General features: G+C 34.9%; 1 pseudogene; it reads right to left on the bottom strand.

Moving 5' to 3' along the window:
• Nucleotides 1-25,908: 25,908 nt before the first annotated feature.
• LOC149566724 (transcription elongation factor SPT6 homolog) lies at nt 25,909-53,984 on the bottom strand (annotated as a pseudogene).
• Between the last annotated feature and the right edge of the window lie 18,105 nt (nt 53,985-72,089).

Here is a 72,089-nt window from a genome sequence, read left to right as displayed (position 1 = left end):
CTAATAATTTAAGATTTGATACAGCTTAAATCGCCATAGTTTATTTTATTGAAAAATTTAAACTCAAATATTCGCTAGATTTGAGTCACCTAAACATAATATATTATTAGATAAATTAAATTGAATTGACCAATAATTATCATAATTATTAATTACTTTAGAGATATAACACCAATATTTAGTTTTCACTATTGATTCAAAGCATATGTAACTATCCTCATAATATTCCATGAGGTAAAAAAAGTTCAAATTTGATTTCTAATATTCCATGGTGATTAATGAATTTCCTATTATTATTGAGATTCGTCAATATTTTATACAAAAGAATTATAAAAGAATTATGATTAAAAAATAATCGTCAATATTAATCATATTTAGAATAAAAAATTGAGAGATTCACTAATAGAAATAATTTTTCTTTTCAAAATAATGAAAGATTCATCAATATTTTATATCTTTTGTTAGAGACGTCTTTCTTAAAGTTTACCCTAGTATAAGTTATCCCTCACTATAGCTCAGTATAACTTGTAATCTACAATATACTTTCTATTTTTGTAGAACTATTGGGCAATCCTTTACTTGCATAGCTTATGTGTACCTCTTTCTTTCTAGATGATTAATATTGCTTTCTTCGAAATTACTTCAGAAGATGTTTCATTTTAATAAAATAGCTTTAGTTCGTTAATAATCTTAGATTAGTTTCACGTTTCAGCCTGTATAAAATGGTTTTTAATGTTGCTTTTGCATTGCTGAAGGGGCTTGCTGCAATTGACATGCCAGTAATTTATATATTATTTTTATCCTTTGAAGCTCAAGTCTAATTCTTGCAAACAAATATGGTCCATGTAAGTGCCTTTTTGGTTTGGAACTCGCAACTCCTACATTTCATATTTTAAGCTTGACATTATTGGTTCACCTGGAAAGGATATGATCATATAAGATGGAGTCATATTCATGAGTTTTCACTTTTTGAACAGAAGTGCACTCACTGCTAGAAAGATCATTGATCTCCTCAAGGATTCTAGCACCATTATTTGATGCCCAACTTTTCTTGAACTGGAAAAATAGGGGTAAAAACTTTATTGAAAATTAGAACAACTGAATACAACACAACAAAGGGCCAAAGCCCCAGGAACCACCAAAGACCACATAAAAAGAAAGAACTAGATCATCACTCCCCAATACCACTTTCATCTTCTACAAGAGTCCTCTCCAGGTCCTGACATAGCTCGTAGGGCATTTTCTCCGACTCTGTAACGCCCCGCCAAGGGACCCAAAAGAATTAACCTAAAGTTTTACTAAGTTTGCTAAACATTTTTTTTTTAAAAGTAAGAATGTATAACATACACATCAAACACATAGTAGCGGAAGCAATAACATGTAATCAACAAACATACATCACAAGTTACATTCCTTAAGGATCCCAAGATGTGGAGTCACATTAAAATTTAATTAATTCTAAGTCTAACAACTAACACATACATATGAAAGAATAATCAGAAAGTCCAATGTCCATAATATACATTTGTTCCGAATGCCTCTTGGCAAATTAATTCGGAATGCTCAATCATCCACTGTACATATCACAGGGTATGAAAGGCTTAAAAGAATATACATATATAAAGATAAAGATACATCATCCTCAATTCCATGATACAAAGTACAGTAAAATAAATGAAATTATATACCATACATGATACATCCATCCATCGTAAAAAGATAAAACATCCACCATAAAATCTAACCATTCATCATAATAATCCATGAACAGAATGAAAGTATAAGCCAATAGTAATACTCCAGCCACGGTGTCTCGAATGGATCTCAATGGTAAGAGTAAAAGCACTACCACCCAACCACGTGGAACCTAGATGGTCCACTCCCACCGCGCTGAGGAGATAGTCTCAAGTCCCAAACAAGGTATCAAAACACAAAACACAAGTACTCTCTAAGTCTAGGAAATCCTAAAAGTATACTAACTCAAAGGTTCAACATAGATAGACATCTAGACCCAGAGGCACCACAAAGACACGTAGGAAACTTGCTATGCAAGCGGGAAAGTGTCATCGCAAAAGTCACGTAGAAGTTACCCGAGCAATCCCTTAGGAATCCCGGGTCCCTAGTGATCCCTGCAGCCACTAGTATCCTCTCGTACTAACGAGGCATACTGCGGAATGCAAGGTCGTAACCAAGCGTTCTCTCTACCCCATCCTAGCCTGTACTAGCACTCAAGGCATGGGAGAGAACATACAATTATCTTATTAGGTTCATTTAAGTCAGTATTTAGCTGAGATGTTTTCACTTGTTAAAACAACTTACAATGGGTTACTCCAGGCAGCCTCTTAGGGCCCCGATCCCCATTGCAAGCCACTTCTCGACACTACACATAGATAACCTACCCTAGGCTCATGAAATCACAAATCAAAGAATCATAATAAAATCACCTCAGTCCTATACAAGCAACTGAAAAACATCATAAAAGATAAGACACAAAAATTACATCAGTTCTTCATGAGCAACAAGTAAGCATCAAATAATAATCATATGATCACAACAGTTCTCTATCAGCAACTGAAGGCATCAATGATAAATCACAATACTGATCAAAGACTCCAAAATGGTCAAGTCAACACATGACATCATCAAGAACATAACAAACACTTCAGTCCTCTCAAGCGACCGAAAGCAATCCAAGTGCAACTGATCGTGACTCAAAAATGGTTATCAAATATAACTGATCGAGACTCAAAAATGGTTAAGTCAGGTATCTTATATACATACACTTCAACTTCATACCAGGAAACTGGAAAGCAACAACAAACAGTAAAAACATCCATATCATAGAGCACTCCATCACATTACCATGGTTGGATTAAGAAATATCCAGACCAAATCAACATAACATCACATTCACAAAACTCCCAAGCCTCTGGTAACAACCTAGGACTGGTCAATGCTAGGACAACTTGAAAACCCCAAACAAAGACAACATATAGATACAAATGTAAGTTTCATGTTTTGGTTTATTTGAAAACACATAATTCTAGTTTACAGTAAGGTTTAAATCTTCATTTCAGTGTGGATTTGATTTGAAAATCATGCAACAGAGTTAAATAATCAGGTTTAAGTTTCCAATTAAATATATGTTTTGTGTAAGTTTCCTAGTTAACCCTTACAAGTCAACCCATTCATGTTTTTAAATAATTAACAAAGTTACCCCTATTTGAATTCTAGGTCAATTTTTCCAAAATAACTTAGGGGTAAATGTTTAATTAAATAATATAAATTGATCTTTGAATAAATTATAATTTATAAAGTATCAGTATTTGATACTAGTGAAATCAATTTAGAACTTCATTGAAAACTCTCATTATTAATTAATTAAAATTTATTTAAAATTTGTATATTTATATATAATTATATTACTCATTAATAATTTATTAAATTGAATAGTTATAAAAAATATTATATAATAATTAATATTTAATATTACTATTTTAATAACAAAATCCTTTAACAACATTATAATTAAAACCCAAAATATTAATAATCGATTTTCTTAATAATATATAATATTAATACAAATTAATATTAAAACAAAGTAACATAATACTCTTACCTGCGAATTAATATCAATCGCAGGCTTATAAAGCGTAGGCTTTATAAAGCTGTCGGTCTTTAATGAGCCGTGCGACCACTTTGTGATTCCCCATCACAGGTACAACGTACTGCAGGAATCGTGGTCCGCCAACGATAACAGGTAAGTGGTGTGGGTTTTAATTTTTTTATATATATAATTTTTAAAAATTTTTTTTTTAAAAAAAAATTTAAATATATTAAAATTTATAATGATTAAAGTTTAATGTCACCCTTTCATTTAATATGTAAATATAATTGAATTTATTTATTTTTAATTATAATTTAATAAAAATTAAACCCAAACATATATATATATATATATATATATATATATATATATAATTTGCAATTTTTAAAAAAAAATCTGATAGGAGAATTAAGTATAAATATTCATTTTTTTTTATCTTGAATTTTCATTTCCAAAATCAAACCTTTTTCTAAATTTAAATTTCTCAATCCCATTTTAATCCAAACCCAAAACCCGATTTAATTACTAAATTTTGATTCTATTAAGGGAAGATTGTAATGATATTTTAATCTCCCATAACCAGATGAAAACATGAAAGATTCATTGTAATGGAATACAAATAATTAGATGCATAGTCACAAAGAAGACAGGAAAGGATAACTGCGAAATTAATCCACGATCAAAGCACAAGACCCTACCTGATCCTGATGCTAATACGAAATCCCTGAAAAATCGTGAGAGAATTCGCTCCCCTTCAATAACTTTCCTCTAAAAATCTTTCCTAGAATTCTCCTTCTGAAAATTCACTTCCAAAATTCATCTCCCAAAATTTCTGTCTCCCCCAAATTCCTTGTCCAAATTCCTTCTCCCTCAAAAATGAACCCCAAAGTTGTGATAAGGAGTCTTCTCCTCAAATCGGGGCACTAATTGTGCGTTCACCCGAGATGACTCTTTGCTCAACTGAGTTAACTCAAAATTATCTTTTATTAATCTTTGCTTTATCTTTTTAATGCATATTAAATGAATCATTAAATAACTTTATTTAATTTTTCCACTTGACTTCTATTTTTAATCTTTATTACTTTTAAACCCATGCGCACTTTATGAAATTAAAATAACATTATAATTTCCTCTTATTTTATCTTTTTAATTAATTTCTTTATTTTCAACACATGCTCGCATCATGCAATCTTACAACTTTTAATAATTAATATATTTTCACTTTTTAATTTATTTTAGAAACTTAATTGATAAAATATTTAATTAACTTAAATAACAATAATATTTAGCATTTATTTAAAAATGAGCTCTAAATATATTATTATTAAATTAAATAAATATTATAATGTTCTAAATTATCCTTAAACTTTTATCTCCAAATTTAATTCTTTTTATTTAATTAATTTCTCAATTAATTAAATATAATCAAATATTAAAATATCATAATAATCTTCTATTAAATTAAATCATTAATTAATCGTTTTAATTAATTTCTTTTATATTTAAACTCATGCTTAGATCATGCGATCTAGAACCCTTTAATAATTTAATATCTTTTCCACTTTTAATTTATTTAAGAAACTTTAATTGATAAAATATTTATTAATTCAATTAATAATAATATTTAACATTTATTTAAAAATGAACTCTAAATATATATTATTATTAAATTAAATAAATATTATCACATTCTAAAATTATACTTAAAATTTTTATTTCCAAATTTAATTCTTTTTATTTAATTAATTTCTCAATTAATTAAATATAATTAAATATTAAAATATCATAATAATTTTCTATTAAATTAAATCATTAATTAATCCTTTTAATTAAAATTAATTAATAGAAAATACATCAAGGACTCATAAAGCAACATACGAAAACCCATCATAGAAAAATACATACTAAATCAAACAAAAGGGTTATAATCACGAAATAACATCATTTGATGCATTCGAAGGGTACTTAACTTAGATACTTGCCCTAATTATCAATTAGGACAATTGGCTAAAGGGTTTAGGAATTGGACTTAAGAGTTTATCTCCCCTCTCTTACCATTGAGATAATGCGATAGGGTACGCTCATCTTGACAATTCAGGGAAGTCGATACCCGGTACCTGCAACCTGCATAAAATCCACGCATATACAAACACAATATTCTAAGCTAAACAGACAATGGCAGGAAGTGGTGCATCGTGTAGATCCCGACTAGCAGGTGACTACGATTCCCTTCCTTAACCACATCAGAAACACCATACATAAAGAAAACAAACACGCACACCATACACATGCAGTATGGGGTAAGTATCCATAAGAAAGCACATGTGATAATAAACCATCTAACTAATCATCATCGATAATTGAAAACATTGAATAATCATCATACATGCATGAAATATAGAGTACCAAGTCATCTCATCATATAATAAATTGAGTGTAAAACAACATCTGATAATCTGAAAGTAATGCTACTAAACATCAAGTATAAAACTGGCCTAAAAGAGTTTGGCAATTAAAACAAAATGTGAACTAGGGGTAGGCACTACAGACTCATCAATCTTCCGTCCATCTATATCTTCTAACGCCCATTTTTCCAGACAATCGACCACCCTATTCCATTCCCTTGGAATATGGGCATAAGACACTGGATCCATTAAAGAACTTTAAACCTATAATATCTGATGCAGTATCATAGACAACTGCCAGCTAACATAAGAAATCTTCCTCTTATGAAGAAGATTGACCAGGATATGAGAGTCAACCTCACAAATCACCTTCCGCCACCCTAGAGCATAAGCCCACTTCAAAGCATATAGGATAGCCAAGCCTTCCATCCTATTAATAGTTTGCATCCCTTTATTAGCCAAGAAAATAAAAACCACTGATCCAGAAGAATCCCTACCAATCCCACCAATCCTAGCCGAACTTGGATTACCCTTGGAAGAACCATCCGTATTAATTTTTAAAAAACCAGTGAGAGGGAGCAGCCATTTCCCCATCCTTTGAACTTTTTGCTTCACATGTCTACCTCTCCTGACGTAAGCTAATTCCGGAGATATCCCCTATATGCCAAACCTATCAACCATCTCAACATCATCTTTCTCTAGCGACAACACAATCTCACTCTTAGCTTCAATAATTTCCTGGATCATTCCCATAATTCTAATCCAAACCTGTTGACTCCCCAATTTTTTGCCCCAAAAGATTCTATGATTCCTTTCCAACCAAACTTGCCATAGCAAAAAGATAGGACCAACATACCAAACATCCTGCAAGAAGGGAGTCGAGGAGGGGGGCCTTTCCAATCTTGTCCAAAACTTTGCCAGGGAGGAGGCATGAATGCACGAGCATTTCCAAATATCCCACAAGAAATGCCATAGTTGCAGGGTGAAGGAGCAACGAAAGAATAAGTGCGGAGAATCTTCCTCCCCACCACTACAGAGAACACACCTTGAGGGTCCAGAGAAGCCCCTCTTCTGAATATTGTCCCAAGTCAAGCATTTATTCTAGACCAAAGTCCAAATAAAGAAATTACACTTTGGCCAAGAGAATTTATTCCAGACTTTCTTCCACCAATGAATCTCCCCCCTGCAAAATGCTGAGAGAGAAACTCCTGATAACCAAAAGACACAGTGTAGGCACCCTTGGGATCAGGGGACCAGGCCAACACATCACTATCCATCAAGGCGCTACAGTTATGAAGTTCAACACACTCTACCTCCAACCCAAAAATAGGCCACTCCCCTGGGTTCTTCCATCTCGCTTCCACCAACTGACCTTGAAGGGAAAAGGACTTAAAATCACACGCCCTAGTCCATCCAGCTTCACAAAACCTCTGGGAAAATATAAGCAAATGAGGATATTGGACAACTATGGTAGGGTAACCATCCCAAGAATCATGCTAGAAATGTACCTCTATCCCACTCTTGCAGATCTAGAATAAGCCACCCTTAATGAGCTCAACCCCTTTCTTGAGAGTAGTCCAAATCACCGAGCCTTTCCTTGTCAAGCTATACCAAGGGATATCTTTTTGGGGGGTCCCAAAAAAGTACTTATGAGACAAAATTTTGGCCCACACTCGGTCCTGTTCCACACACCATCACCAATACAATTTAGCTGCCAAAGCAGTAATAGATAACAATGATTGCCGTAATCCAAGACCACCAAGCCTTTTTGGGCTACAAACAACCTCCCACTTAGTTGATGATAAATTACCCGCCCATAAAAATTATCTTGCTAAGGAATCAAGGCCCCTAACAAAGCTCATCGATGCTACTTGAATCATACACCTATAGAGAGGAAGAGCTTGCACCACAGATTGAAGTAGTGGGACCCGACTAGCAAAGGATAGCCAACGATGGGTCCAATGATTCACTTTGACATGAAACTTTTCTAGAATAAGCTGCCACAAATCCCTAGACTGCTTGCCAGTTGAGATAGGAATCCCAAGTTAAAGCAATGGAAGACTCCCAATTTGGAACCTGAGAATATGAGCAACTCTCCATTGAATGGAAGGTAGAGTGTTGAAGAAAAAAATAGAAGACTTTCCCTCGTTAATTAACTATCTTGAAGCAACAAGATAAACATCCAACACCTTGAACATATTATAAGCCTCCCTAATGGTAGCCATGCCCATCAAAGCCATATCATCCACAAACTGTAGGTGAGATTGTACAGGGAGGCCCCCTGCCCATTGCCAGCCTTGAATGAAGCCCCCTTCAACATTCCTTTTAATCAACCGTCCTAAACCTTCCACCAAAAGAAGAAACAGGTAAGGAGAGAGAGAGGGTCACCTTGCCACAAACCTTGAGAGGCCCCAAAGAGATTAGAATGCTCCCCATTAATCAAAACTGAGAAAGAGGTCGAATTCACACAACTCATAATCTAGCGAATCCATTTCTCCTCAAAACCAAAGGCACCTAAAATCTTTTGGAGGAAGGATCAACAAACTCTGTCATAAGCCTTGGCCATGTCTAACTTGATGGACATAGCCTTGTCTTTGGAATTGGCCATGGAATGGATAGTCTCAATAGCCACGACCACCCCATCCAAAATCTGTCAGCCCTCCACAAAGCCATTTTGTTCTTCAGAGATTAACAATGTAAGCCACTTTTTTAACCTTTCAGCAATCAACTTAGATATACTTTTATAAGTTACATTGCAAAGAGAAATAGAGCAAAATTGACTTAGCCGATCAACCCCCTCCCCCTTAGGAATGAGAGCAAGGAAGGTAGAGTTCAGGCTCAGAGCATTTGCTTATTCTTCTGGGATTCTTGAACAATTGCCAATAAATCCAATTTGATAATGACCCAAAATTCCTGGAAGAACTCAACTGGGAAGCCATATGAACCAGGAGCCTTTCCTTTTTTCATTTGGAAAACAATCTTCTCTAACTCCTCCAAAGATATGGCACTCATGAGATGCTCTTTCATTTCTTTAAGAACCCAAAGAAGGAATACAGGAGAGGACTTGAGCCTCTGCCACCGAGTCCCCCTACGATTCCTCCCTAAATAAAGAAGCAAAATACTGCACACTTCATTTGAGATATCTTGAGAAGCAAAGATAACCTCCCCCTTGTTAGTCACCAAAGATGATATAGAATTTACCATGTTGTCTAGCTTTCACTGAATTGAAGAAGAAGATAGTATTCTTATCCCCCTCTTGAAGCCACTCAATCTGAGCTTTTTGTTTCCAAAATATTTCCTCTCTCAGCTCCCATTCCTCCAATGTTTTTAAAGCCCTAGCTTCCTCCAACAACAAATACTCTAACACCCCATCCTCCCTAATCAACTTGGTAATATCATTCAACTCCACTTAAGCCTCATTTTTTGCCTAGTAAATGTTCTCAAAGCATTATCAATTCCACTATTTGAGTTGATACTTAACATATTGGAGAAGCTTAGCAAAAATATACATTGCTGTACCAAAAGCAAGCCTACCATCCTTCCACCACTCAGCTACACATCCATAAAGGTTTGAGTCCCTCAGCCACATGAGCTGGAATTTGAAAGGCGACTTTGGAGGAAAACGGTTTGAAGAAATGACAAGCTTTATGGGCTAGTGATCCGAACCTCTCCAACCTAATATCTCAAAACTGGAAGACCCCAATCCACCCACCCAAAAGCAGGAGACCATGAAGTGGTCTAATCGTTCAGCAATGCACCTACCACCCACCCTTTTATTGTTCCAAGTCAATTGACCATTGCTAGGCTTGATATCCACAAGATTGAGTGCCAAAATATTATCCCAGAGCAAGATAGAAGAGGGCTCCAGTCTTGCATTACCTCCTCATTTTTCAGTTAAATCAAGAATAGCATTAAAGTCTCCAACAATAATCCATGGCAAGTAAGGAAATAAGCTATGAACCAAATGAATATTATTCCATACAAGAAGCTTACCTTGGAACTCAATAGGAGCATAGACATTGGAAAAAAGTACAAATTCTCCCGACTCAATACACAAAGAAACCATGGATAAGGAAGACTTAAAGGAAATCCATGACACAGGTTGGATCTTTCATGGGTTCCAGAGACATTGCCACACCCCCCGAAGATCCTTGAGCTTCGATGCACTGACATTCGCCATTCTCCACAGTTTAGGTGCCATACTCATCATACATTCCACAAAAACCTTACTCTCCTGAAGAAAAATAACATTAGGAGAATGACTTCTAACTAATTCCTAAACAACTTTTTATCTAGGGCCACTGTTCAAGCCCCTTACATTCCAAGAAATAATGATCATTTCAGAGGAGTCAAAAAATGGAAACCCAAGGTCTTAACAGATCCTGACTCCACCATAGTCTCCCTTATCATCTTAATCTTCTCCAAGTCCTTCTTTCGTCCCATTTTAAGACTTTTCTCTAAAACCCCCTTCTTACCATCCTTTTGAAGAAGGCCCAAATGAGGAGAAGATTTACCTCGCTTATCTGTATCTAAAACCGCAATCCATGTAGGAAGAGCAACACCCTCTACTCCCTGTCCCAAATCAACATTTGGCCCTAAAATCATCTGAGCCCCTGTCTTCCCATCCGTGACCATAAGCATGGCAGATTCCACATGAGAAGCAAGAGGAGGAATGGAAAAGCTAATCTCCAATCTAGAATCTTCCACAAGTTGATCTACACTTATTAATCCAGGGTTAATTTCTTGCTGACCCAATTCATCCAAGACCTCAAACCTGTTAAAAGTATCCTCATCTTGTCTCTCCATTAGAGTCCTCTTCTGACGTCTATTTCAATTTTGAGCCTTAACCTGAACAAAACCCTTAGCATCCTTGCCTTCACCAGCAACAGGCTTCTTCCCTTTATCAGCACCAGGAGTGTTACGAAGAGGAGGCAGACGCTGCTACTCCAGTGGCTTGGCCTTCGGGCATCTTTGCAACAAGTGGCCATATTCATGACAAAGGCAACATTAGAAAGGAAGGGTCTCATAATCTAGTTGTTGCATCCAAGAATGTGAGCCCACACACATTTCTACCACATTTGGAAATGGTCTACTCAAATCAAGTTCCACACAAATTCAGGAAAAAGTCATTACTTTCTTACCCAAGGTTTGTGTTGAAGACCTCACTGACTTTCCAAGCATCGATGCAAGCATATGAAGAACATCCTCTCAACAACATTCTATTGGAAATCTGGGTAATCAAACCCAGACTAGAACCCGATTTGGAAGTTCCTTAGAAGGATTAAATCTTGCATGCCATGGTTTGATGAATAGCCCAACCTGATTATAAAAATAAGGCCCACCCTCAAAAACCCTATTGTGATCAGCCAGACAAATAAATGTAACCATGAAAAAGTTGTTTGCAAGCAATGTGACCTCCATTTCACCCTTTGGTTCCCAAATTCTCTGAGCCCAATTCTCTAGAAATTGGAGAGAAACTCTTAATCCAAAAAACTTGCAATACAATGAATTCTTAAAGTAGTATTCAACGTCTTCAATGATCATTTCAAAAGGGATTACCAATTTGGGTCTTTCTTTGCAGCGCTCGAGTCAACTGTTAATCTTTGTGATCTGAGATTCCCCAGGCGAGCTTGAATCCATAGCACCTATAATATGAGAAAAGAGAGCATTTTCAAAAACCCTCGCCTAACATACTCAAACCCACCGTATCATGAAAACCTATATTAGACACAACCCTAGAGGGCTCACCCTTAGCCATACCCACACCCGACCTTGGACAATCCACTGTAGTAGGACCTATCTAGGTGCCTCCATAGACTTGAACAACTTAACCTCTGCATGACATCCAAAAGAAAAGGCAGACTAGTTTCTTCAACAACAATAGCTGTAGCTCCCCACCCCACTCAATTAAATAGCCATCCCCTCCTACGCAAACAGAGACACAATGGAAACAAGCTAGGGTACAACTGCCCTAGCTCAATGACTAATTGCAAAAGATCACCATCAATCTGGCATTTAGTTTCACTTCCTTATCTATAATTCCCCAACTTTTCTTGAATTCACTGTTATGCCCAAGCTGGAGTTTTTGGAAAAGATGGGTTACTCACTCAATATAGCACATATTGTATATTGTACACTTTGATTGGAAACCTTTATAATACTCCATATTGAAACCCTTTTTGGCTCAAAAATCCATCTCTAGAAAGGTGCCTCAGCTTTATACAAGTGATTTGGAGAAGCATATTTAATCTAAAATGGTATACTTGAAGAACAGTGTAGGAATTATAGAAGGTTCAACAACATTTGTGTGAGCCCTCAATGAGGTTGACGGCCTTAGTTTTAGAACCTTGGAAGTGAAAACAAAACATGTGACGAGCCTCGGTCTGACAAAGGAAAATTGTTCAAATTCTTTACTTACATCTTATAGCACTTCATACTTGAATCAAAAAGTTGAAGAAAATCATTGATTTCTTAATACACACTACAGGTCTTGAGCCTGGGATTGTTGCTTTGTATTCAACAATTTTGGGTTATAGCATAGAAAAATGGCTTAAACCATCCAGTGAACTCTTTAGATCTTTGAGAACAAGACCACACTATAAGGATCTACCTAGTCCAGTTAGATCTTTTGAGCAAGATTTCCTTAAATATACTTGCCAAAGAAAGCATTGTAGAGCAGTGTGTTGGGAGCTTCGTAATAAAATTAACCTAGGCTATTTTAACCTTCAAGGGTTTTGACTACTGTTAAGAGGGAAGATTTCAACATCACTCCTACTTTCATTGCAATTTGGAAGAAGACAACACCAACGATTAATGATAAGGGCATCTACAATTAATAGAGGTAAAAACAGAACGTGGGAAGAATCAAATCCCTTTTGAGGAGCTTATGCTTGAGAAGGGGAAGTAAAATCATTTGTTGGAGAGAGCTGCCAGACATGATATGTTGGGAAAGGGAAAAGACTAGAGAGATACCATTCATTTGCAAAGAAGAGAACACGAGAAACAATGTTGATGAGGAATAAGCAACAGGAAAACAAAAGACAGGAATTGGAAGTATAGAAATTTGCATTGAAAATAGGGGAGCTCAATATTCTCCTTTCTATTTCCATTTATAAAATTATAAAAAGTCTAAGTTTCATATATCTTTAGTCAAAGGATTTGTAATAAGGCAGATATTCAGTGTTATTCAAAGTTGTCCTATTTCTGTGAATTTAAAGCATTTTTCAGTGAAAGGATCTGTAGAGTGGAAATTAAGTGTTATTTTGAGTTCTCATTTATATGTCTTTGAGTACATGGAAACAATCTTCATTTGTTACAAGGGCTCAGTACTAGTGTTTGTGAACATGCATGATGTTTAAGATTTCAAACTTTAAAGCACTAGAAACTAGGCTAATCTGGTCTTCCTGTGGGTGATAGCATCACTGTTGGGTTTTGTTTACCTTTGTTGACTATTTTAAGCAGGAGGATTAAATATTTGTTCAAGACCACCTGTGCTTGTTTCCCATTCAGTTGTGACAAACAACAAGGTCTGCATTACTTCTTTTTCACTTAGTTGAATGGCAAGTGATGTATCTACATTGATGTGTTCAACTCTACTTATAGAATGGCTCGTGTTTAACTCAACAGTCCTCATCTATAGAAAAGCAAGAACAATCGACCACATTCTTCAGTTGTGACAAACAACAAGGTCTACATTACTTCTTTTCACATAGTTGAATGGAAAGTGATGTATCTACACTGACGTGTTCAAATCTACTTACGAAATGGCTCATGTTTAACTCAACACTCATCTACAGAAAAGCAAGAACAATCAACCACATTATACATATCTAAGATTAAAAGGAGAGCTAGAGATCTATCTGATAGTCAACCCATCTCACAAAATAAAATTGTGTCTGGGCATAATCCCCTTTGGTTATGCCAAGTCATCCAAGATTCAATCAGGTCAAATATGACAACAATCCAACATATAATATTCATCCATATTCCTGGCATTCAGAAAGAAAAGAAAAATAGCTACATACATAAAAGCAATAAAAGGGCAAGAGATCTAGGTGGCACTGAATCCATTTCATTATGAATTGAATTTGAGTTTATTTAAAGTGTGAGGTCTCATCCCGACCCGTCCTAGCATAGATATTGTATTTCCATTTTGTTATCTAGGACTGGATATCTTGACATATATTTTGATACTTGATGAACATTAAATTTTGCTACTTAACCGATGATATTTACTTTGTGATTTTCCATTATGATATGTATTAGGACATAATTGGCATAGTCGATGAATTAATGGATATTTATTCAGTACTTTATTATTATGTTAGAAATGGGTTTTAATGTGATTCTAATGCTTAATGTGATCTTGTTAAGGAAGTTAGTAATGTACGCTTTTTTGAAGGTTAATGATTAAATGTTATATGTAAATGATAGAAATAGGGAGTTAATTATGAAATGCGTTATATGTGAATTGTAGGGTGATGAAATTATCATGTATCTTTATTTTCATATGTGATTTATATATATATGAATTTTCATTGGACTATTGATGCTTGAGTTTAGTGTACAGGAAAGGAACCATGGAAACATAATGGGGAAACAAGGTACAACCACATGTTAAAATGATAGTGCCAAGGTGAATCTTTATAAGATTCATAAATCTCATTGTGATGTGTTTATTTTGTAAACATGAGATGTATGTGTGTAGTATATATTTCATGTGTAGATTATGAACGTGTCATGTGTGATGTATAGTGAATTTTGTGTTTGTCACTTGACACTTGTACTCGTTATGTGAAAATGACATGTTCTTTGATGATGGATCATGTGGCCACCTTATCCTGAGTTAAATACCTTAATTGATAAATTTGACTTATTGCCTTAAATTAGTAAAGAGAACAACGTTACCACCATAGGAAATTTGAAATTTGAACTTACCTAGCATTGTGAGGGCCATAAAGTAGCTCTAAGGTGAATTTGTGATAAAAATAAACCCTACCCATGTTAATGCTTTAAGTTAGGGACTAATAGTGACCACTAGGGTGCCTAGAAGACCTAGGAGACCCCAAAAAAGAATGCATTTTATATTGAATCTGAAAATGAGAGTGATATATAGAGGCATGGCCAAATTAGAAACTCACTTGGCCATTCTCTATCTTTAGAGACAACTAGGGTTTGGAGGAAGAGGATAAGGAGCTCTACTGCAACTTTTCATTTGCCATTGCTTGGAGTGAGGTTGGTATCCATGATCCATGGTGTTCTTCATTTGCATGCAGAGTTGATATGGTGTTCTTCATTCCATGGTAAATTTGGTGTATTATAGATGTGGTTTGTGAAAAAGGATCTTTTTGTTTGAGTGTTGCATGTGAGAAGTTTATGTGATTTCTTTCTTGAATCTTGTTTTGTTTCATGTTGTGTGTTTGTGTAATGGGTGTGAAGCATCACTCACCCTTGGGAGGGAAGAGATGCTTGGGTGAATGGGCTAGTTGGGCTCACTCATGTAGTTGAGAAAATCTCTCCCATGTGTGGAGATGATTTTTATGTGCTCAATGGAATATGGACTTCTTGTTTACTTGCATTTTGGGAGGTATAAGGAGGTGTGTGAAGAGGGAAGTCATTGTAAGCCTCGAAAGGGCGTGTTGATAATGAGAATATGTGTATATTTGTGAATCATAGTTTGGAAATCCTCCTCATGGAGAGAGCCCACCTTCACCATATAACTTGATTCAATTGTTGAATCTTTGTGCAAGCCTTGGGTTGGGTTTTCTTTTAATGTATTGTGTAGTGTTTTGTTATATTGTTGTAATCATGCATGTTATGTGGATGTGAAGGTGTGCAACCATTTGTGCCTTGTTTACCCAAGCTCGGTGGGTGACCTCCTTGAGGCCTAGGTTGGGAGGTGAGCCTCCATTGTTCCCCATTTTTTTGTCTCTCCTTTGTAGGTTTTCACTTGATGATCTTGGAAGCTTGAAGCTCATGTAATTTTTCCCATTTCATAGGAGAAGAGGATGCTATTATTTTTGTATCAAAATGGAGGGCAATCCAACCTTTTATGTGATTATATTGTGTTGGGAGAATGTTGTCTTGTTCTATTGTGTATGTTTCAAATAATGTCTTCACCACCCTATGTTCATGTATGTCAAGAATGTAGTATGGAAGGAATGAAAGAACTTTGAAGGAAAATTCTATTGAATTGTAATTGTAGTTTCATTTTCTTGGATATGAACGTGTTGAAGAAAATAATTAAATGTTATCATACACATTAAAAGGATGAATAGGAGATTATCATTTTGTTTCCTCAAGTCTCATATATATAATCTAGATGCATTTGTGTTTAATCTCGAATCATATCAAGTGTAGAATTTGTTGCTAAATGATAATGAATTCATAGATATGATGAGTACTTCACAATAAAATTGGAATAATGGAAGTTCATAAAGTTGCAAGTAAAAGATTGTATTATGTTTCATGCAAAAGTATCTTGCAATTTAATTTGATAGTATTAAAGCATTTGTTATGTTTCAATCATAGATTTCTCTAAATGGAATGAGCATTGAAATTCATAATGTAATGTTCAAATTTTGACAATTCAGTTATAAGTAACCAAAGAGAAATTGTGTAGCAAATTAAGCAATAAACTCAACCTAGAAACAAAGTGCCTGTAGATGAATATTTAGTTTTTGGAAAATGTATGGGCAAAACCAAATAATGTCTCATCCAATACAGGTCAGTAAAATAATAGACCCTAAATAAAATAATAATATCTTGAAATTGATAAGTTAGACATAAATCATTTACAAAATCTTTCTGATTAATAAGGTGTCGGACTTGAGTGATGAAATCCTTGATTCATGATAGGACCCTATACAAAAATTTTAAATTAAAAAAAAAAATAATAATAAAAAAAAAAAAAAAAAAAAAAAAAAAAAAAAAAAAATATATATATATATATATATATATATATATATATATATATATATATATATATATATATATATATAAAGCAAGAAAAGAAAGAAATATTTTATAATCCTAAACTGACCTAACATAATAAATAAGGAAATATACTTTTATGTCCTAGTCCATTTCCTCTTACCTAAGTGTACTACATCTCATTCTATCCAAAAAGCAACCCCAAGCAAAAAATAAATAAATAGGTAAATGTTGATGGGATGCCCCTAGGTGGCCATGTAAATGGTTGACCTTGGGGAATGAAACAAAAGCAATTATGCTAAGTCTGACATGGGTAGACTTCCTCCCTAGGCACTTAGCTTGAGAGATGTTAAAAACTAGCAATCACACCTTAGTGTGCAATAGGTACGCCATATTGTGGTGTAATTTTTTTTGCATGACTACGACAAAGGAGACATTTTAATTGTTTTTCACATGTAATACAATATGTTTGGTAATGAACAAGCACATAGATAATTAGGCGGGAGATGGAAAGTAGCAAATAGTAATGTGCAACAAAATTTGATGAGCTTTTATTTTCCAGTCCATACTGTGTCTGGGCCTTTATTTGTGTGTGTATGGAATGTCATTTGCACCTGCGTAGAGTAAAGTATTTTTATCAGCTTTGAATTTGTAGACTCTAATTTGTAATGTATGTATTGAAAAAGGAATTCAAGCTTACATATAGTATTTGGTTCAAATTTTAGATTGTTGGAGGACTTGTATTTGATAATCTTTGAAGGTGCTTCTCCTCTTCTTTCCTTCGTGCAACAAATGGGTTTGTTTGCATTCGTGCATATCTTTCAAATGTGAATGTGAGTTGAATGCGAAGACCAATAACCTTATGTACTCTTGATATTGCTGTGAATGTTAGACCCTGCCGATCTGTTTTCCCAATGTCGATTGTCACTCTTTGTAGTGTCAGTCCTTGCGACTTGTGGATTGTTAGGGCCCATGCCATTTTTAAAGGTATTTGTCTATGAATGCCACGGCTTATTGGTAGAACTGGACTATTGTGTGGGTTGTTATGGTCCCAGGGTGGCCCAATGTAGTGTAGAAAGTCAACAACTACAAATAAAGGGAGTTGAAGTGGCTTTTCACCAACATTATAGACTTTTTTTTACTTGTCCAAGTGCGCCATTGACAAGTCCAGTTTCTACCCACAAGTTTGCACAGAGCATGACCTTTTGGTCAGCGCATAAGAGGATTCTTGATTGAAGTTGTTCTTCATCTGGATTTGAACATGGTAAACCTTTAAGTTTCTCTGCATCAGAAAGGGCAACTAGTTTTGCCAATGAGTGTAGCATGCATTTGTTATGTAGTAGTACCTATTGATTTGTAGAGAAAAGATGTATTGATGATGAAAAGAGGGTGTTCTCTTTTGAGCTAATTGTGGAGCCTGATCTTGACATTAGAAGCCTCCAATCTACAATTGTTGGTGTTGCATTCCGTAAATTTGATAGGAGTTCACGAAACTACAATTGTACAATACTATCTCCACTCTGTCAAAATATGCTGTCTAATGTAACAATAGTTTGGAAGTTATGCTATAGTGTGCCACCATAGTAGCTAGAGGCATACATAGGTATGTCTTTGACTAGTGGTAGTTGTCCCAGGTCACCAAATAAAATGAGAGAGCATCCCCCGAAGGGACTATGATTCTGTGTAGAGAATGCTTGTCGTAATCTCATGTCTATTTTTTCTAGTAGCTTTGGACCAATAAAGCTCATTTCGTCTATTAGAATATAGTGAATGAAGTACATGCACTCTTGGAAGCTAGCAAGTGTTTATCCCTATAGAGGTGCCATTTTGTTGATTGGTATTCGAAGAGAAGAATGAATTGTCGATGCTTGAATGTTGAATGCTACTACACCTGTAGGTGCTAGTAATAGCATTGGTGACTACCCATGTGGCATTGAGTTTACCATTGTGTTTCTGACACTTTTTATGAGATGTGACTTTCCTGTGCCTGTTGTTCCCTGAACAATAAGCTTTAGAGGTAATTGTTGAGTGTCGAAACGTAGATGTGCTACAATTATAGCATGTGCCTTTTTTTGTGCTACTGATAGTACATGTTGTTCTAGGGGAATAGGTATTTGAGGGGCATGAAATGTAAGGCGATTTGATTGTATGAATGTTGTAACAACTTTTCATTGGAGAGTGCTAAATTCATGATCTTCCCAAATATTGTTCAAATCAAAATCATGGCTTCCTAGCATGTCTAGGTCATTTAAGTGGATAGGCAAGCTTGGGTATAGTTTTGCCAAGACTTGCCATTCATTATGGATACTATCTAGAATGATATTTTCATGATCTTCTGGGCTAGCAACATCATTTATTGGTTCTTGTACATTTTTGCGTCATGCCAGGGTTTGTATTGTATTGCATAAGTTTCCCAGTTGTGTTCAATTTGTTCAGCTGATGCACCTATATCTGTCGAAATGTTGCGAAATGGTTTGTATAGAATTAATTCAGTCCAACAAAAGGATACATAATTTTTGTCTTCCTTTGTAGGGATGGCTATGTAGCGTGGACTGACATGGACTATTGCATTGCTAGTACGTCGTTTTCATTGCATTTGTTTTTGACTATTCTTGAAGGTCCATTTTTGAGTTACTTTGATAAGTGAAGTATTCTCTAAATGTATAGGCCATGAGATGTAGGCCTCAATTTTGTTTGGGTATGTTGGCTCTCTGAGGGGTTCAATTGGTACATGTTGGAGGTTTTTCTGATTGACACTTCAAGATACAAATGTCCTACTAGAAATGGAGAGCGGTAATTTTAGCAAGAGATGGCTTGTTTCTTGGGCACCAATATCTCGATCAACAAGGTTTTCCATAAGCATTTTTTGAAAAGCAATTGGGGCTGGCTTTATAGAGTTTAGTTTGGTTGAGATTCGGGTCAGCATGGAGTGATACATTTCTAACTTGTTCTCAGTCTTTGTTGCATATTTTGCAATGTATTTGAGTACTGCATCTATTGAAATGATGGGCTGGAAATCTATATTGGCCCTCCAAATGGATAGGATTTCTGGATTATGTAGGTTTAGACGGTCATCATTACAAGCAGGGGTGTGGGTTGGTTGGCCATTTGTGGCCAAAGAAAGTGATGAATTTTCTTGTGTACTCCAAGGGGCTTTGTATCAACATGTAGGAGTAGAACCTTTCATCCGAAAACATGTTTGCAGGGTACATTTAGTGTGACGTTGCACACAGTTTACTAATTCTATGTAGTCTAGTATTGGACTTGTGTTGTTGATCATTGTTGTATCCAACAAGCAAGGGTAATCAAGAAGTGAATGGTGTATTTTTTTGTTGCGCAAATGTAGACTTTGAGGGTTCCATGCAAATACATATCTATCGATGAAATTAAGTGCATTTTGTATGGATTGGCTCTCATCCCACTGTAAGTTGCTAATGTCCGATGCTTGGCGTAACCAGATGAACCCATGGATATGCGCAGATCCCCTGTGTTGCCATTCATACCTGATAGTATATAAAGTTGTTAGTAACTACAAGGCACTAAATTTTTTAACCAAATTGGAAGTGTAGTAGAGCTTTACCTGTACCAATGATCTGTTGCATGGAGAAGCTTGTCTAAGACTTCCTCACAAAATGTTGTAAATCTATGGTGCATGTATAGTGCTGCAAGATGTAGATTTTGAATAATGTTTTGTATCCTCCATGTAGTTGCTGCGCTCGGGTGTGTTGGTGCAGTGGATGGCATGGACATGTGCAAGTCTGGCCATTTCGTGTCTGCTGCACTAAGAGTGAAAAAGAGAGTTGGACAACCTATTTGAACAACCATGTCAATAAGCTCTCCTCTTTATTGACTCCAGAATGGGTGCGTGCCACGAATTGTTGAGCTGAAACACATGAGCTGGTTGACAAGCTTGTCATCAGGCAAGTCCTTTAATCTCTGGCGTAGTTCCTTAATTGTTGCTGGCATGGAACCATCAAGTTGCTTGCAAAAAAATATTGATGATGTGGCCTGGCTTTGATGTCGCATTAGAATATTAAGTATGAAACTTACCTAAACCGAGGGTGCTGGCAAAACCTGTTGTCATGGTATCAGATAAGGTGGCAAGCATGTTCATGTAGCTTGACATCTTTAATACGATGTTATTTGAATGTGGCCTTCCCTTGTGGAAATAGACATGGGAACGTCATTGCAAACAATCCTTCAGTTGTGTATTCATTGATGGGAGATGTAGAAATGTTTGGCCATTATATGCTTGGACTTGGTCGTCCTTCTCCTAATTGTAGCAAAGATCTAACTTCTTCCATTTCTCTACATGTAGTGGGTAGGTCTGGCACAAATGAAGTGTTGTGCATGATCTCCTCTATTGGATCTTCTATTGTTGATTCACTTTCAATCGACAAGCTTTGATTCTAGAGTGGAGTTATAGTTGTTGAGTATAGAATGTTTGAAATGTCAGTGGACGCAGTGGGCAAGGATGCCAGTGCAGAACCATCTACCTGTATGTCTTTGTAATAAGGATCATTGGATATTTTATAGTTTAGTGCTGCATAGACACGATCTCTACTTACCATGAAACTGTATTTTTTATGGTCTATGTTTTCTTTGTTGACAATAATTATGTCCAAGGCATCTATTGTCCTTGGCAAAAGTGTTACGATTGTAGAAATATCTTGAGGAAAACATATAGTATGACCACTGTATTTTAGTTGCCCACCTCTTGCATAAGTAACTTGAAGGATATGGCTTATTCTTGCTATCAACATCTCCTCAACTTGACAGAGTATTTGTAAACAATGTGGTTGTTCACCAAGGTTCATATTATTCCATTCTAAGAATCAATTACCATTCCTTTCTGACGTGCATCTATATCAAGCGGTTGATCCATTTGATTTCTTTATTTGTATTCCTGGGTATCTTTCCATGCAGACCAAGCATGTAGAAATTTTGGAAAGGTTATCCAATTTTTACGAAAATTATCTCTAGCTTTGTAATAATTCTCAGAGAAATGCGGCAACTTTGTTTTTTCTAGTTGGTTTAGTTGAGTACTTAACATTTTGTAACTCTATATTGCATTCTTGTACATGGTATGGCATGGGGCAAGTAGGTCTGGTAGAATTGTGTGCTCCATCATAATTTTTGTAGCGACTTTCTCGTCTTTTCTTGTTGATTGTGTCCTTTGTTGCTTGGTACCTTGCTCTTCTCTTTTGACTACTTTGAGCATGTTTCTCTTGAATTGTAGCATTGCATATGTCCATCTCTAATTGTATGCCCAGAAAGAGAGACCAGGTATTCCTACAATTAGCGTTATTGGCATTAGGAAGTTTGATAGTGTCAATGTACGAAAAATAAAATATAATGGCTACTGTGTGTCCATCCTATTTTCTATTTTAATAGGAAAACATGCACTTAGTTTGGAAAAAAGATAAGTTTCAAATATTGAAGGTGTATCATTCAACAAGACGGTATGGTAAGGGTATGATAACTTCTGTACTTGCAAGGGGATTTAAATAGTTATACCATGATATGAAATTTAAAAACTACTAGATCTTTTGTTCTCATCTATTTCAATATGTTTTGCATGAGATGAAACATAAATACGAAACATTTTGTTGTCTTTTTCAAGGTTTAAATTGTGTAAGAACATCATCAATTACAATATGTAATGTACTATACTTTGAGCACAATAATCATAGTTGGATAGCGAAGTGTGTATCTGGTATGCATAAGCTTTTTTGAGATATTGAAATAGTTAAATAGATATTTAGAAATGCATATAATATGTGTTGACAGCTGTCCAGTAAACAACATATATAAAATATGAAGGAACTCGTAGGGTACACGTGTATATTAATTGGGAAGTGAGAAGTAAATACATAGTTGTATGAAATGAGAGGGAATCTCAGTACATGTGTTTGTATACACTTGTGGAAAGCAACTAAATATAGAATTATAGTAGAAACAACAAAATAACAATTTTTTCCTATAACTAGAGATCTCTATTTGCAAACACTATGCACGCCTTAGCGTTGTTACAACACTGCTCTTTCTTTCTTCTCCTCCAAAGTGATTCATGTTGATGCTAAGTTCGAAGAGAAATTTTTTTTTGACGATGTTCTCCAATATGTTCGTTGCAGCATCAGGTTCAGCTAGAAGAAGTTGCAAGTCTTCTACTGGTATCCCTACCAAATCGTTTGCTTGTCCTTCAAATGTAGTAGTATTTAGCAAATCACCTGTTTCATCTTGTAAGTCCATCTTGAGGATATAGCTGTAATCAAAGGTAGATAACTCTATGCAACATTTAGGGCACCAAAATTTGTTGGTTGAAGTATGAACAATTTTTTTCTTAACAATTGTTGCTGTCTTCATTTGCAAAATTCACAAAGAGTTCCACTATTTATAGAAAAGCAAGGCGGCTATCTACAGAGGGTTCCAATAAATGCAATAACTACACAACAACTGATTAAGTAGAGGTGGCAATGAGGCGGCCATGAATTGAGATGATATTTACAGGCATCTACAGGCTAATGTCGCTGGAAGCATAAATGTGATATGATCAGACACTGACAGTTATGAAGGATTGCATTAAATTACTGACAGTTCTAGTTCTAGAAAATTCTAGATTGCACCAAATCTAATCACCATTGTGTGTAATGCTGGCTGGTCAAGACAGAATGACTACCATTCAAGTATTGTTAAGCATTGATTCATTTGATTTGACATATGACTATTAAAAAAATAAAGAAATAATCTACTCCGTTCATATCTGATCAGATATTTTTGGGCATTTGCTTTCTATGGAGTCAAATTATTCCCCTTCTTTTTGGACAGAGAGGAGGACGAATGGAAGGAATCCTCTCCACAATTACTCTGCTTTTTATAATGCTTTTAATAATCTGATTTGATGTTTATTGGGAAACTTGTGGCATTTAAGTTTTTTCTTATCTTTCTTATCCAACGTAAATACAACGGCCACCGAGATGCTCGCAAATTGCAATGAGCAGAAGAATTTTACTGTCGCTGGGACTTTAATATCCTTCCACATCTCCTTTCCTATCACCATCTTTACTACACGATCAACGGTTGAAAGCATCTCAATGGAAGTCATTTGCTCTCCATCATTTTCAACCGTTGGATTTCAAACTGAGCCCCTCAACTTCATAGAGGAAATGCCTACAGCGAATAAATAACATAAAAAAAGAAAAAACCAAATCAGCACATCTATCCATGCCTAGGAAAAGTGGGAGTATTTGGAAAAAAATCTCAAGTAGCTTTTAAATTGTTTCTTTTGCAACTACATTGGAAAAATGAAGGTACCCATGTCCACTTACCTCAAGCTAATCCCAAGGCACTAAGTGGGTGGAGTAATGATTTCCTTTTTGTTTAAAAACAATATAAAAATTAGTGGGGACTTCCTCGAGTGTCCCATCTTGGTTAAGATGTCATTCACGCCCACGTAGGGAGTAAAAGTTTGGAGGTAGGCAGTGCTTAGAGAAAGATTGCATTTTGACTTAGATTAGTGAAGGAAGTTTTAGTGGCACGTGGTCTCATGAGTAGGAAATTGACTTGGGAAGGGAGATAGGTTTGTATTATTAAATATAGAGGATGAGACATGAGTGGTATGGGTTAGATGTGTTAATAAGACATAAAATTAGTTAGATAGTGGACTTAGGATATTTTGTTAAAAGGGGTAACTTAGGCTATTTTGTGAAAGGGGGTTTTAGTACTATGTTAAGTAAGTGTAGAAGATGTTAAGTCTGAAATAGTTTTAGGAGGATCATTTTGGGAAGTGTTATGTATATTACTTAGATTAATTTTTGTTAAGGGTAGCATAGGAAGATAAGTAAATAGGAAATTCAACTTCAGATTTGTTTATGTTAGTTAATTAATTGCTTGTTATTACTATTAGCCATGGTAGATGAAGATATGTGTTATAGTAAGATAGCATAGGATTAGATGATAGTATTAATCTGATTATTAATTGAACATTATTTGCAAATATAGTAATTTTAATTTAATATTAAATAATAATAATGTTAACAATTAAAATAAAAGATGTATATTAAGAATAGAAGGTATAGGTGTTTTAAAAATAATAATAATAATAATTAAATAATAATAATAATAATATAATGATAATCCTAATATTAATGGAAATGAAATAATTAATTGATAAAACATCTTCTCATTGCAATCCCTAGATCCGTTACCACTACATTGACACAATTTGAATTTTACTTGCTCATTAGAGTGTCTCATATTGGGTGCAGAAGATTAAGGGCTCATAACCATAACATCTCAACATAGTTTTGCATTCAATAACTAGCAGCCAGGTGACACCTCTTAGGAAACTTGAAATCCAGATTCCGAGTAAACAAACTTCGTTCCATTATCTTACTTCATCACCTCCAAGCTTAATATGGATCATGTATTTGTCTTCAGTTTCCTCTCATGTAAAAAATAAATAAATTTAGTCGTGTTTTTGTCTTATAGGAAATTGGGCATGACATAAAGGATAGAATCACCAGGGAAAAAAGTATGTTCTTTGCAGACAGCTAATCGTTTTGAAACAAAAATAAGAAAAAAGTAACGTGTGAACCCATTTCACAGAATAGGATTCCATTTGAATCAAACATTCCATTTGAATCAAACAATCCATTTGGGATTCCATTTTACAAATTACCAAATTCAAAAGGGAAATCAAACAATCAGTACCATATTTTCTAACTTCTTTTGAGCACCATAAGAGGAATAGCATTAAATTTCAATGAGTATGTTATGACATACCAAAAAATAAGCTAGCAAAGCATTGCTAGATTCAATTTACAGAACAAATTTAGGGTATACTCCTATAAACAACTGATATAGCAATAAACATCATGAAAGAGTAACAGACATTTTAGAAACCATTAATGCAATCTTCCATTAAAAGAGGTTAAGTGACATTTGACTTTAACTGCCTGCATCTCAGAAACAACGGAAATCTCTGGAGGATCCTCTCCGGCCACCATCTCTCCCTTTACCGCCATCCACAGCTGACCGTCCCCAGCCATCATCTCGCCCTCCACCACTGTTAGTGACTGATCCTCTCCAGCCACCATTTCTCCCTTTAATGCCATCCACGGCTGACCATCTCCAGCCATCAACTCGCCTTCCACCACTGTTTGTGGCTGAACCCACCCAACCACTTCCAACATAACCAGCTCCACCTGCAGATCCTCCTGGACCTGGGCTTTTCATGGGAACCATTGCAGCAACAGACCTAATAGGAGGAAGTGAATCCTGTTGACTCAAATCATTTATATGCTGCTGAAAACAGAAAACCAGCTCGTCAAGATTATCAAACATTTTCTTTCGAAACTTAAATCCTTTGGGATATAGCCTAAAATACTCATGATGAGGATGTGTACTCCTGATATAGCTAAGCAAAAATACCCCAGGAAGTTCATATGAAATAGATATAAAATATGGATTTCTTGTTGGATTTTCATATTTTTTGCTTTCGTAGTGCATCATCAATCTCTACCTTTGTTCCCCTCCTGAATTTTCTGTAATCAAGGATTGCCTTCAAATTGCTAATGAGTGGATCCACATATCTATGACCTGCATTTTCAAATTTAAAAACTCAGTAAAAAGATTCAAGTTTTTGAAGCAAATTTCAAGCCATGAATTCAAGAAATCTGAGTTATGATATACTCAAGAAATCTGAGTTATGATATACTTAATAAGTTAATATTGTGTTACACAAACCTCATCAAGATCTTCAAATGTCTCCTCCCCAATCAAAAGTGTTCTCCCAAGTCGAAGGTAGCTAGCAAAATCCTTTTGGTCTTTTCCTCCGTCCACTATCTCTTTGTGAGCACAAACTCCATCAAATATTTTCAGAGTCAGCATCAAGTGAGTAGGCCCTTTCAAGCTTGGACGTATAATACTCGCTCCTCTTTCTTTATCTGAGAGGAACTGCAAAAAATGGCAATCATTGTATGATTAAACTGATATTTAAGTATTGGTTGTAGAATTATATTCTAAAAAATATACTTAAATCACTTTGCTTATAGTAAACATAATTTCTTTATAATTGAAAACATACCTTAATGGTTTCATCCTCTGAAATATTCAGGAAGCGTGGATGCACAATCATCCGAGGCTTGGAAGCGTGGATGCACAATCATCCGAGGCTTGAAAGCTCTCCTTACATTCTCTTGTTCTCTAAGTGAAATGGAATCCTCCTCTGCATAATAAGGATCCCTAACCTCCTTATTATTATCCTATACCCCCTGAAAGTTATCACTCTTCAGTTTTTTGCAAGTCAACTCAACTAGGTACTTTGCTTTCGTTATAGATTTCACCCAACAAGTAAGGATGCTACCTTTTGGGATCTATACCTATATCATCAGAAAGCTCCATCCTCAATACTATTCCTGTCAAGCCCGATTCCAGATCATGAATTATGTGATTATTTTGGACTCTACGGGCAGTTGCTTGGACAATTTTTCCCACTCACAGGGTCTCTTCATTTTTTCCAGTCATCTGATAGAATTCCTCATCCTGTGATGGCTCTTTATATGGGGATCGTAAATCCTTAAATCCATGTAACAATTCACTCTTTATGTCAGAAAGTGTTTTCCGCTTTTAATTGGGTGTTCGCTGTTCCACACTTCTAGCATATTCATCAATATCAAGGGCATTTAACAGATCCGGATTTTTTTTAACATGTTTCCACTGCCATTTCTTGTGTTTCCTCATCCATATCATCTATATCATGTCCAACTTCTTCACAATATATGTCCTCAGCCATTTTCTTGGCAAGTTCATATGACTCTGGATGAATTCTAGTATCCTCCAACGGATCCATAACATGGTTCCCACAAGCTGCTTGTCCAGTACCTCTAACCCTTAAAAAACAAGCAACATTTATAAAGACAAGTCGCTTCATAGCCTCTACAAGGGTCAACAATTCTCTGCGACTGTAAACCCTTCCAGCCCTCAAAATAGCCCTTTGTATGGAAGCAACTCTTCTGGGCCTTGCCTCTAACCCTTAAAAAACAAACAACATTTATAAAGACAAGTCGCTTCATAGCCTCTACAGGGGTCAACAATTCTCTGCGACTGTAAACCCTTCCAGCCCTCAAAATAGCCCTTTGTATGGAAGTAGCTCTTCTGAGCCCAAGGCCCGCTACAAATTGCAGTGGGAAAACATCCATTCATGTGATGCTGCTAGGTTTATGTCAACACCAACTTGGTTGGTTATTGTAACCATTACCTGTTCAACAGCTTCATACTTTTCATCTGGAGTAAGGAAATGTTCCAGTGAATGAAGCTTCAACGATAATATCTCTTTGCCCGGACCACACAATGCTGCAACCATGGCCAATGGATTCTAGAGATACCAACCAAGAGCAACAGCACGTCTTACAGTCCCTGCAAGAAAATATTGGCTCATTAAAAATTGCAAATCTGGCATTTAGTTCTACCAATAAAGTTCTGCAATCCATCTATTATAAGGTAATCCAGATTTAAATTTTATGTACCTCTCTGTGATGGTAACTGGTCCTGTAAGATGCGAGAATTCTCATATAGTGTAGGAAATAATTCATCTACATAAACAACATTTTTTTGTGTCCAAGCTTTCTGCCAAATCACGTGGATGCTCCTCCACAATCTTAAAAATTACCTGAGCGAAAAATAAACAAAACCAAAAACCAATCAAATCAACAATCAAAATTATCACAACATATCAGACTATTATCTAAGCAACAGATCAATAATCTTTACATACAAAGGTCAGATCAGATTTTCCTTCTTTATAGACAACTTATATTGGAAGAGTGAATTACTATTTTAGAAAATCAGTGGCATAAACTATCGATTGTGAATCAGATATATCTATCATACTCCAGCTATCCGTATAGGTGAAAAAAATACACTCAACCAATCTAATGAATCTAAATATATCAGACGAAGTTACATTCAACATAAGTTTTACGTAGATTTATACATTTATAGCAAAATAATAATTGATATTGAATTAATGCAATTATTTGACAAAGTAAGAAGTGAAATTAGGGAATTGTCACATGTTACTAAAATAGTGTTAAAAAAGGGATATTACACAAAAGCTATTAACTAATTTTGCTATCAGGTTTGTTGGATTCATATCAGATCCATTCACATGGAAGATTCGTTGCTGGTGGACAAGCAATCTTGGGGAAGAGCAAATAAGACCTACAATTTAAATGATAATAATAATAAATCAAGTATAAATAAATCATTAATAATGATAAATCTATTATTGATATAATAATATGATACATTATTATAATATAATATACCACATTACATATTAATATAATAATACCTAATTAATATGATAATGTATGTATTAATATAATTTTATTCAATCAAATCCTAAGTACAATGCCATGAACATTGAGATATATTTTCTAGAATAAGAATTGATGATAAACAAGAAATAACAATAAAAGAAAATTATTGAAAGGTGCTAGCTTGTCTGGTTGAGAGCGGAGGCCTGAGGTTGTGGGTTAGCCCCATGGTCTCGAGTTCAAACCTCTCTCCACGATTAACTGGTGGGACTGTCGTACGAGCCTATTGAATAGATTAAAAAAAAAACAATAAAAGAAAATCAAACATGATTAGAATCAACCTTGTCAACAAAATAAATTAAAAACCAAAATTGTCATAAATCAAACAATATACATTACAATAAATTCATATCAAATATATATCAAGAATACTTAATTATTTATTAAACCACCTTAAATTGAAACAAAATACATTATATTAAAATTGAATAAGTTTCAAAGGAAAGACAAATAGTTGAAGAATCGTGACCAAAGAAATGAGTCACGACCTTCAGCTACAACCGCCCCCTCATATATAATATGCCTTAGTCGTTAAGGCCCCGTTTGGTTGGGGAAGATGAATTTCTGTCATAACCAAGTTTTCAAAAATCCGGTTATGTGTTTTAGGAAGATAGTTGGACTATTTGGTTGACATGGAAGATGAATATACAAATCCATATTTTGCGTTTGGTTGTTCATTTTAGAATTGGAATTGAAATTTGAAGTAAATTTTTTAAATCTTATTTTATTAGTGAAACACAAGTATTATAATGAGTAAAGTATTAATATTTAATTTAATATTTATGATTACTAATTTATTTATAATTAGACTACACTGTTATTATTTTTAATTCTTGAATATTCATAGTTTTATTTTGTTAGCAAAGAATAAATAAAATGATTATTATTTTTTATTTTAATTCTATTTATTAGCAAAGAAAAGTAAAAAATAATCATACTTGCAATCATTTGTACAAAGTTATTTTTTGTCCCATAGTTGGAAATTGTGATCATATATATTATATATTTTTGAAAAATTATATAAAACAAATTTATCGTGAAATTGAATTTATTGTTGAATTCATTCGAACTTCATAATTGTCAAACTCAAACTTGAACCTTGTGACTTAGCCGTTAAATATGAGAACACTAGGAAATCCACACTCTATACCATTATGCCCCACATTCGACGAGAAACCCTCTCATGCTGCTCATTCTTCCCATTACTATCAGTATTGTTAGATGGTCAATCCTGCATATATAAACTAGCAATCTCACCTTGGTGTGCAATGGGTATGCCAAATTTATTTTGGAGATAAACTATAGAAAAAAATTGTATTTATGTATACATTTGTGTTACATGTGATAGTCTAAAATCAACTATGCATCCACCTAAAAGGATCCAAAAATGTCTTAAACCAAACCTCAAAATAACTTGAAGATAATTAGGCTCCTCACTCCATTAGAAATAGCTTCATGTTTGAGATCTCTATCTTTCTATGTCCTTCTGTCTCTCTCGCTTCCTCTATCCCTCTCTCCCTCCCTTCCTTTGTATATGTGTGTGTTTGTGTCCTCTCTCCGTCCCCCTCTCAACCTAGCCCACTCTTCTCTCCCCCCTCTATGTATATATCTCTCGAGGACATCTTTCTATAGATGTAGGAACACACAAGCTCTCTCTCTCTCTCTCTCTCTCTCTCTCTCTCTCCCCCCTTCCTATCTCGCACTCTCTGCCCCTCTATGTATCTCTCCCTTTCAATAAATTTATTTAGTTAATTATTTAACAAAATATGCAACTAAAATTTTACATGAAATATTATATAAGAAAAAATATAGTATTTTACATTCACACACATTAAACATTTGATGATAACTTTAACAAGAAAAATGATGCTTTGTCAATAATTGTTCTTAAAAAATGTGGAATTTTGGCTACATAGATTTTACATGCTATTTAAAAAAAATAAAAATTTGTCTATATAAATGTCTACCCAAATCTTCAGCCATATCTGTTCACTCAAATCACACTTTAGCATGTCTAATGTTCAATCCACTTTGGTGCATGTGCAAATAGACTTTACATAATTTCCCATCGAAACAATTTCCAACCCAAATAAAAACCAATTGACCAAGTTATTTTTGTACAACCATTACATCTATAACAATAATTACACATAAAAAAGCCATAGTTTTATTTCTTAAATACTTAAATATTAAAATCTCATTGACTATTTTTTTAAATGTTATTTTATTGTTAAAGGGAACTCTATAAAATAGTTTTAGCTTTCAAAATTTAATTTAATTATATTTATACTTAATTTTACTGTTTTAATTTTTAACATTGATTTTTTCTCTACTTTTATCCACTTTTCTTTTTTACTCTATCTCTACTTATATTTAGCGCTCCCCGCACACCCCCCCTCTCTCTCTCTCTCTCTCTCTCTATATATATATATATATATATATATATATATATATATATATATATATATATATATATATATATATATATATATATATATATAACACTTTCTATCTAGATACTTTCTTCCTAGAAAAATATAACAACAATCTATTGATAATGGAGTTAAAAAGCTTAGAGTAAATGGACTCAAATTACATGTACATACATTATTTTGTACAATATTTGAAACACTAAATTTCCTCTAACTATAGCCTATCTAGTACACTATGTTTAATAAAAATTCTCAAAGAAATTTTGTAGCTTTCAGAGTTAGAGACATCAGAAAAATATTATAGGAAGTTTTTAAATATTTTACTTATAATAAATCCTGAGTGATTAGGCTTGTGTATTTTTACACTATTTGACATGTTACTATGAATCAAGGCAAGGATATGTGTTTGACTTGAGTTCATCCATGATGATGCACACTGTATCCATCTTCAAACCATCTAAAATAATTTCATCTAATTTGGGTCTTGACATAGCCATGTTTGGTTTAGGTAAACATGATCATTCCATTAAGCTTAGACACACATTATTTGTTTGCAAACATTTTGTTCATGTAATCTTTCTTGATTGAATATGATGAAAAGGTGGTTTCCCTGTTGCACAGTATTTTTCATGGCTCTAGAACTCAAAATTATAGCTTGTGAAAACTCAGTTACAAAATTTACAATGGTTGTGAAGTTTCTGAGTGGGCCAACTATAAGAACACTATCATCCCTTACAATTGGACTCAAAGGTGTGCTTTATTGTATAGCCATAATATAGGAAATACTTCTCAATGGTATCATCCCCTTTGTCTTTGCAAAAGAGTATAGTGTGCATTTAGATATACTAAACATAGGGTATGCTTCTAGTTCTACTTGGTTCACATTGCTAAGTGTTAGTTTATGTAATTAAAACTATTGGTGATGCATGCATTTCAATTTTAGAGTCATATTTGGCATTTCAATTCACATCATTATCAATAAGGAGTTTGACACTAGGACTCACAAGGGAAGAGTCTCATCACATGGTTCTATCCTTACATTACCCAAGTTTAGCCACTTAGGGCACAAACCCCTAAGGAGGAACAATCGACGTGGATTCAAGCCACCTCCTCATGTTGACGAAGATGCTTAGTTATGCATTACACTGAAAGCATCTTCTCTCACTCCCTTTATGAGCCTAAATTAGCACGCAAGACAAGGGTGAGGCACATTTTATCTTTATTAGTGTTATCCATAATTTATTCATTAATTTTTCAATTGATTAATCACTTTCTATAGGTTGTTGCATCAACCCCATGGAAACACTCTCTCCATTAGTGTCCATAGACTTTCGTCTAAGGTGTTAAAATACATATGAAATCCATGACCAAATTTACACACATTTGTACAAGTGACCTCAAGCAACTTTGAGAATAAATAGACACTTAGGTTCTTTCAAAGATCATGTACTAATAATTTTTTATTATTATACAAATTGACATGCAATATTATTAAAAGAAAAACAAACTTCCCTCTATGATCATATAAATCATATTTTAACATCATGAAATTCTAATAATGAATTTCACATAATTGCTACAATATGAAAACTTGCTAACTAGATCACATTATACAACCATTAGAAAAATTTACCCATCATTTAAACAAGATTAATAGATTTGAAAATAATTAATAAATAATCCTTTTTAATAATGGTCGTCTAAGCCCTTCCAAACATTCTAAATCGTTGATCATTATAATCAACACTCACACTTCATATAGGAAATGCCTTCGACATAACTATGTGTAGATCAAACAGATACCAACATTCAAATAACAATGTCATCAAAATATGTTCAAATTATGAATGTGATCCAAATATGTTTAAATTAGGTATGTGATCAATAATTCAATGTTACATATGTAGCATAAGATAGAAGATAGAAAAACAATATCCATGAATTGATGAGAAAGAACAATATCTATGATTTGAATGGTGGTGTGAAAACACACCGTTAAATATGAAAACATTGGGAAATCCACAATGTATGCCCTTATGCTCCACATTCGATGAGCAACCCTCTCATGTTGCTCAATCTTCCCATTACTGTCTGTATTGTTAGATGGTCAATCCTACATATATGAACTAAACATGCTTGAAAAATTAAAACCTGATTATTTTTTAATAGAATACACCAAGGAGTGGCATCAAAAATATTGATCATTTACAACACAGTAAACAATGATCAGATAGCTCATTTTTTATTAGCATGTGTGGTCTTGCAATATCAACAAATCAGGAGCCATAAAAAAATACAAAAGAAAGACACTTTGTCAATACCGTTGACAATCTTGTCAGGAAGCACATACATAGGAAACCAAATTGTGGAAAAAAGACAAGAAATTAAAAAAATATCCAAGAAAATTAGGAATATACATATAACATGGGACATAATCATGAACTGTACAATCATGTACTAGAAATCCTCAATACTTTTGATAATCTTTTCAGCGAGAACATACATAGGAAATCAGATAGGGACAAAAAGACAAGAAATAAAAACATATGCAAGCAAATTAGGACTATAGATATAACATAGGACAGAATCATGAACTATACAATCATCTACCAAATCACATTTCTATCAACATATGCTCTCAAGTTCTACAATTGAGCATTCATCATTTGCCACTCCTCGTGTATTCCACGTATGTATGGTTCAAATATAACTCTAATTAACAATGCAATGAACAACTATACCAAATGTTTACGAGATCATAAACTACATATAGATCAGGTATGTATACATCAAGTACGCTTAGCAAAATAGTAAAAATGTGCTTAGTAATGAGTTCCAGTACAGTGTTGTGAGAGATCAATGCAATACCATTAAACAAAGCCAACTAACCATCTAGAATTACTTCACATGCCAATAATGTGAATGCCAATGAAATGAACAACTATATTGTATATTGACCAATGTCAATCATACCAATGAAATGGATGGCTAAACTATGCATAGATCAAGTATGTATACATACGTACATACATGTGTGTACATACATACATGCATACATACATACATACGTACATGTGTGTACATACATACACACATACATACATACATACGTACGCAAATACATACATACATGTGTGTATGTATATATACGCACATACATATATACATACATACTATTTGTTTCAAATCTATTTAGCAAAATAGTCAATATGTGCTCACTACTGAATTCTAGTATAGTGCTGTAAGAGATCAATACCAGTGAAATGAACAACTAAACTTTGTAATAGTTTCTTGCTAGTAATGAGTTCTAGTATAGTGCTGTGAGAGATGAATGCAATACCATTAAATAGAGCCAAGTCATAAACTATGTATGGATAAACTATGTATAGATCAATGGCAATCATGGCTTTTTTCTATACATAATCAATATGTGCTCAATAATGAATTCTAGTATGTGCTCATGTGATTACCTGTATATATCATAGTGCCAATCATATAATAGCCATATCATAGTTCTATTTCTATCTACTATTTTCTTAGCAAAACAATCAATATATGCTGTAACTATTTGTTTCGAATCTATTTAGCAAAATAGTCAATATATGCTATAATAGTTTGTTTAGAATCTATTTAGCAAAATAGACAATATATGTTCACTAATGAGTTCCAGTATAGTGTTGTGAAAGATCAATGCAATACCATTAATCAAAGTGAATCATGCCAATGAAATGAACAACTAAACTATGGATATATCAAGTATGTATTGATCCATGCAAAATCATTCAACATACTTATGAGGTCATAAACTATGTAGAGATCAATGCAATACCATTAAAGAAAACCAACTCATAAACTATGTATGGATGTCCGTCCTATATTTATGTAGTATACATGGAAGATCAATGGCAATCATGGCTTTTATCTATACATAGTTGACCTATACATAGTTTATCATGGTTCAAATCTGTTTAGCAAAATAGTCCAATATAGAGATCAATGCAATACTATCAAACACAGCCAACTCATAAACTATGTATGGATGTCCCTCCTATATTTATGTAGTATAAACGGAAGATCAATGGAAATCATGGCTTTTATCTATACATAGTTGACCTATACATAGTTTATCATGGTTCAAATCTGTTTAGCAAAACAATCCAATATAGAGATCAATGCAATACCATTAAATGCAGCCAACTCATAAACTATGTATGGATGTCCATCCTATATTTATGTAGTATACATGGAAGATCAACAGAAATCATGGATTTTATCTATACATAGTTGACCTATACATAATTTATCATGGTTCAAATCTGTTTAGCAAAACAATCCAATATAGAGATCAATGCAATACCATTAAACACAGCCAACTCATAAACTATGTATGGATGTCCGTCCTATATTTATGTAGTATACATGGAATATCAATGGAAATCATGGATTTTATCTATACATAGTTGACCTATACATAGCTTATCATGGTTCAAATCTGTTTAGCAAAATAGTCCAATATATGTTGTAACAGTTTGTTTAGAATTTGTTTAACAAAATAGTTAATATTTGCTCACTAATGAGTTCCAGTATAGTGTTGTGAGAGATCAATGCAATACCATTAATCAAAGTGAATCATGCCAATGAAATGAACAACTAAACTATGGATATATCAAGTATTTATAGATCCATGCAAAACCATTCAACATACTTATGAGGTCATAAACTATGTAGAGATCAATGCAATACCATTAAATGCAGCCAACTCATAAACTATGTATGGATGTCCATCCTATATTTATGTAGTATACATGGCAGATCAATGGAAATCATGGCTTTTATCTATACATAGTTGACCTATACATAGTTTATCATGGTTCTATTTCTATATGCTATCTGCTTAGCAAAACAATCAATATATGTTGTAACTATTTGTTTCAAATCTGTTCAGCAAAACAATCCAATATATGTTGTAATAGTTTGTTTAGAATATGTTTAGAAAAATAGTCAATATGTGCTCACTAATGAGTTCCAGTATTGTGCTGTGAGAGATCAATGCAATACCATTAATCAAAGTGAATCATGCCAAAGAAATGAACAACAAAACAATGTAGTGATCAATGCCAATCATGTTAATTAAATGAACAACTAAACTATGTATTGATCAATGCCAAACATTAAACAGAGGCAACTCATAAACTGATCCATGCAAATCAATTAAACTGAGGCAACTCATAAACATGAATTACTTCAGATGCCAATTAAATGTCAAAATGTGCTCAATAATGAGTTCCAATATAGTGATGTGAGATCAATATAATTTCAGTTTAGTGCTATTAGAGATTAATGCAAAACCATTGAATAGAGTAATCATGTAGCATATGTCATTGCAATCCAGTCAGTAGCTGAAATAGCTAAATCGTACCAAATTTCATTGCAATCTAGTCCACTCTCTCCACCTCATCCATCATCAAGAACCCTTTGGCTCTTTCATGTTGAAGCACGAAGGTAGCATGTGCTTTCACACAAACTGCTTGACTCAGTTGAAGGACAACTTTGAGAGCAGTATATGTAGCACTCAAAACATTATCCTCTTCAGATCTATCCACTATTACAATCTGAGGCTTACTGAGGCCATCTTTCAGTTCCTTCATAGTTTTGCATATCACATCCAATGATATAGACAAAGATGTCTTCTTCCTCTTTCCCCTCCTTGATGATGATGGTGTAGGAGTCCCTCTAGCACTTGCACTCGGTTGATTGGAATGATATAACTCTTCATCAAAATCTGGTTGGCTATCAAGAGGTGTACCACAATTGGTATCATCCTCATCAATCACATGAAATGCATCGTTCATAGGGTGCCCTTCTTCAGCGTCAAGGGGCATTGTAGCTGCGAACCCTTCAGCAATGTCATTGCCGACAGTTACAATGAACTCATTGAAATACTAGAAAGGTGACCTCTTATACATTTTTGTATTTTTGAATTCTCTCCTCTACATGTAAGCATTAATAGATGGATTAGGTTGTAAGTTTTTCATTATTAAAATAAGAAGGAAAAATTTCTTCAATGAAAAGAGTACAAAGATCATCCTACCTTCAAAAGCTCATCCCACACTGAATCCTCAACATCCACAGTTTGAGTTTCTTCATTCCAAGCTAACCCACTTGTATTTTTCAAGTCCTTCATTACTCTATATCCTACTTTCCATGTTTTCATCTTATTCTTAAAATGATCTCATGATAGATTCAAGTTCATCCCTGCATTGAATGTCCTCTCTATCGTAGTCCATGCTTCTTTTTTAAAACCACCTTCACCTTTTTGTCTAAGATGAACTTGTTCGAAGAGCAAGTCTAGAAACTTGTGTTCCATCGATTTTGTCCACATTTTCTTCTTTGAAGAAGAAGATTTTTTGCTCACAGTGAGGGATCCATCTATATCACTCAAAGTAATGGGAGAACACATCTGGTTCACATGATCAAATCTGTCCATGCTCATCATGAGCTCGGTATATGCCATTGTGTACTCCTTCCTATATTTCATTTAAATTTGAAGGCGATAAACTTTAAATATCAATTTGTAATACATCATAATGGAATGAGGCTAACATATTGAATAGGTAAACGTATTACGATTTAAAGTAGTCATATGATTGAAATTGAAAGTTACTGCTCTTTAAATTTAAATGGAATGCAACAAGGAGTAACATCGGAAAAATAGGATTTTCAGCAAATTCGATGTTCTCTTGTTACTAGTGGGCTTATGATTTTCATCATTTGGTACTCCTTGCTGTATTTCATTTAAAATTGAAGACAATAAACTTTAAATATCATTTTTTAATACATCCTAATGCAATGAGGCTAACATTTAATAAACTTGAAAGCATTTAATTGAATATGATAAACATTATTCAACTATAGCATGTGACAGTTTGAGTGGTTTTGAGGTAGCAGATAGGAGGAATAGTTGGGAGACATTTAAGCTACTCCTATCAGATGATACACATTTAAGCAATAATTAATGATAACACATCAACATCAAAAAAACTACCAGCAAGACAAAATGGTGATATCAATGGCAAGTAAATAGTCAGGAGCCCCATTATGAAGCATGTTATTGCACTTTCTCAATGTAAAGATGTATAATACTTGTGCTTTCTTACATTTAAAACAATGTAATCTACATTTCAAGTTGGATTGCGTATTGCAGATATGATCAACAGTTTTTGTACATAAAGTAGGTGTGAAATTGAAAGTTAATGCTCTTTCTATTTAATTAGAATATAGCAAGGACTGATATCAAAATAATGAAATCACACACCATCATTGTATATGCATACATCAATTTAATCATATAAAGCACATTGCCTTCTAATAAATCATTTATTCTCAAGATCTATAATTTTCCCACATCCTACTTGCTATATCTTCTCAAAATTGGGCCCACTCATTTCTATCCTCGTGAGACAACCCATATGTCTCAAGCAGTGATACCTCTATCCCATCACGATCATCTTCCTCTTCAATAGCTACTTCCAATGGAAGGCCATCCTCTATCATAATGAAATTGTGAAGTATGCAACATGCTAAAACAATATAGGATTGTGTCATGATATCATAAGACGTTGCATGTCTTAAGATTGGAAAATGCTGCTTCAAAATGCCAAACGTACATTCTATTGCATTTCTAAGAGAGGAGTGTCGATGGTTGAACAACTCATGTGCAAAGTTTATTGGGTTCTCTCTTGACCACTCTTTCAAGTGGTAGCATGTACACCGATAAAGAGTGAGAAATCCAGGTGCATTTGGATATCCAACATCCACTAGTTAATATTTTCCTTCATAAAGAAAGTATATTGTCAATACTTGAACCATTTAGCATAACCTTGAGTATATTAAAATGTGATTTGGCTTACTAGGGGGAACCACAAGTAGATCTAATCTAGATAGAGCGAAGGCTAGAACACCACTATCTATAGCAGAGCCTTCCCAACCAGCAAGGCAGTACTGAAACTTACAATCAAAGGAGTAGACACCCATAACATTTTGCGATAGGTTTCCTTTTCTATCATGATATTTACCCTATATGTTGACATTGAATCGCACTGGAATATGGGTTCTGTTGATGGCTCCAATGCAATCCTATGGGATGTGGTACACTAATAAAATGTATGCTCAAGTAATAATAAGATAAGGACAAAAATCTAGACAATAAACTTGTAACAATGTGTGATTTACCTTGAAGAATAGTTCAAAACGATCCTTCCCACTAATTTCGGGAGGAGTGCCTGGATCGGGTGGTATGAAGTAATCTCTATGAAGGGCTAAGACAACTGTCAAAACCTTGTGGAAGTACTGACTAACTGTCTCTCCTGAGTGCCCAAAGTTATGGGCAATCTTGCGGTTCCTTATATTGTGCCTAAGGGTGTGGAGGAACATCACTAATTGTTCCTCTAACTTAAAATGGATCGTATCTCTCAAGCTTCCTTTCAGCCTGAGAATACGAGCTAGAGAAAAGAAGGCTGCCCTACTCATTCGAATCTGATCATGACAATCCACCTCATTCAAATGAATAATGCCTCTACAAAAGGAATTTCCTTTTCTTATTCGTTTACCCATTTGACTGCCTTCTCGGGCTACCACTACTTTGGCTATGCCAACAAAAGAAAAAAGAATTGTGAGAATGCGGGTGTATGTGGTCTTCCTAACTATGCTTCCTTGAACCTCTATAGTCTCCATAGGATCCATTAGTGGCTTGAAACGTGGACAATTTAAACACTATCAGTTATGAGATCAACTATCACCTATCGAGATACAACATGATTATTTGCTAGCCTCATTGCATTAAGAAGTCAATTATTTATTCAAATACAACAAGGAGTACCAACTACTGAGGATCATAAGCCCATAATGAACAAATTACAATGATGTGTCATTCTACTCCATGTAATCTATCTATACCAATGCAAGCATAATACTGATTCCATTTGTCTATATGTACACACATATGTATGTATACACGTACATACACACACATGTATGCATGTATGTATGTACACACACATGTATCTATGTATGTATGTACATACACACACACATGTATGTATGTATGTACTTACACACACATGTATGCGTGTATGTATGTATGTACACACACATGTATGCGTGTATGTACGTACACACACATGTATGTATGTATGTATGCACATACACACACATGTATGTATGTATGTATGCATGTACACACATGTATAAATTTACAGACACATGTGTATGTATGTACACATACACATGTACAAACTATAACCTGAATTTGGGTTTTTATGAATGTGTTTTAATAAACCGTTGGGTCCGCTGAAACTGAGGCTCATCTTTTAGAAGATGAAAAGGAGCATTGTTGGTAGTGGGACTAGGGTTTCTTTCTGCATTGATCTATACATAGTGTATGACCTCATAAACTATGTATGGTTGATGTATACATAGTTTAGTTGCTCATTTCATTGGCATGATTTTCATTGATCTCATTACTGAGCACATATTTACTATTTTCCTAAGTAGATTCGAAACAAATTGTTACAACATATATTGATTGTTTTGCTAAGTAGATAGCAGATACAAACATTAACTATGTATAAGTCAACTATGTATAGATAAAAGCTATGATTGTCATTGATCTACCATGTATACAATATACTACATAAATATAGGATGGATTTAGTATCCACCCTTTCTCAATGCAAAATTGGAACATGTGAATAGGGTCACAGGCATAAATGCTTATAGTTAGGTACATCCATCCATACATAGTTTATGACTGGTTGTGTTTAATGGATTTGCAATGATCTATACATAGTTTATGATTTGGCTGTGTTTAATGGAATTGTAATGATCTATACATAGTTTATGACCTTATAAACTGTGTGTGCATGAACTATCTATAGATTAGAGAAAAGATTGGCATTGATCTATACACAGTTTATGATGTCATAAACTATGTACAGATAAAAGCCTTGATTTTCATTAATCTATACATAGTTGATCCATATAGAGTTTACGACTTGGCTCTATTTAATGGTATTGCATTCATCTCTCACAACACTATACTAGAACTCATTACTAGCAAGAAATTGTTACAAAGTTTAGTTGTTCATTTCACTAGTATTGATCTCTCACATCACTATATTGGAATTCATTAGTGAGCACATATTGACTATTTTGCTAAATAGATTTGAAACAAACAGTTACAACATATATTAACTAAATTGCTAAGTAGATAGCAGATAGAAATAGAACCATGATAAACTATGTATAGGTCAACTAATATAGATAAAAGCTATTGATATACTTGTAAATTTCATTGCTATGGGTACAAAAAATCAGAGCTTTAACTATGATATATATAGGTAATAAGAGGTAATGGCGTGAGCACATACTAGAACTCATTCCTGAGCATATATTAACTATTTTTCTAAGCAGACGTACAACAAACTGTTACCATTTGAATGAACAAAAAAAACTCAAAAAAAAACCCCAATATGCAAATGTGGGTGGGAGAAGAGAACCGTGCATGTGAGAAGAGAGTTGTGTTCAAATCCATTGCCGCTGTTCAAAGTAGAGAAACCCTAGCCACAACTACAACCACAAAAAATGAGCTGTGTTCAAAGCAACTGCCACCACTGTCCAAAGTAGAGAAACCCCAGCCCCAACCACAACTACAACAAACGCCACAACCTAGAAAATGCCACGACCACAGCAAACGCAACAACAAACACCACAATAGCCACAAAAACCCTCGTCTTCCACAACACAACAACAAAACAACTACAACAAAACAACAATGCACTTTTGCTCTTCCAAAAACCTAAGGTGAATTCTGCAGACCTGACGATTTATTTAAACCCATTCATAAAAACCCAAATTTGGGTTTTCATTTCAACTTCCACCTATTTGTTGGAAGACGTTTCTTCCATTTTTGGAGCATAATTGGCAGAAGAAAGCAAAAATCGGGTTCTGCATTTGATGATCCAAACACCCCTTTTTTCCTCCATAACCAGATTTTGGCCCTTGAAACCCTATTCCACCCCGCTTCTTCCTGTAACCAAATAGGGCCTAAGTGAGGAGGAGGAGATATAATGGGAGAAAACTAGAAGACACAATCAAAAGGATGCGAACACAGTGGCAATTAAAGGATGGAAAATAGCAAAGATGACATGGATGGTCTGGTAATGCATGCAGCTACCTACAGGTGACATATTCCCTTGATGGTATGAATAGCATATATCCAAATCAATGTATACAAACATAAACATTGTGGCCTGTTAATGCTGAGAGAAGTCAGATAGGCCATACCAAGTTTGAATTCGTCTCTCACCAAATGGAGGAAATGTATTTTTTAGCGTTCTGGAAGACACCCAATTGACTCAATAATATTGGGAGATGAAAAAGATTGGTGACAAGAAGTGCCAAGTCATAGAGATACTAAGGCATCATTACAACAACTTAATAATAATAAATCAAAAAAAAGTATAATAGTCAACCAGTCTAATGAATCTAGATATATTAGACAACCTTACGTTCCACAGAAGTTTTACATAGATTCATACGTTTATAGCAAAATGATAATTGATATTGAATATATGCAATTATTTGACCGCGTAAGAAAGTGAAATTATGGAATTGACACAAGTTACTAAGATCGTCAAGAAAGGGGACATTACACAAAAGCTATTAACTAATTTTATTATCTGCAGTAGTCATCCACAATCTTTTGTCAAGCATAAAAGTATATTATGGAAAGTAGCAAAAAACCGAAAATCTTCATGTCATACCTCAAAGATATCATGCTTCAAATATTTACACCGCAAATTTGAGGCTCCCAAAACAACTATATGAGGTTGATGATCCATCATAAACTTCACTAAGGTAGAAAGCTTCAAATTCATCCATTAATGTACCATCTAAGTCATCCTTAGACAAACCAATAGTAACCAAAAGAATTTTCTCCTCTCCAGCTTTCTGAATAAGAAGCCATTGTGCATCGTCAAACTTACTTATTGGCTTATTACTCAGCCACTTTACCCTAGCATACTGATGGAACAAGCCTATAGCATCATTACCATCAGCAGTAGGCTTAGTAGTTACCACTGCCTTTTCCATGTAGAAAGTGCGGGCATATTCCTTAACAGCTCGCTCACAACTAATTTCTACTACAACCTAAAAAAAGCACCAATAATCCATTAGATGACAAAATTTTAACACATAAATTAAGCAATACAAGCAAAATGTTGTGGACAAACCATGCCATGTTCCTAGCACCTTTGAGCACTGACTGTGGATTGACAAATTCTCTAGCAAAAAATCCAATTACCACATCCTCTGGTGTATTGCTTTCATCTTCAAACTCGTACATCTGGAAAAAAATTAGAAAATAGCCTTCATTCATTTGCTGAAAGTAACACTGCACAATCATAGTAGGGGCACATTAAATACAGAAGACAAGTAGTTACCTTATACATAGCTAATAGATTTTTGCCCAGTTGCTGAGAGGGAAGACCAAAACTACTTGATATAGCCCCCAATCCAGACTTCCGATAGATGCCATACATGGATTTGCGTTTTGGCCTCTTGAACAGACCACCTTCTACCTCAAATTCATTAGGAGGAAAATGTAGGTTAAATTTTTCATCTGTCATCAATAGTCCTTTCAGATTTTGCATCATCAAGAGACTGAAAAACTGTTTCTAATAGCCTCCATCTTGTTGCATCTCTTCTAGCTCCTTCTCCAGCTCATTTCTCATAAGATTCTTTGAGAGCCGACTTCCTCCTTTGAAGTAAAAGCCATTTTCAAGTCCCAAACCTGTATTTCCCACAGTGCCTAAAATAAGGACAAATTGTAAGCCATTCAACATTTTTATGTGTAACAAAAGGCATCCTTAACTATATTCTCACCTTGTACATTTTCATTTTAGACTTATTTTTCCTTGTTTGCAGCTTTACCTGTAGATTTATCAGTAGTTTCTTTAGTGTTGTACTCTTTCTCTTGAAGCAAGTTAAGACACATTTCTTTCCGGTACATAGCAATAAATATGACCTTGCACAATTAACATTTTACAGCTCAGACAATTTATAAATATGCAGTAAGTAGTCCTCAAACAAATATTATACCTTATTTTAAGGAAACAAAATATTTTATTTCATCAGAATAAAAAGTGAGTATGTGTAAATTCAACTTTGCAGAAAAACAAACAAACAAACGTTCCTTATTTGAACAAATAACACTTTATTTCACCAGAAAAAAGTGAATATGTGAAAAATCAACTTTGCAGTAAAATAAACAAACATTATGCCTTGTTTTAACTTAAAAAAACTATTATAGCAGCCTGAAAGAAAATCTATGTAAACTCAACATTGCAAAAAAATAAATGAGCTTACTTCTAGCTTTTGATCATGGAACATCTTTAATACATTAGTAATATCCTTCACTACTTCTTCCTTGTCCAGCTGTGCAATATACTGAAACTCTTTCCTAATTGGTACAACTAATGAACCAAATACTTGCTCATATATTCATTTTGCCTCCGGTACTGTATTCTCATTTTGTGGAACTAGACCCGTAATCTCTTCAAACAACTGAAGCAAACAAACAAAATATACTCAATCAGTGTTAACATGTTGCAGAAACTGAAATAACTTTGAAAGCATCAAACATGTTTCACATACAAAAATAACTTCAAACTTTAGAATGTGATGGCTAACATAAAAAAAGTTACTTTTATTTTTGAATTTCCAAACATATATGATAGAAATGTAATACATTAGAACAAAAATATTCGACAATAAAAATATAAATTTTACCCACCTGAAATCGTTCAGGCACATCTATTTCACGAATTTCATCATCCTTAGCTGTTATGTAATTCTTTGCCAAAATGCTTGGCTCAAACTCATCCTCAAGTCTCCTTGCACCTCAGTCATCATCAGGTCCTCCTAAACCATCGAGACCTCTCATTTTTAGACCTTACTTTCGAAGACTCAAAATTCATCCACATCACCAAATATATCCCGTGCTTCTTGCAAAGCAAATGAGGATATGCCTAGAGCTTGCTTGGCTGCTCGTTTTTTCAATTTCCTCTTCCTCCTAAAGCAAAGACCAAAAGAAAGTAGTTTTTGTAAGACATAAACCAAGAAAGTAAAAACATTCACATCTTGGATTATATAATATATCATATTAATGAAAATGATAATATGTGAAAATAGAAATATAATAAAAGATACCCTGCAAATAAATTGTTTTCATCTTGGTAACATTATTATTATGGAATAAATAATCTATAATAAAATCGATAAATATGAAAATTCAAACACAATAAAAAGATACCTTACAGGTACATCGTTTTCATCTACTTCTTCTTCATCGACAATAAAATCTGCCATTTTGTCTTCTTCCCCCATGTCCTCCTCTTCTTCAAGCTGATCTTCCTCTTCTGCAACATCTTTTGGGGGCACTCCTACAAATTTTCAAGTACCATGCCTAAGTAAAATGATCTACTATACAAAAAGATCAGACCTTTGATTGCAACTAGGCAAAGCAGAGAAAAGAGGCAAATAGCAAATGAACCAAGCAGAGGATCAACAAACTGTTTATCTCTTGAGAATAATCTTTATACCTTCATCATCCCCAAACAAACTACATTTCAATGTTTCCTCAGCAGTGGCACCTGTCCAACCACCATCTTCCAGCTCATCCTCATCAGAGAAGCCTGTCTTTTCCTCTATACGATTATTCTTTCTAGCTCTCTTTAGGCATTTAAACTTCTCGCTAACCTGTAATAATTTCAAAAAAGCACATTATGTTTCCACTGAAGGAATTGACTTATACATAAGGAGTAGTTACGCAGACATACAAAATTTGGACGCTGAAAACCAGTCATATTGGCCTCCTGTAGTAACTCATAATCATCTTTGACATCAAGTTCATAATTCTCTTCAGAATCCCTGTGCTCACACACAAACAATGAATTAAAATATATAACAGGTTTACTCAGTGTAAAATAATATCATTTCTCATAGAACATGGAAAATCAACAATACTAGAGCAGACCTTTTTTTCCTCTTTTTTTTTCTTGCGTTCATTTCTTCATCACGACTTTCTCTAGCTTCTTATTCTACATTATCAACTATGAAGCCATCTTTCTCATATTCATCTTGTTCCTCTTCTTCATTGATCATGTAGAATGCTTTTATTTGTTTTTAAACTAAAAGAGGGGTAAAATTTTTATTGAATATCAAAGAGAGCTGAACAACACAAGAAACAAAGAGAACTACATAGCTTTATCCTAGTCCACAAGGTGATCCAGCATCTGAGATAAATCAAGGGGAAGCATCCTAAGATCAAGAATGTTCCAAGCCGGCCCCTGCTCAGAGGCCCATTTAGCCAGACAATCAGCCACACTGTTCCACTCACGAGGGATATGCATAAAGGACACAGAATCCATAAAATTGCATAACTAAATGATCTGCTGAATAACCAGAGCCAAATGCCAATCCACATGCACAAGGTTCCTATTATGCAATAAGTTCACAACCACCTGTGAGTCAGTCTCACAGATGATTCTTTTCCAACCACATAGATAACATTGTTCCACTGCAACCAAGATAGCCAAGGCTTCCATGAGGTTATTAGTATGGTAACCCTTGTATATAGAAAACAAAAACTAGATATCACCAGAACTATCATGCCCAACTCTCCCAATACCAGTTGGACCAGGATTTCTCCGAGAAGAACCATCAGTGTTGATTTTAAGAGTGCCCGCCTCAGGAGGAGACCAACGTCCCTGACGATTAACACGCTGAGGGTGTTGTTTAGCTCTATTCCCAGAGCGGGTGTAGGGGATCGAGGGAGAGCAACCCTGAAGAGGAAAGGAGAGGTGAGAGTAAATACCAGCATCAGTAGGATCACATTTAGCAAGGAGTTTTTCTTGAAGAGAATTAACAATTCTCCCCCATAGGTGCCTGAGCTCAAACTGCAAATTATGAAAGATCCTTCTATTCCTCTCAAGCCAAAAATGCCATAAAATAAGGGAAGGGCCGATAGTCCAAGCAACTTGAAGAAAATAATTCTTGGAAGGGGAATGGCCCAAACGGTCCTAGAATTCAGACAAAGAGGACACATGCCAGCACGTGCATCCCCACACACTCCACAAGAGGTGCCAAATCTGTTTGGCAAAGGGGCACTGGAAAAAAAGGTGAGATACAGACTCTTCACTATTGTGGCAGAGAACATAGATGGAAGGCCCCTAGAAGCCTCGCTTGCAGAGATTATCCCAAGTGAGACAACGATTGTAAACCAAAATCTAGAGGAAAAAATTACACTTAGGCCATGAAAAACTATTCCAAACTTTCTTCCACCAAGAGACCTCCACCTCACCAAAAATTTGTTTTATCAACCCAAGGTACCCAGATGAAACATAATACTTGCCAGAAGAAGCACCTCCCCAAGCCAAAACATCGGGTTCCTGCAACGAGCTGCACTCCCTAGAAGCCAATATCTGAGAGAGTTTCAGCCAATCTCCCAGGGAGCCACCGGAGGCCAATCAGAAGAATTCTTCCATCTATAACCCATAGCAAGGCCCGGGTTAAAAGCCTCCTTATAATGAGCCACCTTATTCCATCCAGCAGAAAGGAAAGAATCATAAAGAGCTTGCAAGTGAGGATGAGAGGAAAGGAGAGGAGGATGCCTAGTCCAAGAATCACTCCAAAATAGAGCCTCAGTGCCTCTATTGCAGATCCAAAATAAACTTCTCTTCACCAGGTGAGCACCAATCTTGAGGGTATTCCACACCATAGAGCCTCTTCCCTCAAGAGAAAACCTGGAAAAGGTTCAACACTAGGTAAATACTTGTGTGACAGGATATGGGCCCAAATTTGAGACTGACTAGTACACCAACACCAATAGAGCTTGGCAGCAAGAGCTTGACTGCACAAGATAGCAGACCGAAGGCCAAGGCCTCCTTCCTTTTTTGGCCGACAAACAATATCCCAATTTATGAGGCTCCATTTGGTATGTTGCAAATTGCCACTCCAAAGAAATTGGTGAGAGAGGGCATCAAATTCTTTAAGAAAATACACTGAGGCAGCCTGAACCATGCTTTTGTATATGGGAATAGCTTGAATTATAGATTGAAGGAGTATCACCCTCCTAGTAGTAGAGAGCCACTTGTGAGTCCAATTATTGACCTTTTGTCGAAGTTTGTCAAGCAAGCTTTGCCAGAAAAGCCTAGGCTATCTACCCACCACAATAGGGACCCCCAAGTAAGTCAGAGGGAGAGGCGCAATCTGAAATCTTAAGATATTAGCAATCCTCCGCTAGATCGGCGTAGGAGTATTGAAGAAAAAAATAGAGGACTTCTGGTCATTAATTTTCTACCTAGAGACAGCCAAATAAGTATCCAAGGTGAGCCGAAAGGCTTTAGCTTCCCGAATCCGAGCTCTCCCAGCAAGGGTAGTATCATCAACAAATTGAAGGTGAGAAAGAGCAGGCAAACCATTTCTCCATTGCCATCCTTGAATCAAATTTTGGGAAATATGAAACTTGATAAGTCTACCAAGTCCCTCAGCCATAATGATAAACAAATAAGGCGAGATGGGATCTCCCTAACAAAGACCTCTAGAAGCCCCAAAAAGCTCTGTCGGTTCACCATTAAGAAGGACCGAGAAGGAAGGAGTAGTAACATAGCTAAGAACCCATCTAACCCAATCTTGACTGAAGCCAAAAGCAAGAAGAACTTTCCACAAGAAATCCCAATTGACTCTATCATAAGCCTTAGCCATATCAAGCTTAATAAACATAGCGCATTCCTTGAAAGTACACATAAAGTGAATAGCTTCAGAAGCAATAACCACCCCATCCAAAATTTGTTTTCCTGCCACAAAACCCCCTTGTTCCTCAGAGATAACCATAGGAAGGCAAACTTTAAGCCTCTCTGCTAGGAGCTTAGTGAGGATTTTATAGACCACATTACAAAGAGCAATGGGCCTAAAAAAGTCCAGCTGATTAGCCTCTTCCTTCTTCGGAATAAGGACTAAGAAAGTAGCATTCAAGGCTCGAAGCATTTCTTTGTTGGAAAAGGACTCCTGAACCACATCCAAAAGGTCATGATTGATAATATCCCAAAATTCTTGAAAGAATTCAATAGGGAAACCATCCAGCCCTGAAACTTTGCCCTTTCGCAAGCTGAAGACCACCCCCTCCAATTCAGACAGACTAATTGGCCTCATAAGAGAATCATTCATCTCCCTAGTCACAACAGAGGGAATACAAGACAAGATAGTATTCTCCTCAATCTATGTTGGAGGTAAATCATCTAAAAAAAGAAGAGAGTAAAACTGAATAGCTTCCCTGGAAATAGCTTGAGAAGAAGTCAGACGCATCCCATCAGAAGTAACAAGAGAAGAAATGTAACTCCTATTACGTCGAGCTTGCACAAATTTATGGAAAAATGCAGTGTTCTTGTCCCCTTCCTGAAGCCAGTCAACTCGAGGCTTCTGTTTCCAATAGATTTCTTCTCTAAGATCCCACTCAACTAAATCAATAGAAGCTCAGGATTCTGCAATGCCAAGAGCTTCTGAAAAACCTAGATCCCAAATCTACCTAGTAATAACATCAAGACGATCCTGAGCCCTCCTCTTCATAATATGAAGATTACCAAAACAATTCCTGTTCCAATGCTTCAACTTCCTTTTAACAAATTGAAGTTTTTTAGAGAAGGAGAACATAGCAGTGCCATAGGCAGGGCCTCCCTGTCTCCACCAGTGAGCCATTAAGTCATGAAGAGAAGAGTCTCAAAGCCACATCAGCTGGAACTTAAAGGGATGGTTCTTGGGGATAGCAACATAACTAGCTGTGAGCTTAATAGGCCAGTGGTCAGAACCTCTCCAATCAAGAATTTCAAAAGAGAGCAAAATAGAACCAGAATTCCAAAAGCAGGAAACAAGGAACCTGTCCAAGCATTCTGAGATAGCATCATTTCCAACTCTATGATTGTTCCAAGTAAAGAGCCCATTGAGAGGCTTGACATCAGAGAGATGTAAAAGATCAATATTTTGTCGAAGAAGCTCAGAAGAAGGACCCAAGCGAGCTAGCCCACCCCTCTTCTCCTCTAAACTGAGAACAGAGTTGAAGGCTCTAGCCACAATCCAAGGCAAGAAAGGATGGCAGCTTCTGACATGCTTAATATGATCCCAGAGCTTAGACTTTCTAGGGAGATCAATAGGAGCATACACATTAGTAACAAGAATCATCTCGCCAATCTCTAGAGAGGAAGCAACCATTGAAAGAGCCGAGAGGCAAGAGACCCAGTAAAGTGGCGTAATTTTCTTAGGATCCCAGCTGATGGCAAGACCACCAGAGCTCCCCAAAGCATCAATACACTGACATTGGCCTAGAAACCAAATGTTAGGAGCACATCTAAACATGGAGTCCACTGAAAGCTTGGTCTCTTGGATACAAAGGATATCTGGAGAATGCTCAACCACAAGATCGTGAATAGCTTTTTGTCTGGGGATGCTATTCAACCCCCTCACATTCCATGAGAGAATAATCATTGAATAGAGTGGGGAAAATGCTCATCCAAAGTCTTGACAACCCCAGACTCTACCAATAAATCTCCTGTAAGTTTAATTTTTTCCTGATCCTACTTTCGCCCAACTCTTAAGGGAGTAGTAAAAGAGACTTTCTTAAATGGTCTTTGCATCAGGCCCAAAGCAAGAGAAGATCCCTTTCCTTTACCAGAGGCAAACACATCTTTAACCAAATCTGCTAGAAGAACATCATCCTTTTTCTGTGGAGCAGGAAAAACCACAAGGGCACCAGACTCAGGGCCAATAGAAGTCTTCGACATATGCTGAACTACAACATCTTAGTTGCCACTAAGAGTAGAATTCCTCCCCTCTAGACTAGTAGTTGCACCCTGAGCCTCTACAGGAATACCTTCTTCTGTAACCATATTGTCAAGAACCTCAAAACGATTAAACCCTGAGTCCACTTGTCGATCTAGATGAGATCATTTTTGACCCCACGTCTTAGCACGGTTTTGAGCCAGGATAAAACCATCCTTATCAGGACTAGTAGAACTGGATGGCCCTGGCCCCTAACTTGAAGTGTTCATATGAGCTTTCCCTCTACTTGCACTATCAGATGGAGCATTTCCTTTTCCACTATCATTTTGACCATTCCCCTTTCCATCGTTAGCCATCCTTGGGCCAGAAAACCCAACAGGGGTACCATTGTCGTTGGAGGGTTAAGGGCATTGAGGTTGTAAATGACCATACACATGACAAAGGCGGCAACGAAAGGGAATAGATTCATAGTCTAGCTTTTGGATCCAAGAAGAAGAGCCAAGACAAATTTCTAGAGAATCTGGCAAAGGATTATTTAAATCAATTTCAACACAAATACAAGCATAGGAAATAACCATTTTATCCAAAGATTGGTGGGCTATAACACTCATCTTTCTGAGCACAATGGTAATTTGTTGCAAGATATCCTCATGCCAGAACTCCAAAGGAAGTTGCGACAGGCGGACCCAAACAGGAACTCTCGAAGGAAGATCCTTAGCATAATTGAACCTCGGATGCCAGGGTTTGACAAAAAGACCTACTCTATCATAAAAATATGGGCCTCCCTCAAAGACTCAATTTTGATCTGACATACAAGAGAAATTCACCAAAAAGTGGCTATTCCCAGCCAACATAATGTCCATATCACCTTCCACCTACCATGAATGGTGAATCCAAGTTTCCAGAGTTGCTAGGGAAATTCGAATACCAAGAAACTTGCATATCAATGCATGTGTGGCCAAATAGTCCACATCCTCCATTACTGCTTCTGGAGGAATAACCAGCACAGGCTGATCCTAGCTATGCGGAAAACAACCATTAACTTTATTTAACTTTTGGCACTCGCTAACATAAAATGGCTCCTTCTCCTGTGACTGCGCCTCGGGAGAAGATTTATCACAACTAGAGGCTCCAACAAGAATGAGACTTGTGGAAACCCCACTCGCAGCCATAATAGCCAGGTAGACAAACTTTGAAAAAAGCTCTTAAAATTTGTTTTCCACAATAAACGCAAACCCTGCACAACAATAATCGTCCAATATTGAATCTACAAAAGGTCTCACTAGATAGAAGAGATATGGGGCGCTCTCCCTATGCATGCACAGCCCAGAGGCAGCACAACAAGCTTCCGAAACCCTCACACACAGTCGCTTCCAATTCCTATCCTCCCTTCATCCTTCTCATTCTTTCTTAGTATTACAATTCTGCAGAATGCTTTTATTATATACTTCAATATTTAATCATTTAAATCATTGGTTGATGATCTTACGCAAAATTTGTAAATTAAAACCACAGATAGTATGGAACAATGAATAAAAAAAAATCATGCTACGACTTTCATACAAGACATAACTAATTGTAATAGGAGAAAATATACATATGTTTTACCTTTACCCTCCTCCTCCTCATCTTCATCAGCAGCCTTTGTATCACGAGCATCCCTGATGTTACTTTCTTCATACTCTGGTATAGAAACCAATAATATAAGTTAGGTTCAAGAAACTAAGGGCCTATTTGGTCGTGGGCATAGGAATGGAGAATAGGCATGTAATATTGGGAATAGGAATGGCTATTCCAACAACAGGTATTTTTTGGAATGGGTATAAGCTCATTTTAGAGGCAAAATGGGAATATGTATTCCTATTCCCTATCCCAAGTGACGAACCAAACAGAAAATGGAAAACGTATTCCAACTTTTCTATTCTTATTCCAGCAATCAAACGGGCCCTAAAGGTAAATAAACAAACATTACCTGAAACATTCCATGGGACCTCTATTCCATTTCTTCTAAATATGAGTTTTAGGCTTCACAACTAGTGCTTTCCATTTTTTTGATAGGCATTAAAATTACCATGTTTGAAAAAAGAATTAAATCTTCATCTATAATTTAATAGATGTAACAAAATTATATCTGCAGAGTTCTACCATAAAGAAGACTTGCCTAAGTCTGTTAAATTTAACATACCTTCTTCATCATCAGAAACACTATTTCTAGCAACCATGTTTGAAAGAAATGAGCAACACCAACAAACCAAAAAAGCAAAACTATAACCTAGCCCCTCAAAGAGACATGAAAAAATTTCAGTTAATATACAATATTGTGTCATCAAATATGTGATAATTAATATGATGAAAATATATGTTTTTGATTCAATTAATTGAAACTAAATTTAGAGTCAAAACTATAATTGAAGTTATCATTAGTATAAGTTTTATCATTAAAGTCATATCGCAATTTTAAATAAAGGAAAGTTTGCAATAGACTATTATTTTATGATATTGTTTATATTTGCATGTAATTGTTATTTCTATCTTTGGTTTAATCCTAATAAGTGGTATCAGAGCGAGGTTGTTTTTTCAGTTATCCTCTACAAGAAAGTCTCACAATTGAGTGGGAGCAATGGCAGATGAGGGTAAGGTGAGGGTTGACAGGTTTAATGGGAAAAACTTTCAGTTATGGAAGATGCAAATGGAAGACTATCTTTATTAGAAGGATATATGGAACCCATTGGAAGGAAAGCCAAGAATCAGGGATCTATGTCAAATGACGACTGGGATCTTCTGAAAAAAAAGGCGCTTGGAAACATTCGATTATGCCTAGCACTATCGATGGCATTTAATATTAAAAAAGCAAATACAACAGAAGAGTTGATGCAAACCCTAGCGAAATTGTATGAAAAACCCTCCACTTCAAACAAGGTATTTATCATGAAGAGTTTATTTAATACGAAAATGGTAGAAGGTGGATCTGTTGTGGATCATTTAAATGAGTTTAATACTATTACTAGTCAGTTATCTTCTGTGGGTATCAATTTTGATGAAGAAATTAGGGCTCTCTTGATTTTGTGTTCTTTGCCTTAAAGTTGGAATGGCTATGAGTAATTATGTTCCTGGATCTAGTACCCTAAAATATGATGATGTGATCTGTGTTGTTTTGAGTGACGAAACTTGTAAGAAAACCTTAGGTGGATTTACATCAACAAGTGCTTTGAATGCACAAAGCAAAGGTAGAATGACTGAAAGAGGAAATAATTCCAAAAATCATGAGAAATCAAGAGGAAATTCAAAAGGGAGGAGGTCTCAATCGAGAGGATCGAATGACTATTGTTACTGTGGGAAACCAAGGCATAAAAAGAAAGATTGTTGGACTCAAAAGAAAAATGAAGGAGATAAACTAGATGGAGAAAATGAGACAAATGTGTTAAGTAACAAATCCGAAGAGAATGCTTTGCTTCTATCTTTAGAAAGTGTTGATGATTCATGAGTTTTAGACTATGGTGTTTCATTTCATGCTACACCTCATAGAGGTTATTTCATTGATTATGTCCAAGGGGATTTTAGGCTTGTTTATTTGAGGGATAATGAACCCTATCAAATTTTTGGAAAGGGAAAAGTTAAGATTAAGTTGTAGAATGGGAATCATTGGCTACTACATGAGGTAAGACATGTTCCAAGGCTGAGTAGGAATTTAATTTCAGCAGGGCAACTCAATGATGAGGGTTGTGTAGTTACTTTTAATGATAAAAAATGAAAATTTCAAAAGGTTCCCTTGTAGTAGCAAAAGGTGTGAAAGTAGGCACCTTATATCTTTGTACAGGTCATATTGTTCCTTCTACTTTAATTGTTTCAGAGAAAAATGAATGTTTAGGAACAATTGTTGTGGTTGAGCAAGGAGAACAAGTAGCTGCTGGAAATTCTGATACAATGTTATGGCACAACAAACTTGAGCACATGAGTGAGAAAGGTATGAAAGTATTTCATTCAAAGAAATTTCTACCAGGTCTGAAATGTGTTAATATGGATTTCTGTGAAAGTTGTGTGTATGGAAAATAAAAGAGAGTGAGTTTTGTGAAGACTGGGAAGGAAAATAAAAAGGACAAATTAGAACTTGTGCATACAGATGTATGAGGACCAGCTCAGGTATCTTCCCTTGGTGGCTCTTATTATTATGTTACATTCATTGATGATGCAAATAGAAAAGTATGGGTTTATTTCCTTAGACAAAAATCTGAAGTATTTGAAACTTTTAAAAAATGGAAATGCTTGGTTGAAAATGAGATTGGTAAGGAATTAAAATATCTTAGATTTGATAATGGTGATGAGTATTGCAGTCATGAATTTGAGAATTATTGCTCCACCAATGGTATTCATAGACAGAAAATTGTTCCAAGGACTTCACAAGAAAATGGAGTGGCTGGATGCATGAACATGACTATAATGGAGCGTGCACTAAGCATGATGTTGCATGCTAGGTTGCCTTTATACATGTGGGTAGAGGCTATCAATACTACTATATATTTGATTAATAGAGGTCCCTCTACTCCTTTGGGTTGTGGTATTCTAGAGGAAGCATGGACTAGTGAGAAGGTGAGTTATTCTTTTCTCTAAACCTTCGGTTGTGAAGCATTTGCTCACATAGATTTTGAAAATAGAACCAAGCTGAAAGCTAAGTCAAAGAAATGTGTATTTGTTGGATATGACATTAATGAATTTGGTTATAGGCTTTGAGATTTTGAAAATCATAAAATTGTAAAAAGCAGGGATGTCATAAAGTGTTGTACAAAGATCTGTTGCAGCAACATAAGAAGAAAGAAGATGATTATGTAGTGTTGGATGATACTCCAAAAGATGATGTTCCAGCCATTCCTCATGATGTGTAACAACCACAACAACAAATACCACACACACCAGTGAACGTTAGATGGTCAACAAAGCAAACTAGACCTCCACAAAGATTTTCTCTCTTTGTATTCTATTTTACTTATTGATATTGGTGAACTTGAATGTTATGATGAAGCTATGTAGGTGGATACTAAGATTCAGTGGGAGTCTGCAATGTGAGATGAAATGGACTCTTTGCTGAAAAATAAGACATAGGATTTATGCAAGTTGCCTGCAGGTAAAAGGGCTTTACAGAATAAGTGGGTTTATGAGTTAAAAAAAGAGGATGGAGGTAAGAAAAGATTTAAAGCCAGGTTAGTTGTAAAAAGATTTGCACAAAAAAAGGGCATTGCTTTTGATGAGATATTTTCTCCTGTTGTTAAAATGACTTTTATCCGTACTGTTTTAAGTATTGTGGCTACTGAAGATTTGCATTTAGAGCAGTTTGATATTAAAACAACCTTTCTTCATGGTGATTTGGATGAAGAGATATATATGGCTCAGCCACAAGGATTTGAGATGAAAGGTAAGGAGAACTTAGTGTGCAAATTGAAAAAAAGTTTATATGGCTTGAAATAAGTAGCTCGGCAATCGTATCTGAAATTTGATAGTTTTATGTATGAGCATGGATACAGTGTGTGTCATTTAGATCATTGTGTTTACTTTAAGAGGTTGGATGATGATAACTACATTATTTTATGTTTATATGTTAATGATATTGTTGTAGCTGGGTTTAACATGGATCAGATTAAGGGGTTGAAATGTCAGTTAGTACATGCATTTGCTATGAAGGATTTGGGGGCAAAAAAACAAATCCTTGGTATGAAGATTTGCAGAGATAGGAAGAACAAAAAATTGACGCTATCTCAGGCTGATTATGTTGAGAAGGTGTTGCAACATTTCTCTATGGAGAATGCTAAAGCTGTCAACACACCTTTACCTAGTCATTTGAAATTGACTAAGGAGATGTGTCCCAAGACACAAGAAGAGGAGGATAAGATGTCTAAGGTACCTTATGCTTCAGCTTTAGGAAGCTTGATGTATGTTATGGTATGTACAAGGCTAGATATTGCACATGTAGTGGGAGTCCTTAGTAGGTATATGAGTCATCCAGGAATTGAGCATTGGAATGCAATCAAATGGATTCTCTGATATTTGAGAAGAACATTCAGTAAGTGTTTACACTTTGGAGGCTCTACTACTGATTTATAAGGCTATGTTGACTCAAATTTGGTAGGGGATATCGATACCAGGCAAAGTACTATAGGTTATGTCTTTACTATTGGTGGGGTAGCTGTGAGCTGGGTTTCTAGGTTATAGAAGGTTAATGCTTTATCCACTACAGAGGCAACCAAGGAGATGATATGGCTTTGGTTCTTCTTGGAAGAATTGGGGCACCCTCAAAGGGATAATTATTTGTTTACCGATAGTCAGAGTACCATTCATCTTGCCAAGAATTCAGCTCTGCATTCAAAGACCAAACACATTTAGCTGCGGTACCATTCCATTTGGTCAGTTTTGGATGATGGATGGTTAAAGTTGGATAAGATACAGACAGATGAAAATCCAGCGAATATGTTTATACAAAGGTAGTGACAAGGGAGAAGCTGGATTCCTATTTAGGTTCGGTTGGTCTTCTAAACTGAACATGAATAAAAGAACCATAGAGTCCAAGCTGGTTTGATCTAGTGTGAACCCCATGTGGTAGCAGTATTGCTACAAGATTAGTCTCCAAGTGGGAGATTGTTGTCTTGTGTGGAGTTCGATCAATCCCCAAGTGGGAGATTATTAGTCTGTGGTGACTGATTAGGAAAGTACAATACATACTTCATAATTTTGTTTGGCCTGTGGTCGATGTTTTGGCCGACGTATGGCTAACATGTTGTAACCCTAAAGCAGCATAAAAATACTTGTATATAAGAGCTTAGGGTTAGAGATTGTTTCATTGTAGGTGATGCAAAAATTGGTTCTTGCAGCATTATTGAGTTGTAAGGGATTACAGATTGTAATCAGGTTGTAATCACTGGATTGTAATAATATCAGACTTGTTGTTTGGTGGACGTGGCCTAGGGATTGGGTGAACTATGTTAAATCTTGGTGTCTTGTGTTCTCTTCTGTGTGATCTATTATTTTTCGATATTGTTTATATTTGCATGTTATTGTTATTTCTGTCTGTGGTTTAATCCTAATAGATAGATGAAAATAGCTTCCAAAGACCCAATTATAGCTTTAAACATGCTCACCTATAGCTAAAACAACTGAGCTTAGTGTAATCAGCTAAAGATAACAAATATCTGTAAAATTCACAACACTTTCTTGCAAAGGATAAAATACATCAAATGCAAACAACAAAGAAGATTCAAATGCTATCAAAATATACATAGCTAAATTACTTAACTCGTTTGAGTTTAACAACAATCTGATTCAATTAATCAATATGCTTCCATGGATCTGAATTTGACTCAACAATTGTGCACCGAATTCATAATTACAAAAACTAGATTCATACTACACATAAACCCCTACAAGATCCATCTTTACACAATACAATAATTTACAAAGACCAAAACTATATTGCACATCAGCCAAATTCAATTGCTTGCCAAAAATGTAGGTCTCAATTATTCAACTCGTTTCAGCTGAACAACCTGTTTCAATCATAATGCTTCAAACGATTTGAATTTGACTCTACAATTGAGAGCACCAAATTCAATAATTACAGATACTAGATTCATTAAGCACACAAACTCCTACGGGATTCAGCTTTACACAAATCAATAATTTATAGAGACCAAATGCATATTGCACGCAAGAGTCAGATTCAACTACCTGAAAAAAAATATAGGGTTAAATAATTTGATTCATTTGAGCCTAACAACAATCTGTTTCAATCAATGAACAATCAATCAATATGCTTCCAAATCAATATGTTTCCAAGGATATGAATTGACTCTACAATTGAGCACCAAATTCATATTGCACCCAAACCCTTACTAAATCCCACTTTACAAATTTAACCAAATTTACATAGACCAAATCAATGTTGCACAGAAGAGCAGGCAAAAATTCCCTCTTGTTAAATTGTTTAAGGAAAAAGGGAAAAAAGGATACATATGAAACCAGTAAGAGGACGATCTTGGTGATGAAAGAATCACTCTTGCAAAGTTGTATCAAAGTAAAAGAGCTCAATAAAATTGTTCATATACAATAAAATACTACCAAAGTAGTGTATAGAAAGGAATTGCACAGTAACCCTTGAAATTAAAAATTAATATTAGCTTCAATAATTTGGACCATATTTTCAAGAAGATTGTTGAACAAAAAGAAGAAAAATATATGGAAGTTGTCAAAAATCAAGCTTCAGGCTTACTTTCTAAGATAAGAAAAGATGTTATTCTTGACTTACCTATGATCTCCCAATCTTGACTTACCTATGATCTACACCCAGATTTAGTCACGAGTTAAACCAGATCATGGGAGTCAAGGGGAAGATCACATGATGCCCAATTTTAAGGTTATAAAACTCACTTTCACCCTTGTGCAAATTTGCCTTTTATGAGCAATGAAGTACTAAGTTAAAAATAATTTTGTTGGCCAAAATAAGAGAGAAATCAACTCAAATTTAGACATGCCCTTTGAATTTCAGTATCGCCTATATAAGAGAGATGAAGACAATTCATTTTCTCATCAAACACAAGCATGATTTATCTCTTCTATAGCCAAAAAAATGGCTAAGAAAGATTCACATTTAATTCTTCCTAAGGAAATGACATCCTCCCAAGGCAGAAAATTTATTGAAAATGGAGACAATATCATCTCTGTTTTATATTTTTGTTATTAGGTACTCAACTGTTGTATTTGACTGTATACTAAACAATTCCCTGGAAGTCATTTCCAGTGCTAAAAAAAAAATAGAAGGTTATCTGTTACCATATCAAAATTAAGATTCTTAAAATGCCACCTCCTTGTATAAGATTGCACACTATAAAATATATTCTCAGAAGATCCAGCAAAACAACAGCAAAGAAAACAAGATTATCCAGTGGCTCCAAAAGCACACAGCATAAGGGAAAGTGGTGCAGGAGCACCTTGACCATACCCATGGAATTTTGAAGTATAATTAGCATGTGTTTGAATCATGGTAGATTACAAGATTAGTTATTTCATTTCATGTTTTTAAATGTTCAATTAAGGTCATGTTGACCAAGTTCTTGTTTTAAGCAATATGGATCACAAGTGAGTCAAAAGTGGGAAAATGCCATGTAAGGGCATAAATGGAATACAATGTAGTGTTAAGATGTCATGATGTGATCTTAGACCTATTTAGGGTACCTAGGAAAGTTATTGGAGCATAAAATGCAAAAATGTGGAAAAGTTGCTAAAAGTTGTTGTCAGCAATTTATGCAAAATGACAAGTTGTGTGGAAGGTGAACAGTCATCCACCTTGGTCGACCTCTTAGGGGAGGTGAAAGGTCTTGTGTTTATATAAAAACATTACATCCTCATGTAGAGGTTGGAATAGAGAGGATATGTGGTGAAGAAAGGTGAAGAGCATGTGTATGGTTTTTGGATAATAAATCAACATTTTGGTAAAAATCTGCAGATATATTGGTATTTGAATGCTGCCCTGAATCTTGTCTTTGAATTCGTGGTTTTGATGATTGTGAATCTTTCTTATATGTGATAATGAATTTGAGTACAAATACTAATCCTACATGTTTGTTTAACATCACGGGTTATGAGAGTACTTCTTTGATTTTATAGTTTGAACAGTAATCTTCTTACACTCTCAGGTTATTTGATCAGAGTCACTGCATATTGTCATTGTAGAAAGCTGGGAAGATGTAAAGGTTCCATTGATAGTTGAAGTTACCATATTATAAATTGATATCACACATTTGTTTTGGAGAAGGCCGAGAATCAACAAGTTACTTGTTGCTACATGCAATAACAGTGAATCAACAATTTGAAAATAAAAACGTGACAGAAGTTGGTGTATGGTCTGCATGCATGTTGGAAGATTGTTTTCACTCATAAGATGTTGGGAAACCTTTGGAAAGAGCAGAGTAAATGGAGCATGGGATTTGGATGGTCAGTTACAATGTTTAACAATGAAACTTGCACTATATCAAGGGTTTGAGAGGTTGGATATCTCCTCATCAGCTAGGATTTCGAAAATCAGCAGTTGGAGAGTTTTTGTTAAGGTAATGGTATTTTGGAAGTTATTTGTTCAAGTTCTTAAGGGTTGTGAGAAGTTATAGTTGAATATGCTCTTTAGGCCTATTAGTCTAGAATAGGGCCTACGGGTTATATGTCTCATTGAATAGTTGGTAATCTATGATTTTCAAATCAATTCGGATTTAATAAAGGGTGTTAAAATCTGCCTTTAGTTTGAGAGATGTTCAGAAGAGTTTGATTTCTTACCTAGAATCCAAGGTAGGGCTACAAGGGAGAGTCTCATAGTGAGAGTTTGTATTGGTGCTTTAAAGCCCACTAAGATGTGTAGAACTGGTTGCATGTTGGGATCTCTTTATTGGTAATGCATTAATCCTTTCAGAAGTAGTTTTGGGGTAATGGTGTTGTGAAAGATCCTTGAGGGTGTAAGGTGGTGGAGGTGTTCTGAGGTGTAAGAATTAGTTGTTTGGGTATTGTGAAGGGTTAGGTAGAGACATTTGGAATTGGTCTCTAACCTTGGAGAATCCTAAGGGATAGCATATGATATGCTTGTTAGGCAAGGAAGAAGCCTAGTTGTTAGTATTAGTAAGTGAAACATAGTTATCACCACCTCCTCCCTGCATTAGAAAGGTAAGGCCTCATAAATTGCATCTTTCTGAGAGCAGAAAAAATGGAACGTCTAATACAAAGAAAAAGAAGAAACTACCATGAAGTTCAAGATCTGCAAGGGACGAGAATATAGGAAAGCAAAAAATACCTATAGGCCATCAAGGTACAACTTACTAAAATAATGAGAATAAGGGCTTTGAGGCTTCATGCTATGAAACCTAAAGGATGATCAAAACCTAAAGACACGATGATATTTCACTTTCTCCACAGTAAAAGCTCAAACCCAATTTTTAATAGAGCAAATCTAGAAAACCTTCCAAAAGACACAGAAAGCATGAAGTCTATTCATAAAATCACGGTTCAAACATAGCCTATCTGCTGACAAGAGTTCTAAAAATGGAACATCTGATTCAAAGAAATACAAGAAACTACAATGAAGTTCAAGATCTGCAGGAGGCAAAAACATGGGAAAGCAAAAAATACATATAGGCCATCAGGGTACAGATTACTAAAATAACAAGAATAAGGGCTTTGAGGGTTCGTGGTATGAAACATGATGGATGATCAAAACCCAAAGACATGATGATATTTCACCTTCTCTATAGTAGAAGCCGAAACCCAATTTTCAACAGAGTGAAACTAGACAAACTTCAAAAAGACACAGAAGGCACAAAGTTTATCCATGAAATCAAGGTTCAAAATATGCCTATATGCCAGTAGAGTCCAAGAAATTTCCACAAGAACTCCAAATGTCAAAATGAAGATTGCTTTAGTAAATTTACGTGTATTTGATATGATATCGGATCTACACTATAGATGAGTAGGGGAGCCGGCTATGCAGTCAACGGATTCTCTCATCTTGCCATACATACCATTTTGTCATTTACAAAACTGAAATATTTACTAGCACTTGCACCCAGAGGAGGTGCAAGGGGTAGCCGATAGGTATTTGATTGGAAATCATATATATTTAATCTTTATTTAATTAAAGTGTGTTGTATATTTGTATGTTTGTTAATTTTGAATAAATTAGTGGTTAACTTGTATTTATATATATTTTTTTCAACCTTCATTTGTTTTGAATCTTTAAATGAGTTATTTATTGAACTTGTTGTCTTGGACTCTTAGATATTAAATGTTATATGCTTAACTTTTTACAATTTCATGAGTCAACTTGGCTTCAAAACAAACCAACATGAGAACCTCTTATGGAAATATGTTGAAATGGTACTAAACAATTTCAAAATGGTGGAGAATATGTTTAGATTTCTGGTAATTGTAAATTTACATTTCGAGATTATACAATCATGTGAGAAATCCACTTGTGCAAGATCGCTTTATAAGGCATCAAATCTTGTTTGAGTGTAGATGATATGAGAATTCTTGAAGCATAAAGTCTTGGGTAAGGGATGAAGCCTTAAAAGTCATCTGTAGCTTCTACACATAAGAGATCAAAGAGACCGCCAAAAATTCCGTTTCAAAATGAGTCTACAAGATTGTTGATGAAGACATTGTGTGACTTGTATATCATAAAGGATGGCATTCAATGTTGTTTACCAACCATAGTGAGGCTTCAAAATGGTGCATGGACCCAATTTTGGAGGTATGTAGAACCTTATCAAACAAAGAAAATAAATTTACAAAGGAATCCTTCAAGCTCATAAAGGATTAGTGGGTCAAAATAATAATGTCCATAGTTTCTAATAAATGGAAAGATGCAAAAATGGTACATTTGTTAATGTCATTAGAGTATCTTTAAAGGGGAAATATTTTGAATAGAAATGAATTATGATTTAGAGGTAGAGGATGAAGCATTTATTGTTAACATTCTTCGACAAACCATTGAATAGGTGCTACTAAAAAATGTTGTGCATGTTATAATAGGCAATACCAAAAAACATATGGTGGTTGATATAGTGGTTGAAAATCTCTATTCAAACATTATAGGACACCCTATGTAGTTTTCTCCCGCAACCAAATACTACAAAAATTAGCAATGAAATTGATGGATCAAACTAGTGGATCCGATGCTCCAAACATCTAATGTCTCAAGATTTTGACGTGGAAACACATATAATATATAACAAAATTTGGTAAGATGGCATTATAATACAACATTCTAACTTCATGCCCTCCAAATTCTATCTAAATATTTCAAATGACTTTTAATTTTGTTAAAAAAATTAATTGTCAAGGGTCTTATTAATAAAATTTGATATCTTGTTTTAAAAATACATAAAAGACAACCAAACATACATATTCCTCTACTCTTGAATTTTTCTGCTATTGATATCCCTAAACATGAAAGCAAGTACGAGACTTTTGGTACCAGTATACACTACTAGAAAGAGAATGAAGCAATGAAATTACACAACTATCGTGTATGATGATTTTCCAAATAAATTGCTCCTCTCTCGACCAATTGATAGATGAGTCACATACACAATGGAGTCTCCTACATGAATTAATATTTGTTTTAATCACCTACTTATCTTGTCATTCATATTCTAAAACATTGGCAAATTCGAGGTCTTGTTGGATTGGGTAATATCACTGGACAACTCAAGATGATCACAACCACCTTTTACATATTCAAATGAATTATCACATTAGCTTGTACGCATCGAAAACCAACATGAATGCATCGTCGTAGCTGCTCCTCTACAAAACCTTTCATTATTGTTGGCCCAACCATTGTTAAAACATCCCCTCCTCAATACCTACTCCATGCCTACATTGAGCATCATCAATTCTTTATTAACTTCAATGACTTTTCTATATAACTATAGTTACTGAAGGCAAAATAATTAATTTAATAAATAAGGTTTGTTGCCCATTCAAATAGATTGTCCATTTTTTAAGAAGATTGTGATCCGTGATCCACTTTCCACTCAAAATCTGTAGTAGCAACACGCCAAAGCTGTGAACATTAGTTTTCATTGATAGCTCTCTCTCTTGCTCATTACAATTAGACAAATAATCAATGCCACAATCAGGCAAAGTACATTCTTATCAATATAAATATATTTGAAGAGTATAAGTAAACAAATTTTAAAAGGCATGGACAACATTCTACCCCTCATAAACCAATGCTTGGTGTTGTAATTGAAAGTCGACGGGTTGGAACTCGAGGGGCCCAACAGTACTCAGGCATACATTGACTCACTAATTGACCAGAAGTAAGGGGGTGTGAGAATCCAACAGACAAGAAATTGTAATGTTCTATTTGAAGCTCCTCATAGTGAGGATAGACATGCCCACTATTACTCTGAAATGGGCTGTGGTGTGCATGATTAAGCACCCAGTCAATCAGGCCAAGGTTCACAATGAATCATTCCAGGACATGAGTGACCGAGAAGTGAGTGACATACACATTTGACCTGCACATTGTGAAAGATACTCTGCGGTGCCCCGTCATCTTGTCCCACACCGCCACTCATGACTTCCAACTCCACGACTGTCATATACCCACCAAGGAAATTGTGAAGTTCTACATCATTTCTGTTTTGTTTGACCTGCACATGTGGCCCAATCCCGTGGAGTTCATCCTGGAACATATCTTCGACCTAAAGAGTGATATTGATAATATAGGTAGCAAGCATGTATTGAAGATGATTCCCTTTGGTGTCGGCTCACGCATTTGCCTTCGGCCTGGGTTTGGCACTCTACATATAAATGTGATTCTAGCATGCATGGTTGAGGCCTTCATCTCATACTCTAGCTCACTCGTCCGATCTCACTGAGATTTTTACCTTCATTGTCGTTATGAGGAATTCCTTGCACAACTCCTATATAATGCTATCTCTGCACAACTGGAACAATTCCTTGACAGGCATTTAATGACAATAAATATAGAATTATGGTTGCACGTAAGTGACGAACCAGATCAAAACTAAGGATTGGGTACAATCAATGAAGATGAAATCTGATGTACAGATTTGACATGGAGATCAATCACTCCAAACCATGCTCGGAAAATGGTTTTCTGTTAGCTTTTTATCAGTGTGAGACAATTTCCGGCTGGAGGCATCTCTAGAAAGAACTGCAGCTCATCCAAATGCAGTGATTTCTCACAGCCTAAATGGCAGGGGAATGTGACGGTGAGGGGAAATGTGCTGGCAGAAACATACACATTCTAAATTTTTGAGAAGCCTAGCTTAATTAGAAATAGATTGACAAACTTTTTAATAGAAATAATACAATGTAGTTATCTTTTCTTTCTATTCTATATTGTTTAAGGATAATACAAATGTTATACTTATTAAATTATCTTTTTTAATAAGTTTTAAAATTTTATATTTTAATTTGAAATGCAAAATAGATAAAATATTTTTTATTAATAAAAAATATAATATTTTTTTGACTAAAAACTATATTCATTTAGTTTTAAAATTTTATATTTTTATATTATCTTTTCAAATAATTTTAAATATTTAAATTTCTTTTAGTAAGTTAGATTTTATTATTTTAATGAAATTTTAAATGTAGGAATAATTATTTTAGAAAATATTAATTTAATTAAAAATAATATTACAATTGTAAATAATATATTTCAATTTAAATGATGTAGAAAATGAATTTACAATATAAACATGTAAATATTAAAAGATTACTAATTAGTAAAACCTCAAAAATCTTGTTAATAAATATAAAAATTAATAATATTATTAGAACTTTAGAAAATATATTATAATCTATGATATACACTAAATTAAAATTTAATGAAAATTTAGAAAAATATAATAATAAAATATCAAATCATAATTATATATTTATATCATAATATTCAACAAATATATTATGGCCCTATACTTCTTTGAATATAAATATACAAAGTACAAGCATACCAATTGCTATTATTTATATTTTAGGGGAAAAGAGATATGATAGAGAGAATCATAGAAGAATGTGAGTGTGAGAGAAATTGTTGAGAATAGATTGAAGAAGACTGTTAAAGAGGGAGATTGTTGAGAACAGATTGATACAAGTATGATCAATATGCTTCAATCATTGTTTTGTCACTGATACCAAACTTGCTATTTGCTGGTAAGACAACTACTTATATGATTTAAGTACTATCATTTATTTGATTGATGAAGAGGAATCAATCAAATGATGTAACAATAGCACCTAGAGGAAAGGTTGAGTTACGATTATGTAAAAGAGTATACGAATAAGTTAAGACAGTGATAACATGATGTATTGATAATCTACTTAAGGTTACAAAGGTTGGTTACGCTAAGAAAGTTTAGAAGAACAAGTTACACAATGTTTGTCTACCAAGCTTGATAGAGTGGATAGTTAGAGCCAAGCAAAGTTAGTGCAAGCCAAGCAGAAAATCAGTTGGAGTCGAGTAAAAGTCTAATCTAGTGTATCCCGAAAAAAATAGTGGATGCCGAGTAAAGTTTAGTTGATGCCGAGCACTAGAACTTTAGTTCGTGCCGAGTGATTTTATAGAGGATGCCAAGTAACACAATATGTGCTGAGCATCAGAAGCCAGATAATGCCAAGTGGTTGGATTATTTGAAAGATTGTAAATTAGATGGATTTAAGCTGACACATTTGTTTTCTTGGATTGTGTGAGCTAGGTGGAAGATAATATTGATGAGCCGGTGGCATAGAATTCAAGGTAAACCATTTTTAGGTGAATTCAAAGAGGATTCAAGAAGTTCCTAGGGGAGATATGAAATATGAGGTAGATTCATTGTATCCTACCTAACTTGTCCTAACCCTAAATTGGATGATGGAGGATGAGCAATAAAAGATCTTAATTTCTTATTTATAGGAATGGTTGGTTAGAAGCAAAGGCTTTCATGTGCAAGAACCTAAGGAAGACAAGGAGTCAAGGGTTTTGCTTCATCAAGTGACCTAAGAGAAAATTCTGCATTGGCATGTTAAGCAAGAAAACTTAAGGGTATGAATGCTTGACGGGTGAACAAGCTATTACAACTGAAATGTATGAAGGACAAGCAAAATGGAGGATTGAAATAGAGATATGTAATCTACAAATGGAGTTGTAAGTTGTTATCAAATCAAGTCTTACTGATACTCTCTAATAATTGTATCACTCTAGGGTAAATCCTTTAGATTAAGGTTGACCTAACAATCATTTGTAAATCCTTTAACTAGGTGACATTCCAAGTGAATGGTCTAAAGTCCTCTAACAAGGCTCACTCCTAACAAGGTGATTGAAATCCTTTAACAAGATTACATTTAACAGTGTATATTGTAACCTTTAATAGGGTTGGCCTTTCATAAGACATCACTTCAGAAGAGTGCAAAAGAGTAGCATGTTACTAGTGGTTTTTCCTAAATTGAGTTTCCACGTAAATCATTGTGTCAAATGTGTTGTTGAATTTGTTATGTTTCATGTTTACATTTCTACAAGTTGATTTGACAGTAACCTATAAGTTTTAAGTGATTGCATAATCTTATAGATGCATGCATAATGATAAATGTTTTATGGGTTCACTAAGCTGTGAAAAGTTTTATTTATACATCTAGACCTTGGATAACTAATTCAAACCCCAACACCCCCCCCCCCCCCCCCCCCCCCCCCAAGTTATTGTAAAAGTTTCAATAATTGGTATCAGAGCCATCTGCTTAAGAGGATTAGTTTGAAGGTGCTAGAAGCACAAAGATCAAGTTGTCAAAAAAAGAAGTACCCAAGCTTAATAAAGATAACCTTCATGCATGGAAAAGTTTGATGAAACTACACCTTAGAGGACTTGGAGATCATGCACAATCTACCATTACTACTGAGCATGTTGATCCTACTGGTGCCCCAACTACTGAGGATATGAAAAAGAAGAAAGAACATAACCAAACAATGCTTGAGATTTCCTTTGTCCTAAGTTATGACAAATTTGATGATATCAAAGGTCTTGATAGTGCAAAGAAAATGTGGGATGCCTTAACCACCATTTATGGAGGAGACACTAATGTTCTAAGAGCCAAAGCTAAAAGTCTTAGAGGTAAATTTGATGATGTGAGAATGGAAGAAGGTGAAAATATTGCTCAATATGTTGCAAGGATAAAAGAAGTTGTTAATGCAATAAGAAGAGCTGCCGAAAAAATAGATGTTGATACTGTACTAAGAAAAGTTTTAAGGACACTACAACCTATATATGCTATTAGAGTTTTTGCAATTCAAGAACTAAGATGCATACCAGGGAATAATCTATCACTTGAAGGTTTGGTAGGTAGACTAACTGGTTTTGAGCTATCTAGCTTTGATAATTACAAACTTGAGAATATTGAATCTACTTTCAAAGATAAGGTGTCATTGAAGGAACCTGATGAGAAGAAGAAAAAGAAAAAAATGAAGTAAGTGTCTAGTGACAATGATACAGATGATGAGGATGTAGAACAGATTGAAGCACTATTTGCAAGAAGATTCCACAAAGGTAAAGGCAAGTTCAAAAGTAAATTACCAATCTTTTTTTTTAATTGCAATGAGGTTGGTCATATTGCTGCTAAATATCTAGAGAAGAACTAGAGAGGTGGTGACAAATATAAAAGTAGAAGAGATGTAGACAACAAGGACTACAAAGACAAAGGAAAGAAGTCTTGTTATATTGCTAAAGAGGAAACAAAAGATGAATCTGATGAAGTGGTGTATGTTGCAATGAAGGATGAATCTGATGAAAATGAGACAACTGCACTTGTGAGTTGTGTGAATAAGAATGACAGATGGATCATTGAGAGTGGGTGTTCACATCACATGATTGGAGACAAAAGTAAGTTCATTACCCTGAATTGTTATGATGGAAATAGTGTAAGATTTGGTAATGATGCATCATGTTTGATAAAAAGAAAAGATTCTATCAAACTTACAGATAATATTTTATGTGACAATGCTTACTATGTTGAGTGACTTAACTATAATCTCTTGAGTGTGTCACAACTGAATAATTTAGGATGTAAGGTTGAGTTTGAAAATAAGATTGATAAGATATATGACACAAATGGAAAACTAATTGGAAAAGGTGATCAGACTAGAAGTAATATATTCTATCTTGATATAGAGGATGCTACTTGTCTAGTTGTAAAATTTGATGATGTATGGTTGTGGTATAAAAGGTTATGTCATGTTAATTTTGATGACCTGGTCAGTATCAATAACATGAAAAAAGTTAGAGGTTCTCCTAAGTTGGAGAAGCCTGATAATATAATGCGAAAATAATGTTAGTTAGGAAAAATGACAAAGTCAAGTTTTAAGAGTAAAACTTATACCTCTAAAGGAATATTAGAGATTGTTCATACTAACTTGTGTGGACCAATTGAAGTACAAAGCTACAAAAGGAGATAAGTACATTATGTTGTTTGTTGATGATTATTCTAGAATGATGACAATTATGTTTCTGAAATAGAAATCTAATGCTTTTCAAAAGTTTAAGTGGTACTTAGCAAGAGTTGAGATGGAAACAGGTAAAAGCCTAAAGTGTTTGAGATCTGACAAAGGAGGAGAATTTACATCAAATGAGTTTGAGATGTTCTGTAATGATAGAGGAATCACACGACAAACATTTGCCCCTAGAACCCCTCTACAAAATGGAATTACTAAAAGAAGGAATATATCTATAATGGACTATGCTAGAACACTCACGATGGACAAAAAATGTTGCTTTGAAATACTAGAGAGAAGCTGTAAGTACAACTGTCTATACTTTGAACCATGTACAAGTCAAGAAAGGTACTCATTCAACACCTTTTGAACTATGGTATGGATACTCATCCAATGTAAAATATTTTAAGGTATTTGAAAGCAAATGTTACATTCTTAAATACTTCAGGAATTGTAAACTAGATGCAAAAAGTGAAGAAGGTATATTCCTAAGATATTCCACAAGAAGTAAAGCTTATAAGTGTTTAAATACTAACACTAACAAAGTTGTGGAAAGTGCAAATGTAAACTTTGATGAATATATAGAAGTACGTAAGGTTGAACCTACGAAAGAACTAGAAGAACACAAATCATTTGTATATTCTTATGAAGGTATGCCTACTAAAGAAGATGTTGTAAATCAAGCTACAAACCAACATCAAGTTTCAGTGACTGCCGAGTCACATACTATGAATGTTGAGTTGCATTTAGGAATCGAGCTACATTTAGATGTCAAGTTATAGAATGAAGTTGAAGCACATTCAAATTCAAAGATTAGTGGAAATGTTGAGCTACCTGATAGAGATGTGCATAATGACTCTACAGTTGAAAGACAAATTGAAGCAACTAGAGTTGAACCAATATTGTCCAAATATGTCAAGAGACATTATCCTGCTACACAAATTATTGGAAATAAAGATGTTAGACCAATGACAAGAAACAAATTGAGAAATGATACATGTTTTTTTGAGCATGAAGGAACCTAAATCAGTAAGAGATGCATTAGAAGATGTGGACTAGAGTGAAGCCATGGAAGAAGAGATTGAACAAATTGAGAAAAACAAAACAGGAACTCTAGCTCCTAGATCAAATGAAAAAAAATGTAATTGGCACCAAGTGGGTATTTAGAAACAAGCTAGATGAAAATGGTGAAGTCACAAAGAACAAGGCAAGATTAGTCTGCAAAGGATATGCACAATAAGAAGGAATTGACTATGGAGAGACATTTTCCCTTGCTGCTAAATTGGAAGGAGTAAAAACTCTACTTGCTTATTCTACATACAAATGTTTCAAAGTTTATCAAATGGATGTTGAATCTGCATTTCTGAATTGCATATTAGAAGAAGAAGTTTATATAGAACAACTAGAAGGATTTTTTGATGTTAATAATAA

Source organism: Cupressus sempervirens, chromosome 3 (genome assembly GCF_028749045.1).
Source record: "Cupressus sempervirens isolate cs-2001-9-10 chromosome 3, ASM2874904v1, whole genome shotgun sequence".
NCBI lineage: Eukaryota > Viridiplantae > Streptophyta > Pinopsida > Cupressales > Cupressaceae > Cupressus > Cupressus sempervirens.
The sequence above is the reverse complement of the archived record's forward strand: the minus strand, read 5'-3'. Positions and strand labels throughout refer to the sequence as shown.